We start from the raw sequence: 69,480 nt of genomic DNA, 5'->3' as shown, positions 1-69,480 counted from the left end.
GCACTGTAGGCGTGGAGGGGAAAGAAATGGAGCGCAAAGGCCTAGGCGTGACCGGCCTCCCTCGGTGGGCACTGCTGGGAGGAGACATACCGGGGATGCGGGCAGGGGGAGGTGGCTCACGGTGCTCTGCCTCCCGCTGAAGGTGTGGGTCTGACTCTAGGGCCCTGGGGAGCCACGGCAGACTCTATAAAGGGAGAACCAGAGCAATATATACGTGCATTGCCAGTAGATGGCACAGAGCAGATGAAGCCTCAGGTCTGCAGCCCAGGGAAGGAAAGAGTGTCTGGGGCTGGAGCAGAGTCAGGAGGAAAAACAGGCTGTGAATGACAGCAGGACATTTTGTCTGGGGAGCACTGGGAAGATAATGAAGGTTTTGTGTCTGGTGGGAGAATCGCAAGAAAAATCTACATTTCTGGAAAAACCCTTCCTCCCGCCAGGAGCTGACTGGGGAAACATAGGAACTGGAGAACAAGAGGAGAGGAGGCTGGGGCATGGTTTAAGAAATGCCAGGACGCCGGGAGGTGACATAGCACGCCTTTAATACCAGCACTTGGGAGCAGAGGCAGACAGATCTCTGTGGGTTCGAGGCCAGCCTGGTCTACAGAGCTGGGACAGCCAGGGCTACACACAGAAACCTGTCTCAAAAAAAAAAAAAAAAAAAAAAGAAGTATTCAAGGGAGGAGGGGTGCCATCTGCCCCTTTGGATCCTAGAAGAGAACAGGTTTAGAAGGAGGAGACTAAGATGACCATGACATGCTTGAAGTGGCTAACAGTGGCATCGGTTTGCTCATAGGAAGAGAGCTCAGCTGACTTAAAATGTATTTTTGGAGCTGGGCCTGATCCTCTGATCCCAGCCAGTGGAAAGACTGATGCAGGAGAACTGAAAGTTCAAGGCCAGCTTGGGAAACTTGGGGCGATTCTGTCTCAATAAATAGAATGCTCAACAGTGTGGCCCCTGCCTAGAATCCCCCAGTGAGGGACTGGGGGCGTGGCTCAGTGGTAGAGCCCCTGCCTAGAATCCCCCAGTGAGGGGCTGGGGGCGTGGCTCAGTGGTAGAGCCCCTGCCTAGAATCCCCCAGTGAGGGGCTGGGGGCGTGGCTCAGTGGTAGAGCCCCTGCCTAGAATCCCCCAGTGAGGGGCTGGGGGCGTGGCTCAGTGGTAGAGCCCCTGCCTAGAATCCCCCAGTGAGGGGCTGGGGGCGTGGCTCAGTGGTAGAGCCCCTGCCTAGAATCCCCCAGTGAGGGGCTGGGGGTGTGGCTCAGTGGTAGAGCCCCTGCCTAGAATCCCCCAGTGAGGGGCTGGGGGTGTGGCTCAGTGGTAGAGCCCCTGCCTAGAATCCCCCAGTGAGGGGCTGGGGGTGTGGCTCAGTGGTAGAGCCCCTGCCTAGAATCCCCCAGTGAGGGGCTGGGGGCGTGGCTCAGTGGTAGAGCCCCTGCCTAGAATCCCCCAGTGAGGGGCTGGGGGCGTGGCTCAGTGGTAGAGCCCATGCCTAGAATCCCCCAGTGAGGGGCTGGGGTGTGGCTTAGTGTAGAGGGCCTGTCTAGCACATTGGAGACTATGGGTTTAATTGAGTGAGTGTGTGTGTGTGTGTGTGTGTGTGTGTGTGTGTGTGTGTGTCTGACCAATATGGAGTTAATAGGTCTGTTAGAACTTTTAAGTGCCTCAGGGTAGTATCGCCAGATTCCATGCTGGGAATGTCTATACTCACTACTGTCCCAAGACCTCTGGTTTTCAGTGCCATCATCTTGTCCCCAGCCATGCGGAAGAGGGCCAAACACCCCTGGATGCCTTCCAGCTTCCAGCCATTGTGTCTCATGAGGATCCACCCAGCCCAGGCCTGGAGCCCACGGGTTAGCTAACTCCTTCCCACCTGTATACCCACAAAAGACTAAAGGGACCTCCGGGACCACCCATTATGGAAGCCACTTGACATATGTGGCTATTTACGTTCACGTTAAAGTTCAATGTCCTTGGGGCTGGAGAGATGACTGGATAGGTAAAGTGCTTGCCTGGAAGATTTGATGGTATGAGTTTACTTCCTCATAAAGAAAAGCCAGGTACAGAAACCACTTCTGCAATCCCAGTGCTGGAGAAGCAGAAGGATGCTGAACTGGCAAACTCAAGATTGATTGAGAAAGCCTGTTTTGAAATGGAAAGTGAAGGGGTTGGAGATGTGGCTCAAAGGTTAAGAGCACTTGTTGGCCGGGCGGTGGTGGCGCACACCTTTGGTCCCAGCACTCGGGAGGCAGAGGCAGGTGGATCTCTGTGAGTTCAGGACCAGCCTGGTCTACAGAACAAGTTCCAGGACAGCCAGGGCTACACAGTTATTGCAAATAAACAAACAAAAAAAAAGGAGCATTTGCTCTTACAGAGGACTCAGGTTTGATACCCAGCACCCACAGAGCTCAAAGCCAAACACAATTCTAGTTCCAGGGGCTGGATGCCTCTTTTGACCTCTGTGGGCACCAGGCATTCATGTGATGCACAGACATCCTTGTAGGCAAAACACCCATACACATAAAATTATAAGTCTAAATGGAGCTGGGAAGGTGGTTCAGCAAATAGGAGCACTGGCTGCTCTTCCAGAGGACCAGGGTTCAATTCCCAGCACCCACATGGCAGCTCACAACCATCTGTAACTTTAGTTCCAGGAGATCTGACACCTGCTCCAGAGGCAACAGACACACATGCAGGCAAAGCACGCAAACACATGAAATAAATATATATTAAAAAATATTAAACCGGGCGTTGGTGGCGCACGCCTTTAATCCCAGCACTTGGGAGGCAGAGGCAGGCAGATCTCTGTGAGTTTGAGACCATCCTGGTCTACAAGAGCTAGTTCCAGGACAGCCTCCAAAGCCACAGAGAAACCCTGTCTCGAAAAACCAAAAAAAAAAAATAAAAAAATTAAATAATAGCTCTCTAAAAATTAAAGGGGGGGGCTGGAGAGATGGCTCAGTGGTTAAGAGCACTGACTGCTCTTCCAGAGGTCCTGAGTTCAATTCCCGGCAACCACATGATGGCTCACAACCACCTCGAATGAGATCTGGTGCCCTCTGTTGGCATGCAGACAGAAGACTGTATACATAATAAATAAATAAAATCTTTAAAAAAGGTTATTTTAAAAACAAATTAAAGGGGGGGGGGGCAGGTGCCGTAGCACACACCTTTAATCCCAGCGCTCAGAGGCTGGAGGATCTTTGTAAATCTTAGGTCAGCCTGGTCTACATAATGAGTTCCAGGCTATCCAGGGCTACACAGCGAGACGTTGCCTCAAAAATAATACAACCAAGTAGGGCATGATGGTGCATGCCTTTAATCGTAGCATTCATGAGGCAGAAGCAGGCAGATCCCTGAGTTCCAGGACAACCAATAGTACACAGAGAAACCCTGTCTCCAAAAAAAAAAAAAAAAAAAAAAGGAAAACCAACTTTACAAAGCTATTCTCTGATGTGGACAAAGCCTTCATGGTGGTATCTGTGCCACCCCCATCATGCACACGTACATTCATAATAATAGGAATGAGGAAGACCACCAGTATTGATGTCTCTCCTCCATACCCTAACCCGCACACACAAAGAAGGCTTAGAATCGGCTTCAACACTAGGAGGCCTGGGGAAAATCCATTATTGAGGGAATGGGGGCGTGGCTCAGTGGTAGAGCCCAGTGAGAATCCCCCAGTGAGGGGCTGGGGGTGTGGCTCAGTGGTAGAGCCCCTGCCTAGAATCCCCCAGTGAGGGGCTGGGGGTGTGGCTCAGTGGTAGAGCTCTGCAAAGAATAAAAACAAATTATCTTCTTTAGAGGACGAGCCTCCAGTGGACGCGAAGCAGGCTGCCCCTGTGGACCAGGACAAGGACAAGGACCCTCAGGCCAGAAGCAAACGCATCAAAGTGGAGCCTGGTCCGAAGGAAGCTAGAGGCTCAGAGGACAGTGGAGAGGAGGAGCTCTCAGACCCTCCAGCCCCACCTCGGCCAGAATTCACTTCTGTCATCCGGGCAGGGGCCCTGAAGCATGATCCAGTACTGCCCTGGGGCCTGACAACTCCTGGGGACCCCTCACCTGCCCTCCTTCATGCGGGCTTCCTGCCACCGGTGGTACGAGGCCTGTGCACACCAGGCACCATCCGCTATGGCCCTGCAGAGTTGAGCCTGATGTATCCGCACCTGCACAGGCTGGGCCCAGGTCCCACACTCCCAGAGGCCTTTTACCCTACGCTGGGCCTGCCCTATCCAGGGCCCACAGGTACTAGGGTACAGCGGAAGGGAGACTGAGAAGCCAAACCTGGGGCATATGTCAAGGCCTGAAGTCTTCCTTGAAAATTAAACACCATTCCCTGAGAGGCTCCATTCCCATGGACCCTGCATGACTGTTTTTTCTTGTCCCTTTAAATTATTTATTTACTTATCTGTTTGTTTGTTTGTGGGGGGCGGGGGCAGGTTTCTGGTGTGGTGCAGTGCGGGAATTAGCTCTCTTCTTCTATCGCGTGGGTCCTGAGGATCAAACTCAGGCTGCCAGGCTTGGGAGCAAAAGCCTCTACGCAATGAGCGGTCTTGCCTCTTTCTTAGACCCTTCTATCTGCCTCGTCCCTATTGGTTGCCCTCGTCTCCCTTCCCCGCCTCCCCAGATAACAGGAGCCATCACTCGTAGTCTTGAACTGCTGAAGGGTCAGGTTTAATGTCCCAGTCCTCCGGCCCAGCCAGTCCCCACAGCCCTGCTGTTTACTCGGGCGGTGGCCGGCCTGCTTCATCTGGGCCTTCCGTAGGTGCTGCCCCATCGTCATCAGGCACCAATTCCACGTCCAGTTCCAACTGGCCCATGTAGAGGCCTACAGCACAAGCCCACAGCAGACTGGCAGCCAACACTGCCCCCACACCAGCGGTAGCACCCGCAAGAGACAGTTGCATGGGTCCCCGGAGTGCTGCCAGGCCCACTGCATAGGACGCTCCGCCCCACACCACGCACAGGCCACCCAGCAGGAAGAAGCCTGTGGAAGAAGGAGCAGGAATCAATAGTTGCAAGGGCCAGGGTATCCCAAGAGGCCGCCAGGATGATGGATGGGCACAGGGCCAGCTAGCATGAGGCTAGAGAAGCCAACAGTGGTGCCCACGCCTTTAATCCCACCACTGCGGAGGCAGAGGCTGGGAGATCTCTGAGTTCAAGGCCAGCCTGGTCTACTGAGTAAGTTCCAGGACACACAGAGAAACCTTGTCTCGAAAAATAACAACAACAAAAAAATGTTGGAGATGTAGTTCAGTGTTCAGTGGCTCAGTGGTGGAGCCCCTGCCTAGAATCCCCCAGTGAGGGGCTGGGGGCGTGGCTCAGTGGTAGAGCCCCTGCCTAGAATCCCCCAGTGAGGGGCTAGGGGCGTGGCTCAGTGGTAGAGCCCCTGCCTAGAATCCCCCAGTGAGGGGCTGGGGGTGTGTTTTAGGTGGGGTAAGAGGACTTGGTAATGAAGGGAAGGGGGGGTCACCATTCCTCGTATGGGAGGGTCTGTACTCACCGTAGGCAGCTTCCCGGCCCATGTCACTCTGCATGAAGGAGATGACCCCAATGCCTGATGCCAGAAGTCCATTTCGGAACCAGGAGAGGAAAGCTGTTGGGGGTGGGTGAGAGTGGGGCTCTGAAATCAACCAAGTTCTGTTTCCTCGATACCCTCTCCCTCAGACAGCCAAGCCAAACCCCGCCCTATAAAACCACCAGACAAAAGTATTCCAGGCGCTCATACCTTCCGGGAAGCTAGCTGTCTGCAAGCCCCATGCCCCTACCCTTCTCCCCGGGACATTCAAAGCCCCTTTTGAGCAGCGATTGAAGACAGTCTCTGTCTAACCCAGAGGAAAATCCAAGGCAAGAATTGAAGACACGCAGTCTGAGGAGGGGAAGTCAGTCCAAGTCAGCTTACTTTAAGTGCACCCTGTGGCCCTCCCTCTCTCTTCCCTCAGACCTCTGGGGCAAACTTCTCCTCCTCCCGGGCCTGCCTCCAGCCTCCCCATCTCCAGGTAGCCGAGTGCTACCTGGCTCGGCTTATCTCCTCGCCACTCAACATCCCTGAGTGGTGCCAGAAGGCCGCTTCCACTACTAACTAGCCCCATCTTAGACCCGACTGGCCCTATTTGTCACCCCTCTGGCCTCTTTGAGGGCCCTCCCTCTGCAGCCTAGATCACCTCTCCCGCCAATCAGCACGCATCTTCTCTACCATTGGCTGCGCGCTGGTCCAATCCGCAACTTCCCCATCTTCTGCGGGTAGCCACGCTCTGGTCTTATTCCTAGTGCTCCCCTCTGCAATCCGAAACGACCTCCCAGTTGCGGGCATCTCGCTCCCTCTCAGGGGCCTCTGGAACCGACTCTCACCCAGGCAGGTGTGGCGCCATCGGGCTACCTCTCCTCACCGTGGTAACCCCCGCCCCCCCGGCGTAATCCGCGCTGTACCCCGTTAGCCAGGACCCGCAAGCTGGCACCCCTATGCTGCCAGGCTGCGAAACCTCCCACCCTGCGCTTCCCTGCAGAACCTGGCCCCGCTGAGCCCGGGCTCGATCCCCGGCAGCTGCATGCTGCACCCTCGCCGCCCACTCCCGGCACAGCGGCCGGGCCCGGGGCCCCGCTGCCAACCTGTCTCGTGTGCCTTGCGGAGGAGCCAGGCGTCCGCGCGATCGAGCTCAGACACCGGGGGCGGCGAGGCCCCCACGCGCGGGCCGTGGCCGGGGGCGAAGGATCCGCGCGAGCCCCCGCTGCGGGGCCGCTGCGGTGGCAGCAGCGACCCCCGGAAGCGCAGGCGGGCCAGGCGCGCGACCCGAGCCCACCACCAGCCGCCTCCCATAGCTCGCAATGGGGCCCGAGACCTAGGCTCCGCCCCCACGGGCCGTTTGTAGGCTGCATGCCAGGTCACTCACGAGGGGCGCCTCGCCGATTGGCTGACTCCCCGCCACTCTACTCCGGCACTCAGTGCCTATTGGTCACTCTGCCGGTGTCTTCGCCTCTGTCCTCTGTGCCGGTAGTGTGTGGCCCACCTTATTTTATAGTCGGACTACAAATCCCAGAGATCAATGAGCTCGGGGCAGGTCGGCCTGCAGGAGGCCGCGGCGCGATGTCTGCTGGGACTTGTAGTCAGAAATAAAATAAATAACTGCTCTCAACAGCCAGGAAACAAAACTTGTACTAGGAGCTTAATGTAGAAACTTTGCAAGACTCGGGCGGACCCAGGTGAAAAGTTACCAGACCCTGATAATCCTCTCCGCAGATGAGGCCAAATCAGACCGAATTAGGAAAAAGCCCACGTTTAATGGATGCAACGCTCCTGGATGGCCTTCCAGCCCTCCAAGATAGAAGATGGGAAAGGGAGAGCGGAAAAACCTAGAGTCTGGGGCCGGAGAGACGGCTCCGCGGTTAAGAGCACTGACTCTTCTTCCAGCGGTCCTGAGTTTTATTCCCAGCAACCACATGGTGGCTCACAACCGCCTTGAATGAGATCTGCATGCAGGCAGAAGACTGTATACATAATAAATAAATCTTAAAAAAAAAACAAACAAAAAAAAAACACGAGTCTGGTTTTAGGGGGCAGTTTAAATACCCCGTGGGAATGGTCTTGAGCGTCTCTGGGGGAGGGGTCATCATGTGGCTGAGATGCAGCAGGGTTTGGAGGGAGATAAGGAGGGGGGCTTGGATGGAACTTCCTCCATAGCATTCCAGACTCTCTGGGTACACGGATGGGTTTACGTTCAGCAGGCGGTACGATGAAGAAGCGTTCCGTTAGCTGCAATCCTGTAGACCTCAGGCAGAGAGGGGCAGGTAGCTAGGAGAAAGAATATTTGGTTATAGCCAGGCGTTGGTGGCGCACGCCTTTAATCCCTGCTCTCGGGAGGGAGAAGCAGCGGGATCTCTGTGAGTTCGAGACCAGCCTGGTCTACAAGAGCGACTATATATATATATATATATATATATATATATATATATATTTGCCATTGGCCCTATGAATGGAGCTAGCCATGGGAAGGGTGACAACTGCCAGAACAAAGGGAATGGAGAAGTGTCCCCGTATTGCAGAAGAGACAAGGGTGAGTGAGTGACACGGGAGTGCAGATGTGACCTTCATTGGGACATCTTAGAAAACTAGAGGGTAGAGGGTCCCAGCGGCTGGGCAGACCAAGTATCCTGAAGAGGTGCCCACTTAAGCCTGGAGAGGGGGTACGGATGGTGGAGCCCCAGGAGCTGGTGCAAGTGCTAGCGTTATCTGGAGGACCCTCTGTGGGTTGGCCGTGGCCCAGGCAGGAGGAGTGATCCTGCAAGATATGCTTGAAAATGGGTGGGGTAAAAATGGGTTCTGGAGTCTGCTTTTATCAGACCAGATTTCTTGATATAGAAGAAGTTCTCGGCCTCGAGAGATAGCTCAGAGGTTAAGAACACTGGCTGCTCTTCCAGAGGTCCTGAGTTCAATCCCCAGAGACCACATGGTGGCTCACAACCATCCGTAATGAGATCTGGTGCCCTCTGCTGGCCTGAAGATGTATATGCAGGCAGAACCCTATATATGTAATAAACACAAATAAATAAAATTAAAAAAAAAGAACTTCTCCCAGGAAATTGCAGGTACCTGTAAGACAGCTGGAACAAGATTTACGTCTTAGTGCCGTAGCAGAAGGCTAAGATTTAGGTTAACAGGCATGAACATTTTTAGAGAACAACCAGAGGAAATGTAAAACTCTAAACCTCTGAAGTTACATCTGAAACCTGTTAATCCCGGACTATGAAGCCTGTACAAGAGGCACACCTGTCTGTATTTCTTTTAATAGGAAACTTAAATAATGAGCTAATAGAGCTACAAGTATTCTGGTCATCAAACACCACCAGATCTCAGAGAGATAATTAGACGAGCAGAAGTGAGACAGCTTTTTCAGCCAGTAGCCTCACTAGAGGACACACAACTATTTTGTTGTATTCCTCTTCCGTTTTTTTCTTCTGTGCAGATGTTACTAAAGTAACATGCCATTACATTCATCCCTGACCTGACATTATTTTCAAAGTTCTTTACCCCTACCTAACCTCGGTACTGGGAATCATAACACTTTCCCTCCCAACCCCCACCCTCTCTCATCTATGCTGTCTAAACTCAATTCAACAGTCCTTCTGCCTCAGCATCCTGTAATCCCAAAATCTGGAGTTACAGAGATGAGCAATCTGGCTCAATTGTGCATTAAAGGTGAAATTTTAACTGCTTTTCACCTAAGATTAACATGCATTTTGTTTTGTTTTGTTTTTCGAGGCCAGGGTTTCTCTGTGTAGCTTTGGAGCCTGTCCTAGAACTCACTCTGTAGAACAGGCTGGTCTTGAACTCACAGAGATCCACCTGCCTCTGCCTTCCGAGTGATTAAAGGTGTGCGCCACCAATTCCTGGCTTTTTTTTTTTTTGGAAGATGCATTTTTAAATTATGTGCCTGTGTATGGTTCTGTTCAGGTGCTCACAGAGGCCTGAAGAGGTCGCTGGAATCCGTGGAGCTTAAGTTACAGGAGTTGTGAGCTGGGGACTGACCTCTGATGAAGCAGCAAGCACTGTTCATCGCTGAGCCATCTCTCCAGCCCTGGAAGTAATTTGTGGGCCCGGGAAGACTCTACCTCTGGCACTGAAACACAAAACATGGAACCATTTGTAGCGCCACTCCTGCAATTTTACCACCATGGGGGGGGGTGGAGCGGGGGACGACACATGGCCATGTATATTCAATGTATTCCAGAAAATTTTTATTTTTGTTTTGTTTTTAACTTTTTTACATTTATTCACTGTGTGTGTGCACATGTACTACACACAGCTCATGTGTGGCGGTCAGATGCCAGCTTGCTGGCTGGGTTCTCTCCTTCTACCATGTGGGTCCTGGTTATCCCATTCAGGTCCTCAGGTTCAGTGATAGGCACCTTTACCAGCTGAGCCATCTCACCAGCCCTGACTCTTTGTTTGACTTTTTTTTAAGATTTTATTTATTTATTATATATACAGTCTTCTGCCTGCAGGCCAGCAGAGGGCACCAGATCTCACTAAAGATGGCTGTGAGCCACCATGTGGTTGCTGGGAATTGAACTCAGGATCTCTGGAAGAACAGTCAGTGCTCTTAACCGCTGAGCCATTGTTTGATTTTTTAATATAATTTATTTATTGTATTTATTTGCATTGGTGTTTTCCCTGCATGTATGTCTGTGTGAGGGTGTCAGATCTTGGAGTTACAGACAGTTGTGAGCTGCCAAGTGGGTGCTGGAATTGAACCCAGGTCCTCTGGAAGAACAACAGCCAGTGCTCTTAAGTGTTTAGCCATCTCTCCAGTTCCTGTATTTAGTTTGTTTAAAAAAAATTTTTTTTCTGAGACAGGGTTTCTCTGTATAGTTTTGTAGACCAGGCTGGTCTCGAACTCACAGAGATCTGCCTGCCTCTGCCTCCCGAGTGCTGAGGGGGGAGGCTAATTTTAAGTTGCTAAATTTGAAGTGACTGTCTGAGAATGGCCAGCCATGATGGGAAGCAGAAGAGGCAGGCCTGAGGTAAAGATGATGTCATGTGTGGAGGCCCTGTGGTTGGTGTGTGCCTGGTGTATTAGAGGGGCAGCCGGCAGAACCACAGAGGGAAGTGATGTCAAAGTCAGAGACAATGGAGAAAGACAATCAGGTCCCAGAGCATGGTGGGAGAATTGTTTTTTGTTTTTTTTTTTGTTTTTTTTTTTTTTTTTTGTATCAAGGCTGTGACACAAGGCTTTGCATATCGTATAAAAGTGTTCCACGTCGCCGGGCGTTGGTAGCACACCCTTTTAATCCCAGCACTTGGGAGGCAGAGGCAGAGGCAGGCGGATCTCTGTGAGTTCGGGGCCAGCCTGGTCTCCAAGCGAGTGCCAGGATAGGCTCCAAAGCTACACCGAGAAACCCTGTCTGGAAAAAAACCAAAAAAAAAAAAAAAAAAAGTGTTCCACCCTCCAGCCCTTGGTTTAATGAGATACTATGTAGCCTAGGCTATGTATAGCACTATGTTGTACAGGCTGGTCTCGAACTTGATCCTCCTGCCTCAGGTTCAGGAGTGCAGGGATCCTGGGCATGTCTGTCATGATGCTCAGCTTGAAACACTCGGGATACATCCATCTACCACTTGAATTTTCTTTTCTTTCTTTTTTTTTTTTTTGTACTGACAGGGTTTCCTCTGTGTAGCTTTGGAGCCTATCCTGGAACTCGCTCTGGAGACCAGGCTGGCCTCGAACTCACAGAGACCCTCCTGCCTCTCCCTCCCGAGTGCTGGGATTAAAGGCATGAGCCACCAACGCCCAGCGAACTTTCTTTTCTTTTTCAGACAGGGCAGCATATAGTGGTCCAGCTTTGCCTTGAACCCGCTATGTAGCTTAGAACAACTTTGAATTCCTGTTCCTCCTGCCTTCACCGCCAGAGCGCTGGGATCCGAGGCCTGCAGCTGCATGCCCCTTAGGCTTATGTGGGAGGGCATGGCACACAGGTCCTGCTGAACTTCAACCCCAGCTCAAGGGCTTGAAGTTTAAGGGAGGACAGAGTGACATCGAGCAAGGGGCCAGCCTTGAAGAGAGGAAGGCCAGAGCCCCGATTGCTTACAGGGGACATTCCACAATAGGCTTAAATGAGAACTGAGAATGCCAGAGACAACATTTTTCACATTCTTTGGCTGGGGAAATGCTCTGGGTTTGTGTGTTCTCGAAAGAGAAAAAAATAACAATTATTTGAAGGCCAGGGCAGAGAAAGCCAAACCCTCCTTAAAAAGATTTTACCTGTGGTCGGTTGATGATTAGACTAGAGGTTTGAAGGAGAATTAACTGGGGCACTCTAAAAATATGTCAGCACTACTCCAGGACAGAGCAGCGCAGGCTGGGTGGTGGTAAGCTTTTGTTCTTGTTTTCTTTCTTTCTTCTTTTTCAAGTCAGGGTTTCTCTGTGTAGCACTGGCTGTACTGGAACTTACTCTATACACCAGGCTGGTCTCGAACTCACAGAGATCCGCTTGCCTCTGCCTCGAAAGTGCTGGGATTAAAGGCATGGACCAGCAATGCCCGGTTGGTGTTTATTTTTATTGTATGAGTGTTTTGCCTGCAGGTTCCCAACATATGTGCCTGGCCCCCATGGAGGTTAGAAGAGGGCATCCTATCCCCTGGAACTAGTTATACAATGCTATGAGCCACAGCGTGGGAGCTGGGAATCGAACCTGGATCCTCTACAAGAGTTCAGCTCTTAACAGCTAAACCATCTCTCCAGCCCCAAGGCCCTATGTTTTCATGTCCAACAGTACAAAAAGAAAAAGAAAGAAAGAAAAATTGAGTCCTCTCTCTGGAAGCCACAAAACTTACGAATTTTAACGTGTCTGTCTATTTCTGGATCTGGTCCATCTCCCAGTACTCGTGGTGGTTTGAATGAGACACACACACACACTCATACACACTCTACACTCACATTCTCTCGCTCTCTCTCTCGCTCTCTCTCTCGCTCTCTCTCTCTCTCTCTCTCTCTCTCACACACACACACACACACACACACACACACACACACACACACACCATAGGACTGCATAAACACTTGGCCCCCAGTTGGTGAAGGTTTGGTTGGTACAGCCCTGATGAACTGCATTACTGGGGGCGGGGCTTCGAGCATCTGTGGCCCCACCCCATTTCCAGTTTGCTCTCTGTTTCCTACTTGTAGCTGAGGTGGGATGGATCTCTATTTCCTGTACCTGCCGCTGCTCTTCCCTGCCGTGATGGAATCTTTTTTTTTTTTTATTTAAGATTTTATTATGTATACACATTCTACTTCCATGTATATCTGCACACCAGAAGAGGGCACCAGATCTCATAATGGATGGTTGGGAGCCACCATGTGGTTGCCTGGAATTGAACTCAGGACCTCTGGAAGAGCCGTCAGTGCTCTTAACCTCTGAGCCATCTCTGCAGCCCCGGTGATGGAATCTTATCTCTCTATAACTGCAAGTCCAAATAAGCTCCTCTATAAATTGCTTTGGTTCTATAAATTGCTTTGGTTACAGTGTTTCATCTTAGCAACAGAAAAATAACAAAAATACTGTGTGCCCTATAGGATGGTCGCAGTCAGGATGCTCTTGCAGAAGCCAGCCTTGCTAATGGCATCGGGGTTAACAGTGGTCTTGTGTATGGGTTCTTATCTTAGTGTCATGCTCGCCCCTGTTCACCTAAACTCTGTGAGCTGTTCCACATATGGGCAGCAGCATGTGACCACATAAAATCCCAGGAGTTGAGGAGTTGAGATGGAACCCAAGGCTTACTGGCCCCTTGCCGGTATATTTAGGCAGGTACTCTCCCAACTGAGCTATGCCCCCAGTCCAGGAACTCCCCTCTCTCTTTTATCAAAGATTTATTTATTATGTATACAGTGTTCTGCCTGCATGCCAGAAGAGGGCGCCAGATCTCATTACAGATGGTTGTGAGCCACCATGTGGTTGCTGGGAATTGAACTCAGGACCTCTGGAAGAGCTGTCAGTGCTCTTAACCTCTGAGCCATCTCTGCAGCCCCCCTCTCTTTCCTTTTGGTATACAAATTATGCATCAACTGTGACTACCACCAGATTCTTTCCTTACTGACTGTTCTAGCCTGGAACTCACAGAAATCCACCTGCCTCTGCATCCCAAGAGCTGTGATTAAAGGCATGAGCTACACCTGGCTCGAGGTAATTTTTTGTTTGCTTTTCTTAAATTTTGTTTTATTTTTTTAGAGGGGAAAATGAGATGTTTTTCAATTTCAATTAGAAACAAGCCTGCTTCACGTGTCAATCCCAGCTCCCTCTCCCTCCCCTCCTCCCCCCACAAAACCCCCTCTACTCCGAAGGGAGGGTGAGGCCCTCCATGGGGGATCCCAAAAGTCTGTCATATCATCGGGGCAGAGCCTAGGCCCTCCCTCATGCATCCAGGCTGAGAGAGCATTCCTCCGCCTGGAATGGGCTCCCAAAGTCCATTCGTACACCAGGGATAAATACTAATCCACTGCCAGAGGTCCCATCGATTGCCAAAGCCTCCTCACTGACACCCACATTCAGGAGGTCTGGGTTAGTCCCAACCTGGCTCCCCAGCCATCAGTCTGGGATTCACGTTAAATTTTACCTTTTTAGCTGGGCAGTAGGGTTGGCACATTCCTTTAATCCCAGCACTCAGAAGGCAGAGCAAGTGGATCTCTGTGAGTTTGAGGCCAGCCTGGTCTACAGAGTGAGTTCCATGATAGTCAGGGCTACACAGAGAAACACTGTCTTGAAAATCAGAAAAAAAAAAAAAAAAGAAGAAAGAAAGAAAGAAAGAAAGAAAGAAAGAAAGAAGAAAGAAAGAAAAGAAGGAAATTTAGGGCTTTGAGCACTCAGGACTCTGAGTACAAATCATCGTTCATGTTTTTGAGGTTTTTTTTTTGGGGGGGGTGTCTCACTGAGTTGCCCAGGCTAGCCTATAACTCAGCTTCAGCTTCCTGAGTGCTGGATTCAGGAGACTGACCCCTTACAGCCCCAGCTGGCTACAGTGTTAAACTGCTGTGTGGCAATTTGTTACAGTCATGGTAAGAAGCATTACAGTTGCCAAGCCCGCCAACAGGCAGTGTCACAGGAAGGGAGAGGTAAGTCTACAGTTCTGCAGGTCAGTAGAATCTCTTACTCTGTTAATATTTTTTATGTAATTAGGTTCTTTTGGTTTTTTGTTTCTAGTTTTTCAAGAACAGGGTTTCTGTGTAGCCCTGGCTGTCCTGGAACCCACTCTGTAGACCAGGCTAGCCTAGAATTCACAAAGACACTCCTGCCTCTGCCTCCCGACGGTTGGGATTAAAGGTGTTCGCCACCATGGCCCAGATCTTTTGATTTTTTGAGACATGGTTTCTCTGTGTAGCCCAGGCTGTCCTGATACTATGCAGACCAGGCTGGCCTGGAACTCAGAGATCTGCCTCCCAAGTGCCTGGACTAAAGGTGTGTGCCGCCACCACCAACCAGCTAATTATATTTTTTAAAACTATGTGTATGGGGCTGGGACAATGGCTCAGCAGTTAAGAACACTAACTCAGTGCTCTTGCAGAGGGGACCAGGGTTCAACTCCCAGCAGCTACATGAGACTCAGAACCTGTTAACTCTAGTTCCAGAGGATCCAGCGCCCCCTTCTGGCCGCCATAGATACTGCATGCGTGTCATGCATAGACATACTGGAAAACACCCATACACATGAAATAAGAAATTGTTAATTTTTTTCTTTTGTTTTTTTCTAAACAGGGTTTCTCTGTGGCTTTGGAGCCTGTCCTAGAACTAGCTCTTGTAGACCAGGCTGGTCTTGAACTCATAGAGATCCGCCAGCCTCTGCCTCCTGAGTGCTGGGACCTGGGATACCCAGTTTACTGCATGCACCAAATAAGTTCAAAGCAGAGCCAGGCAGTGGTGGCACACTCCTTTAATCTCAGCACTCCAGAGGCAGAGGCAGGTGGATCTCTGAGTTCAAGGCCAGCCTGGTCTACAGAGTGTTCCAGGACAGCCTCCAAAGCCACAGAGAAACCCTGTCTTGAGACATCCCCCGCCCCCCCAAAAAAGAAGTTCAAAGCAGATTAGCTCATGATATATTGTATTTGAATAAAATCGTGGTGCTACCAAGGGTTTGCTAAGGGAATAACTTCTCATTATTTACATGGAGACTTATGCTGGTGGGGATCCTAGGTTGCCAACAGTTGCTATGTGGGTGTATCATTACAGAAAGGGTCTGTGTGCAGAATACAGGTGATGGTCTTAGGTGCCCAGGGCACTCTTTTTTTTTTTTTTGGCTTTTCAAGACAGGGTTTCTCTGTGTAGCTTTGGAGCCTATCTTGGCACTCGCTCTGTAGACCAGGCTGGCCTCGAACTCACAGAGATTCGCCTGCCTCTGACTCCCGAGTGCTGGGATTACAGGCGTGCGCCACCAACGCCCGGCAACCCAGGGCACTCTTTGAACAGGGTTGCTCAAGTATTTGCTACGCTTGCTGGTCTCCCTAGCCAAAAGTCACGTATTTGTTTCACTCCTTCATTCACTGTGACTTGTAGTCATCCTCCTGCCTCTGCCTCCTAAATGCAGGGAATGTAGGTGTGCACTGCTATAGCCGGGTCATTTCCATTTAAAACTAAAATTATTGAAACTAAGAATTCCACCCTTCTGCTACGCAGGAACTCCACTTTCCTCTGCCTCTTAAGCTCCACGTGGAAACTTCTTTCTGAAACTCGGAGATAAAAGTAATTCCAGAGGACCAGGAGATGGTTTAGTGGGGCGTTTGCCGTGCAAGCATAGGACATGAGTTTGGATCACCAGCACCCACATAACTGCTGCACAGATGACACTCCACCTGTAACCCCAGTGCATGGAGGTAGATGGGAGACACCCCACCCCCACCCCCACCCCCGCCCCGCAACATGCTGCTCCCCGAGCTCCACACCCAGCATTACGTTTGTACGTGGGGCCTCGTGGTTACAACAGTAACATTAGCACTGGGAACCAGGAGGCAGGGTGATCAGAAATTCACAGCTGTACAGCAAGGTAGAGCAGTCTGAGAGGTCCTGTCTCAAAAAACAAAGAGCAAGTCTCGCTGGGCAGAGCGCTGCACGCCTTTAATCCCAGCACTCCGGAGGCAGAGGCAGGTGGATCTCTGTGAGTTCGAGACCAGCCTGGTCTACAGAGCCATTGCCAGGACAGCCTCCAAAGCCATAGAGAAACCCTGTCTCAAAACAACAACAACAACAAAAAAAAAAAAAAAAAAAAAGGGAAAGACAAAGTAGGAATGTACACGCCTGTGATCCTAGTGCTTGGAAGACGGAGGCTGGAGCAGCACCGGTTAAAGCCAGCCTCGGCTACAAGGTCCTGCTGAAAAGATAGACTTGTGCTTTTGAATGCTGGGGAATGTCACGAGCCCCTTGCTTGCTTGCTGCCACTGAGCTAAATCCCAACTCTCTCTGCCTTCAAACAGCTGGCTGGGGATGCATGAAGAAGGTCTGGGGTGTTAACAATGTGTACTTTTAAGAGCCCTGGTTGCTTTTTCAGAGGATCCAGGCTCTTCACCCAGCACCCAAAATGGCAGCTCACACCTCCAGTTCTGGATGCAGTGTCCTTTTCTGACTTCCGAAAGCACCAGGGACATTGATGGCACATAGATATACATGCAGGCAAAACAGCTATGCACAGAAAATACAAAGCACTTTTTTTTCTTTTTGGAGACACGGTTTCTCTGTAGCTTTGGAGACTGTCCTGGACCTCCCTCGGTAGACCAGGCTGGCCTCGGACCCATTACCCTGCTTCAGCCTCCCAAATGCTAGGATCACATGTCTGTGCGTCTGCTCAGGCTATTGCTGCTATTTGAGTATTTGGAGGCCGGGCATGAGGCAGGGCCTGGTGCTACCCAGCAGACACAAAGCCCTGGGTTTGACCTCACTAACGAAACACACGAGAGCCCAGCTACACCCCATACCCTCCATGTTTGTTCCCTGGCAGGACAGAGATGAGACTAGACTGTCAGGCTGTTTAAAATAACTGCATCCTTTAATGGCAGTAATACAATTACTGGATTAAGAGACCACATGAGAGAAGGCAGGTGAGGTTTTTGGAAGACAGATACTGAGTACAAAAGGGGGTGGGAGAGCCATGCGACGATCATGTAAAAATACAGTACGTTATATACATATTTGCACCATCGACTTTCAACTCAGAAACACTATTTACACTTTTGTTACAATCCTGGTTAGAGAACAATTTTTCTTTAAAACTGTGGCCTGATGGCGAGTGGGGATTCACACGGAGTTCCTTATCCCATGAGGGTCTTCAGCTAACTATTTCAAGAGGAGGGCTCCAGATTCCATCTCACCCACGGATTTCAGATTTAAAAATTCATTTAATTTTTCTTTAACAAAAGAAAAAGTTTCTTTTTCTAATGTAGACCAGGCTGGCTTTGAACTCGTGATCCTCCTGCCTCTGTCTCCTGAGTGCTGGGATGACAGGTCCACACTGCCAAGCCTGGCTTTCACAAGAGAATTTTCAAAGGGGTGGGAGGGGGAGGGGATCCAAACACTGCCACACTGGTACTCTTCCTATCCTACACTTACTGTAGGCCCCAGTCTTGGAGGTCAAGGCTGGAGGCCAAAGACAAATCTCATTGATGATTGTTTAAGAAAACAAACAAAATACAAAAAAACACAAAGACAAACAAAACCAACCTGATCTTGGTGCACTGACCACACAGGGCTAACACCCTGTGGGGAACAAGCCCCTCCTACCCTGGCTTCAGGCCCCAAACTGTTTTGAAGGGATTTCTCTTTGGGTTGTGGAGGGTATGGGGGAGGTGGGGGGTGGCGAGGGATGGGGGAGCCTGTCTTCCCCTGAGGCGGAGGGGATCCACTGGCTATGTGTCAGGTCTCCTTAGCATCAAAGAGAAAGCAGCTGGGCCAAGAGACCCAATATAGGAAAGGCAGGCTGCAAGAAAGCAGACCTCTAGGGCCTGGCGAGTGACCCAGAGGCAGAAGGGTCTGTAGGTCTTACCCAGTTCCCTGATCCAATCTTGGGGACATAGTCACGGGAAGTCTCCCTTGGGGCTCTGGACACGGCCAGCTCTAAGGTGGCTAGTGGGGGAGGCTGTGGAAATGCCTCCACTGAGTGGGATCTGGCAGATGCCTTAGGCCTCCCCACCCCAAGGTCCTTTCCTAGAAAGGACCAAGACACCACTCTGGCCCCAGCTCGACTCCTGCAGTTTCCTCGGGCCCCCTTTTGCGAAGCACCCAGTAATCCAACACCGCACCAGGCCGCTGCCGCCCTGCTTCTGTCAGCTTGGGAGGGACAAGCAAACACTATCTGGTACTCTACATATAACACAGCTAAGGCGCATGAAAGCAGCGAGCAGACACACTTTGCCAGGGCCACCCTTGGCCTCCCTCTTCGGGAGTCTGGCAGGTGGCCACACCACGGATCCTTGAGCTGTCTCGAGGGTCAGGCCAGTGGCACTGGACAGGTAATACTGAGGGAGAATGTTTTGAGGGGCTGCCCCACCCCTCCTGGGCCTACTGCCTGCAGGTGTCTCAACCAGAGTCTCCTGGAGGGCTGGCTAGAGGGCGTCACTTTCAGGACAAACCCTGGACGGAGGACGGGGGATGCACAGGCCCGAGCAGGTCAGAGCCAGGGGCTGCCGAGACCTTTGTCTCCTTTGGACATTTTCTCACGTCACTGTTGCTCTGTTCTGAAGCAGGCTGTCTGTCACAGGCTGCATACTCAAGAGAGGACAGCTCTACCAACTCCTGCACCAGCTTCCTTCCACATGACATGGCTCCGTCATCTCCCAGCAGCACAGGGTGAGTGGCTTTTAGTGCCATTCCAGACACTCACAACTTCCCTTAGTTCAAGGGTCGCCCCAGGCTGGGGGTACTTGCCACTGTCCAACTCAGGGTACAAGTTGCTCACTGGGCAACTCGTGGGAGCCCAGGAGCCTGCAGCACTGACCAGAACCCAAGATGGTTAGATACAATTTATGACTCAAAGTACTACTTAAAAAGGAAAAAAAGGGAAAAAATGTAAAGAAAGAACACCCTGCCTGCCCCCCACCCGTAACTCTGGTTGCTGCCCTTAAATGTCACCCTGGAAGGGTGGTGGAGTGGAGGGAGTACTGGCCCCCATAGACACTACTGGCAAAAGGGGGAGGCTGTAGGGTCAAAGCCTTTAAAAACGTCCTTTAGGGACCCCGCATCCTGCTCACCCTCACGAGCAGGGCTGTTGCCAGCAAATGGGCTTCCTGTGCCTGTTTTGGGGGCTGGCTTCACAGTCCCAAAGAGGGTGGGCACGGGCAGGTTGTGTACACCAGGCTGGGGTGTGGCCCCCTCAGGGGGCGGGGTGGACGAGGCAGCAGTGGGGGCTGCAGCGGCCTTGGGCCGGGGCCTGTTGTAGCTGTTGTATCTGTCTGTGGCTGTGGCCCCGTCTGCGCTGGCCTTCCCTGTCTCTGGCTGCTCCAGCGCAGACTTGCGGACAAACGGGGGCTCTTTCGCCTTGGAGGCTGAGCTCTTGCCATTGCCCTCGGGACCCTTGGGCTGAGCACTCGTGGTGTCAGAGGCTGGCTCTGCAGCTTTGCCGCCTGCATTGGGAGTCCTTGGGTCATACAAGCTGATGCCACTCAGCACACTGCTCTGCCCACTGCTGCTGCCCTGGCCCAGGCCGCCAGCTGCCAGCACTCGGGGGTCATAGGGAGCCGTGGCTGGTGGGGATGAGTCTCCGCTTGGGCTGGCAGCAGGAGGTGATGCTTCGGTGGAACTGGGCTTGGCTGCACGGGATGCTGCTGCAGGATCTGCTGACTTCTGTAATCTGGGGTCAGTAGGGGTCTTCCGCACCCTGGGGTCACTGGGTTTGTCACTCTGGCCAGGGGTGTTGACATTGACAGTCTTGAGGATTCGAGAGAGGAGTTCAAAGTCAGGTAGGTTAGAGCCAGACGTGCTGGGATCTGTGGAGCCTGGACGCTGCCGGGTGTTGGGAGGTCCAGGAGGTGTGGAGCGGTGCAGCCTGGGATCCAGGGCAGGTAGGGACTGCAGAGCAGCAGGCACTGGGGGCACGTCCTGCTTGGGGATGGGCAGGGGGATCAGGTCCTCAGGGTTCCAGAGAACAGTGCGGGCAAAACTTGGCTTGCTCAGCGTCACATCCTTCTTGATGTGGCTGAACTGTTGCAGCTGAGAGCGAGGGTCCCGCAGTGGGTGCCCAGGCAGGGGCTCCAGGGGAATGTTCACTGCCTTCTCACGCAAGGCTCGCTCCCCTTCCTCTTCTTCTGCAGGGGTCTGTCCTTTCGAACTGCTGGGGCCTGCAGGGCTGGAATGAAGGCTGCCTTCAGTTTTGGAGGTGGGTAGGGCACGGGCCAGCCGAGGGTCAGAGGGCCCCGAGTCCCCAGGGCCAGGCCCCCCTGACGTCTCTGCATGGCGGCTAAGTCTGGGGTCACGGCTAAGGCGGGGGTCAGCTAGTCGGCCTCCTGTGGGGTGTCCCTTCTGCAGGCGTGGATCCCCCAGTCCACTGCTGCTTGGCTCCCCAACTGAAGCCTGGGGTCGGCTTGACGTCTGTTGCCTCAAGGTCTTGAGGATGGATGTGACACTGCTTCCCCCGTCATCCTCGTCACTTGAGTACCAGTTTCCGGTGTCACCTGCGAGAGAGCAGAGCAATGGGAGGCATGAATGGCCTCGTGGATCCCTGGGTGCCCCTGGTGTGTATGGTTCTGTGCTGTCAGTTAGCATCTCCTATGGCCCCAGCTGGGAGCCAGGGGTGCACAACCTAGTTCTGGTGCTGATACCACCGTGGCTTCTCTCTCAGGCCAGGACCATTCCTGGTAGGTGCTCTGACCTGAGTAACTCACACCACCCCAGGAGGTCCTGTCGTCAACATGCCCGCTGGACAGATGAGGAAATGGAGGCATGGTGCCATTAAGTCAGGGTAGGGCTGGGGAAGGTTTGGCCCAGACCAGCCCTAGTCACCTCTCTCTGGAGGTCTGGACAACAGCCATGCTGACAACTCACACACATCCCCAGGCCCCACACAACAGTCCAGGGGTCAGGGAAGGGCAGGTGCAACAACAAACAGAGCCAGGAAGAAACCCTGAGCCACCAGGGTGGGACTGCCGACTTTGTCCTTCCTCCTGTTGTCCCCACTGGTTTGCTCCAAGTTCCTGAGACCCTTGGTCCATTCAGCCCTGAGGTGGATGCCACCGGGGTGACCACTTGAGCCTGTGACTACAACACTGGTGATCCGTATCTCTATGGCTGGCTGGCCCATCTTTGGCCTGGGATTCCCAAGTATGTGTTCTAGGGTTGGGCCATGAGAGTGTTACTCAAGCTCTGCTAGGAACCAGCCCACCACCCCTCCGCCACTGACTCAGGAGTCTCCTGAACCCAAGATGCAGAGGAACCCGAGCCTCCATTTCCTCAGCATGAGGCAGCAGCTCAGAACAGGCCTCCCTGCCTGCCAAGCTCCTTTCAGACACAGCACCCAGCCTAGGTGCCCCCCCTCGTCCCTGCACAGAGCCGGCTGGGCCCCTGCCGGGGGACACATGCCTTCCTCATTCTCCCGGTCCTGCTTGCTGCTCTCAGCCAGCCTCCTCGCTCTCTCCTCCTCCTGCTGCTTCTGCTGGATCCTCAGGTACAGGGCCCTCTGGGCCGAGGGCAGGAAATCGGGGACACCGGCGCCCGCCTTCAGCCGGCCTGGGGGCCCTCCCTCGGGGAAGCTGTCGGGCTCCAGAGGGTGCTCGGGGAAGAGGGGCTCCCCAGGCTGCCCCGGCAGCTCTTCGTAGTGCCCGTAGTCCTCTGTGGCAGGGAAGAGGGTTTGTGTCGGGAAGGCCTCCGTTGGAAAAGCCAAGTCTGGTGGCGAGTGCAAGGATGAGGATGGCCACCCGTTCCTTCCTCCTCCCCAGGCCTGGGTGCCTTGAGAGTCCAGCAGGAGCCCACAGTGGGCCAGCTGACAGGGAAAGGATGAGGCGCAGGGAGGGCATGGTGGATGCTATGGATATCAGCAGAACTGCAAATGCACGCCTCAGACACAAACTTCCTGGAGATAGGCCATATCCCTGTCAGGCTAGGTAGCTACTGCTGTCCTCACAGAAAGCAAGCTTGGTTCAACATCTGCCATGAGCAGCCTCATGGCTTCTTGCAGGCATGTCCAACCGTTTGACATTGTGATGTGATGTTGTCATCTACCAAGTTCACGCTTGAGAAAGCAGGTAATCAAAGTAAAAATAATCTCACACAAAAAGGTCCTGAAACTCTAACAAACCAGTACAGCTTTGAACTCACCAGGATCCACCTGTCTCTGCCTCCCAAGTGCTGGGATTGAAGGTGTGTGAGCCATCATGGCCAGCCTAGTCATAATGCTTAATTAGGTTTAAGATTCTGTGTTATAGCTGGGCGTTGGTGACACACGCCTTTAATCCCAGCACTCAGGAGGCAGAGGCAGGCGGATCTCTGTGAGTTGGAGGTCAGCCTGGTCTACGGAGCGAGTGCCAGGACAGGCTCCAAAGACACAGAGAAACCCTCTCTTGAAAAACAAACAAACAAAAAGATTCTGTGTTGTGCTACATGCATGTCTACTCTGAGCTCTATGTAGGGTCTACACTGCAGGCTGGACACGCCTGTAGGGAAAAAAAAAAAAAAAATCACTCTATCTCCCTGAAGCAGAAACCGAAGAGAACAAAACGCACTAAACACCTCAGTCCAGCTCAGGGCATGGCCCTCTGCCCTCTAGGGGACACTGGACACCAGAATTATTGAGCACGCATGCAGCTTCTCCGAAAGGCCACAGCAAGTCTTGCCTTCCTCACCGCCAGGTCTACTGTGTGCATCAGACACAGCTCCATCACCTCACTTTGACTCCCTGGATGTCAGCCAGGGTGCCCAGGACAGCTCATCAATCGGCCACTCTGCTCCTTCCACATGTGCCAATGACTCTTATCCAGATGGGACAATATACTGAACCTGGCAGAGGAAGTCCATGCCACCAAGAAAGCCAGTCTGGTTTTTTAAATAGTTTAAGTTGAAACACTGGGGACTGGAATGATGGTTCAGTAGGCTACTGCCACACAACCGGATCCCCAGGACAGACAAAAGGAAAGGCAAGGCATGGCAAGGGCCTGTGATGATAGTGCTTGGGAAGTAGACAGGCTATCCCTGCATCTAGCTAGCTGGACTAGCTCGTTCAAATGCGTCCCTATGGAGATCTCTCAGTGCAGATGAGTCTCTGCCTCAATACACACATACAGTAGTCAACTGAAGTCAACCCTGCTCACACACTGCACACTGTTCAGTGCACCCCACGTACACAGGCAAACTGCAAAACTGATACATATGCACACATAGTGACAGGAGGCCTTACTGTCAGGGCTTGAATTTGGTCAGTACATGAGCCTAATTAGACCTAATTTATGCTACAGCCACTGGAGCTGGGGACACAGGCTGAGGCTCCACCTCCACTCAACACAAATTATAAGAAGGCCACATAGGTATGCAGAAACCATAGCAGTTCTGTGCTCTAAAGGGCAGCCTCAGGAACTGACATGACGAGCTCACTTTCACTGTAGAGAGAAACCCACTATGCAGGCCAGGCACTAGTACCTCAATCTTGGCAGCCTGCCTTTTCTAGCATCCTAAAGCCCTACTCCTACTCCTCCACTGTTCTGGTTGTTTGACAGTCTTACACTATCCTGGGCTGGCCCAGAACTCAAAGTGATCCTCCAGCCTCAGCATCCTGAGTACTGGGTACCAACACCACCACTGGCCCCTACTACCACCACTCCACTGTTCTGTAGAGCAGACAAGGCCACTACTGCCAATGATACATTTCCCTTTATAGCATAGTCATGTCTGCTCTCCCCAGACAAGCTGGCCAGCTGTGGTACCTGGGCATTTTCTCAGAAGCTCCAGCTGACAGTCTCTGCTAGGGCCTTGGCTGTATCCCATTGTCCTATGCTTTTTTTTTTTTTTTTTGGTTTTTTCAAGACAGGATTTCTCTGTATTGTTTTGGAGGTTGTCCTGGAACTATGTAAACCAGGCTGGCCTGGAACTCACAGAGATCCACTTGCCTCTGCCTCCCAAGTGCTGGGATTAAAGGCGAAGGCGTGCACCACCACCGCCCAGCTCCAGCTATTTTTTAACAATGGCAAATGGAATGCTAGAATGAGCCAACTGTCTTCTCTCCCTTTACTAAAAGGCAGGCAAGCATTGCAAGGGCAGAGGATACTCATTCTGAGCTCTGGACTGGGACAGGTCCCTGCTCCTTTTTGAGACTGCAATGAATATCCTACTGCCACCCACAGTATCTAGTCCTGACTCTTGGACACTGAGGTTGTTAACATCACAGGAAAGAGAGGAAGGGGTCAGACAGGCAGTCACCAAGCCCAGCACTACCTAAAGGGGGTTTTCCTAAGGTATTTTGCCTTGCTTCTGATTGACGCCAGACACTGTGAGCACAAATGACAACAAACACAATAGTCCTTCTGTTCCCTCCCACAAGGCAAAGGGTCCCACAGTAATGAAAACACCCATGGGACAGGAATGGGACTGGAATGCTGCTGTAAGAAGACCAAGGAAGAAAAGGCACTTCTGCCCACCCTCCCTCCTTGGTGAGCCAGCTCTGCCCAGCAGCCCAGCTAGTGCCTACATACCTGCATCCCCCGCGAGCCCCGGCTCCATTTCCATGCCTTCTTGCTGTGGGTAGAAGTTCTCATAGAAGTTCTGGGCTGGCGGGATGGGAGGCATCATTCCCGAGTGTGGGGAGTCTCCAGGACCATAGGGCATCATCGGGGGGCCACCAGGACCCATGGGAGGGCCAGGGTTCATGCCAGGACCCATCGGCATGTCAGGGTGCATGTCGGGATGCATGTCAGGGTGCATGTCGGGATGCATATCAGGGTGCATATCTGGGTGCATGTCAGGGTGCATGTCAGGATGCATGTCAGGATGCATGGGCCCCCCCATTGGCCCTGGGGGTCCCATGTTGGGGCCAGGACCCATTGGCCCTGAGGGTCCACCAGGTCCAGGGAACCTAGAGGAGGAAATGGTACTTGTGACGAAGCTACTGAGGAAAGGTAGTGGCACCCAGCCCAGGACACCTGCACTGCTCACTTGAAGCCTGAGGCCAAGAGCCCAAACAGGATCTGACAGTGTTGGAGAAGGAAGGGTAGGGCCTGTGCACTCACCTGACGCCCAGCTTCTCAGCTAGCTGCCCCGTGGGCCGCACCACGATTTCAAACAGAGAGGGTATCTTCTTATACATGTCCTGCTGTAGCTGCTGTGGTGACAGTGGCTCATGGGTGGGCATGGCCATCTGAGGAGGCCCAGGAGGTGGGGGAGGGGGTGGGGGCGGGGGCGGAGGGCCACCCTGCATGGGCCTGCCGTTAGGAGAGGTGGGAGCTGGGGGCCCGGGGGGCCGTGGTGGGGTGGGCAGGAGCCCCACGCCCGGAGGGGGCTTGGGCAAGGGGTTGATGCCCTGCTTCTTCAGCTCCTCCACCTCCTTCTCGTCCTCAGCACCTGCTTCGGCATCGTCAGCCAACATCTGCGGGTGGCAAAGGAGGTGACATCAGAAAAACAGCTGCAAAGTCAGACTGTGTGTGGAGTTGAATATTCTGAGGAAAAATGTAAATCACAAGCCTGCCGAAGGCCTTTAGAGCACAGGGTCCAGGTCTGAATTCATCTTCAGCTGGGCAGACTGGTACACATTTGCAACTGGGGCACTGGGATGCGGAGGCAGGGAGATCTCAGGTTTGAAGGCAGCCTCCCCTTGCTGCTAAGCTTCCCATTTCAATGTCCACAGCCCCCCAATGCCCTGGGACAGATTCGCCTGGCAAGACTTCAAAACACATTGCACTTCTCTCTACCAATGAGCAAGTGTGAAAACCTAGCCAATATCCTTTACAGACAGCTACCAGACAGGATAGGCGTGGGGCTCAACCCTAACAAGTATCACCAGGTTACACTTGCTGGCGCCCACCTCGGCATCCTTAGAGACACCCTCTAACATGGACACACCACCTTTCTCAAGCCGCCCCACAGATGGGCTTCTGCCTTCTACGTGCCAAGCAGATAATACCCATCTGCCTTACACAACACAGACCCGACAGCCTAAGGAGGACGCTTGAGTCCATTCCTAACCTGGTCTTCCAGGGACACAGGCATGGGAAATGACTAGAGGACAGAACATCAACTACCCATCTGCCACTTCAGCACAAATGGAGAAAGCATACAAATATCTGTCCCCTGCAGCCTTTCCATGGCCTCCCTATTGACAACGGCCACTGCCAACAGGCTCTTATCCAACACGACTTCCAGTGCCCAGTTGTGCCCCCAAACTTTTCAGTACAGCTGAAACTAGTATCCCAAAAGATTTCCAAAGGTTTGTCACCTCTGCAAAAATGACAGTCACCATCAGGTGTGGTGATAACACCTTTAATTCTAGAACTCTGGAGGTGGATGCCCGCTGATATCTATGGAGATGTGTATGTGGTCAGCCTGGTCTATGGAGTTGGAGTGAGTTCCAAGACAGCCAGGGCTGTTACACAGAGAAACTGTCTCAAAAAGAATCAAAAGAAAAAAGAAAGAGGAAGGGAGAGAGGGAGAGGGAGAGACAGAGAGAGAGAATGAGGCACACCCTACTCAGACAGGGGCTGGCCAGGGGAGGGCCAGCTTCATGTTTTCCCTGCCTCTCTTTTTACTTGCTCCTGTAAGCCTCATCATTTGCCTCACTGGAGGCAAGCTTCCCAAAGTAGACCAGAGAGCTGCAAATCAGCTCATTCAAAATTTAGCAAGTGAGCTGGGTGATGCTCTAATCCCAGCATTCAAGAGGCAGAGGCAGAGGCAGAGGCAGAGGCAGTTTGAGGCCAGCCTGGTCTACAGAGTTCCAGGGCAGCCAGGGCTGTTACACAGAGAAACCCTGTCTCCAAAAACCAAACCAAACCAAACCAAAATTTAGCAAGTGAAACTGGGAGTCTACCAGCATATTTAGCACTGAAAAGAGTAGGAGGGAGGAATAAAGATGTCAGCCTGGGCCACATAGCAAAACTGCCAAAACAAGACAAAAAAGAAAGAACAGGTACACAAAAAAGGTAATACCGCCAGGCGTTGGTGGCGCTCGCCTTTAATCCCAGAACTCAGGAGGCAGAGGCAGGCGGATCTCTGTGAGTTTGAGGCCAGCCTGGTCTCCAGAGCAAGTGCCAGGGCAGGCTCCAAAGCTACACAGGGAAACCCTGTCTCGAAAAATCAAAAAAAAAAAAAAAAAAACAAAGGTAATACCATAGCCAGACACTGTGGTGCACACCTTTAATGCCAGCAAGGGGGAAAAGGGTGTCTCTGTGAGTTCAAGGACATCCTAGTCTGCACAGTGAGCTCTAGGACAGCCAGGGCTACAAAAAAATAAAAATAAAAACAAACAAATAAATGGACATCCCTCCCCACAACCAAACTTTAAAAATGAAAACAAAGCTATAAAAAAAACCAAACAGACCCAAGAGGCAGGTCTGGGCTTCTGCTGGAGTGTAAACACTGAACCTCCAGCAGGGGGCGGCCCTCAATCAGACACTGCTTGTCTTTTCAAGAGCCACCAATTACACCATGAAGTGACAGGATGCTGGTCATCTTGCCCTAAGCTGACAGGCTCCCAAAAGGATGGGCCAAAGCAAGCATCCTCACTAACTGTGCTAATCTGCAGAAGAACAACAGACACCAGGGTCAATGTCAAATAGCACCTGGTTTGTGAGATCCTGGTCACCCCTCCCTTCTCTGTAAGAGTCCCTGTGACTGACATGTCCACTCTGTATACCTGTCTCTACACAACACCAGAGGGTGACATTCTTTTCATTCACTGTCTCTTATGGAAGACAGCGGCTCAGTTCTGGGGTGGGATACAGTATGACCCCCACCTCTCCTGCAGGAAGGAACCCAGCTGTTTCCCCAGCTGGCTTAGTCCAGATGGATGCAACTGGGGAGTCTGATCCTGTAGAGCCTGTGCCAACTGACAGTGTTGTCGGGCTCTTCCCAGCCCTGGCCCCTGTGCCACCCCAGACATTACCTTGTCTAAGAGCTCTCGTGTCTCCTCGGTCAGCGGGTCATGTGAGAACATGCAGTCATCACCATTGATACAGTTCCCAGTGGTGTGGTACAACTTACAGGGAAAGTCACGTTCACTATGAATTAAGGCAAATGCTTCCTCTCAGAACCCACCCCACAAGCACGAGTGACCGCCTTTGTTTTGGAGGTGAGCTGACACACTCAGGGTTGTGTAGCAGCTGGCAGCTGCCCCAAGGCAAGGTGCCATTTTCAACACTGCTTCACTCCAGAGCAAGTTCTGGCCTACAGAGCTGGCCTCAGAAAAAGGTCCTCCAACTCTGACAGAAGAGGGGACAATAAAGGATGTGTGTGGGCTTCCTTGGGTGAGCACTTGGACAGCTCCAACAGTGGGTAAAAGGGGCTGAAGGGAGGTAGCCCGAAGAGCAGCACAGGGTAAAGAAGACAGACGGACAGCAAAGGATATCATGCATATAGGGGCAGTTCTCAGCCCTAGCACAGAAGCCCGTGATGTAAAATTTGCACAGCTCTCGCTTCTTCGGTAGTTCGATATCATGGCTAAAATTGCAGTGGTCTCCCTGGAAGAAAGGCAGAACAATGAGGGTCGGGGAAGTGATTTCCAATTCATTTGTGTCTACAGAGGGACCACAGACAAGAACATATCCCCTAGGGAAAGTGGGCTCCCAAATGCTGCTTCCCAACCCAGTGCCTGCTACCCAGCCTGCCCTAGGCCCTTCTGCTCAGGCCCCAATCTGGCCATTACTGTTTCTTCCTAACTCATTCTTTCCTTCCTTTCCCATCTACTCAGTTCCATACCATCTGTTGTCTGGCAACAAAAACTTATCACCTAAGCCAGGCCCATGTAGTCCTTCCTAACTGAATCCTGGTTCTGTTTGAGGAAGACTGCCTGGCTAGACATACCCCATATCCCAGCTTCCCGTATTTAGCCAATGAAGCACAGGTAAAAGCTTCTAGGCAGGTTATTTCCTTCCTGAATTAAAACAGATTTTTAATTTTTGAGATAAGATCTTACTATGTCTATAACTTGGCAGGTAGACCAAGTTGGCCTTAAACTCTACAGAGATCCGACTGTCTCTGCCTCCTAGATGCTGGGATTAAAGGTGTGCACCACCACCATTCACAAAATGCCACAAGTTTAAATATGAAGGAGTCTGGGTCCCCAGAGGGCCACTGACCACTGCAGTAGTCTTTGACTCCCCAACTCAGAGTCCTTGTTGAGTGACAAACAAGTGTGAAATCGGTCGAGTTAAAACTGAGAGTAGTAAGGATTACTTTATACGCAACCTATCTGTTTCAAGTACTTATTTCTTCCTGCTTCCTGTAGGAGTAGTAACACCCAGGCCAATGTGCCACGAGCTTGTTTGCTGCCTTTGTATCAGTCACAAGTCAACTGCCCTAAGTGGCCACACTTGTCTCTTGCACAACTCTGAAGTCTGAGGCTGATTCTGCCTGGAATCTTCAATAATTCCTTTCCAGGTGGGGCCTGGTGGCACACTCCCTTAATCCCGGCATCGGGAGGCAGAGGCAGGTGGATCTCTGTGAGTTCTTTTTTTGTTACTTGTGTATAGCAATTTTTTTTTTTTTCAATTAGAAACAGTCTTTTCCCTCTTCCTCCCTCCTCCCCTGCACCCCACCAACTCTCCATCCCACCTCCTATCACCTCCCCAGGGAGGATGAGCCTTCCATGGGGGATCATCAAAAAATCTATCACATCGTTTGCAGCAGGGCCTAGGCCCTACCTCATGGGATTTTTGTGAGTTCTAGGCCAGCCTGGTCTACAGAGTGAGTTCCAGAACAGTGAGAGCTATACAGGGAAACCCTGCCAAAAAAAAAAAAAGAAAAAAAGAAAAAAGAAAAAAAACAAATCCCCAATTCTGAAGTTTACAGCATAACCAGAACAGATTAACCCTTATAGATTCATTTGAGACTCTAGAGACTGGATAAAAAGTTCTACCAAAGAGTATCCCTAAGCCTCAAACTCTCAACACGTTATCTTGTTTCCTCTGAGTTCTCTTCTAAGAAGTGACCAAGACATCCAGGCTGAGCAGGTGTCTCCTGGCCCCCAGAAGGGAAAGCCATCACACAATCCTCCCCGTCCAAGAGTATGCACTGTGGCAGCCCGTCCATGTGGGTCACACGTCCTGGTCTGCTTACCCATGTGCATCGTCCTTCCACAAAGTACTTGCAGATGACTTTGCCTTTCTTGTCAGACTGCTGGTGGGGTTTGTCATGATCGCTCCGCCGGTAGCTTCCACCACCACCATCCTGTGAGTAATGGAGGCGAGAGAGGCAGGAAACACATTAAGTGTACGCAAGAACAGGACTGCAGCTCCAGTCACACCACATGCAATGCAGAACTCAAACTGAAAAAAACGCCTCCATGTGCTATGTAGGGACACACCCATCCTAGAGGGGCAGCCAAGCCTTTCTGGTTACTCTCCTGGAACTTTGGGGTGTATCACTTAGAACCTTTCCACCTTAGAAACTCAACAAGATGGCTGCAAACACTGCCAAAGTGTGGCTTTAAGCAGAGGTTGTACCAACAGGGCATCCCCCTGGGGAACTGGTAAACAACACTGATCAGCCCTGGTCAAGGACTGATGGAAACAGGTCAAGGCCAGCCTTCAGATAATGTCTCATTAGAAAACAACAAAAGCCTCCCAAGTAGCCTTGGTCAAAACATCAGGGCCTGGAGAGAGAGAGAGCTGATTAAGAGTGGTTAAGAACTGGCTGCTAAGCAGATCTCTGAGCTCAAGGCCAGCCTGGTCTACAAAAATAAATTCCAGGACAGCCAGACTACACAGAAAAACCCTAACTTGAAAAAGACAAAACAAAACAAAAATAAAAACAAAGAAAAAACCTTCTGGCTACTCTTCCAGAAGACAGGGGTTCAATTCCAATCACCACACGGCCATTCACAACTGTGTGTAACTCCAGTCCCAGAGGATCCAATGCCCGTGTCTGGCCTCTGTGGGTAGCAGGCACACACTTGCTGCCCAGACACAGGCATCCAGGCAAATCACCCATATACAGAACAAATCAACTTAATAACAAAACCCACATCATCAGATCACAGAGTTTACTCACGCCCATGTCATCATCGTAGAAGTCTTCGTCATCATTCATCCCGCCCTTGCTCATTCCCCCTCTGCTGCCTCGACCTCGACCCCGGCCCATTCCCTTCCCTCGACCTCCTCGGGCTCCCCGGCCTCGGCCTCGACTTAAGCCTGTGGAGAAAGAGAGAAGGCATTTGACTTCTCATGCTAAGTCCAGTAGCTGCCGAAGGCCAGATAGCCTGTCCCCACAGAGCCCTTGCCCACCTCGGCCACGGCTGTCCTTGGACCTTCGATACTGGTTCAGTTCCTTGGAGTATTCATCGTAATCATCATCGCCCATCGGCTCCTCACTTTCTCCATACTGGATTCAAGAGAGAACAGGGCAGAAGTGTCACGCAAGAGACAACACTGAGTGTTGTCTCTCAACACTGAGAAGCAGCCTTCTCAGTTCAGACTTTCAGTTGGGCAGAGCCAAACACAGGGTTCTCTGAGCACAAGGGACTGCAGTAGGACTTCAAGAAATGAGTCACACAACAGGGACTCAGAAGGCAGGGACACAATGGTGTGTGATCTGCACACTTCTATGTCTACCTCAAGAGGCAGAAGACATTCTAGAAGACAATCCCTGCCTCGGGTCAGGGTTTTTCCAGTCTACCATCTGGTGCCTTTCCTGCTTCAGCCACTGAAGTTTTGTTATTTTTTTTTTTTCCCCAAAAGGAACATTTAAACATGTGTGCGCCTGTCCCAAAGCCTTTCCTTAGGGATACCACAAGTCCTCTACCGTAAATCTCACATTGCCTACCCCAGCATTTGCAGCCCAGGGAGTCTGCCAGTCACACCGCATCCCCAAGAGCTACCTACAAGAAACCTTACTTCCATCTCCTCCTCGTACAAGTCCTCTTCATCCTCTGGGTGCTCTCCCATGGAGCCTCTGCCTCTGCCTCGGGTGCCCCTGCCCATTCCTCGGCCTCGAGATCCTCCTCGACTTCCACGGCCCCTGTAGCCCCTGCCCCGGCCTCGGCTACCTGTGGAGTGATTGGGACAGTGAGACTCACATGGTTACAGACCATAACAGCACAGAAGAAACCCATTTCCTACCTATTACTTGGGGCTTCCTCCTTTAGGGAGCTATTCCAGCTGACCCAGGCAGACAGACTACAGTGCCTCTTGTCCCCTTGAAGGGGCTCACTCAACACCCTGGACACACTACAACTACTGCCCTCACTAGCTGGCCTCCTGAAACTCATGGCTGCTGCACTGTCCAAGACAGCAGCCACTAGCCTTATGTGGCTAAGAAGCCCAGGACATGTTGCTGGTTCCAAACGGGAGATGAAGACCACATTTTAAAGACTTAAGGAGAGCAGAGAGGGAGAGGACACCAAAGTCTTGGTGTCTATTGTAGATTCTGGTGAGACTGACAAGTGTGACCTGGTTCTCCTTACACTGATGTGGGTGGCCCACTGCATCCCCTTGGGCACCGTGAGTCTGTAGTCTCTAGTAAGTGGAACCTACTCCAAAGGTGTACAAAAGCAAACATGAACAGTCACTCTTAACAATAACCTGCAACCGTTAGGTGGTGGCGATGCACATGTTTTTTTGTTTTTTTTTTTTTTAAGGACTTTATTTATTTATTTATTTATTTATTTTTATGCAACATTCTGCTTCCATGTCTATCTGCACACCAGAGGAGGGCACCAGATCTCATAACGGATGGTTGTGAGCCACCGTGTAGTTGCTGGGAATTGAACTCAGGTCCTCTGGAAGAGCAACCAGTGCTCTTAACCTCTGAGCCATCTCTCCAGCCCCCGAGACGCATGCTTTTAATCCCAGCATTCAGGAGCAGAAACAGGAGGATCTCTGTGAGTTTGAGATCAGTCTGGTCTACGGTTCCAGGACAGACTCACAGACTCTGGAAGTTACAGAACCAAAAAAAGAAAAGAAAAAGAAAACAAAACACCAAAACAATAACCTGCCATCATGAGTTTAAGAACCTGAGCAGGACCGGGCGTTGGTGGTGCACACCTTTAATCCCAGCACTCAGGAGGCAAAGGCAGGCAGATCTCTGTGAGTTGGAGGCCAGCCTGGTCTCCAGAGCGAGTGCCAGGATAGGTAGGCTCCAAAGCTGCACAGAGAAACCCTGTTTTGAAAAACCAAAAAGAAAAAAAAAAAAAAAGAAAAAACAAGAACCTGAGCAGGAAGACCTTTGAAGACCTTTGAAACCTCCTTAGCTTCCTATCTTCCCCAGCTCTAGAATTCCCCTGAGTTGCTATCTCCTCCCCCATCTTCTCTCAAGCCTTCCAGCCACAAGCTCACCACCTTCTTCAAGTCCAAAGTTCAGAGGTGAACAAAATGGTCTGGTGATAGAAACGTCCAGGAATGGAGGAGGGCAGAGCTGGGTCGCCAGCTGTTCTCACTAGCTGTCCCTGCTCTATGCCTGTTGTCCCTGCTCTATGCCTGCTCCTACCCCTCCTGCCCTGAGTGTACAGCTTCTGTGCACTTTGGCCATCCTCGAGAAACTGCCTAGCTCTCTTAGACATCTAGACACTCAGTATAGGCTCTTTGATTCTACAGATCTCCACTCTCAACAGCAGCAGTAGTCCTGGAGAAATACTGGGAAAGGAGGGGAGGGAAGGACTCACCTCGGCCCCGGCTGCTGCCCTCCTTGGCACGCCGGTACTGGTTCAGCTCTTTGGTGAAGTCGTCATAGTCTTCTTTGCCCATGTCCTCCTCTTCATCCCCCTCATACTCTCCATACTGCTCATTCTCATAGTCCTCATACATGCTGTAGCCCTTGCTATCCATCTTGGAGTAAGGCTTCTTGGGCAGGGGTGTGCTATGAGATGAGGAGTACTGCTGGTGGCACTGGGTTGAGGAAAGAATTAGGGAGAGGGTTAGCCAGTTCCCACGGCCTGGCTCAGGACCATTAAGGTCATCGCAGTTCTCAAAACTTAGGGGTTTGTCTGGGGGTCTCTACTGTTCCTGGTTTACCACTGGTTCTTGGCCTCTCTGCAGATCTGTTTACCCTGATAGGCTGGGGACAGCAATGGGTCCAAGTCTGTACTTAAGAAAAGGGTCAAGGTTTGGAAGGAAAGGAGAAACATGAGCCCACAGTCCCTAGCGAACCAAGGACAAAGATGCAGTGCACACACACCTGGGGAGGAGCCTGGAGGCAGGAGAAGGGGTCTCAGCTGTCCAAGCTTTCCCTAGGGCCTTGGGTGTCAATGAATGGCCTGCTATGGCCACAGCAGACTGCTATTTCCAAAGACACTTCCCAAAATACCTTTCAAGAGGTGAACAGTGTAGCACATTCAGACAATGAGGCCCACCTTAGCGATGGAAGCTGTAACCAATAAACACTTTACTGTTTTGAGATAGGGTCTTAGGTAGCCCAGCCTGGCCACGAACACTTTTTTTTTTTTTTGTATGGGGGGGGTGTTTCAAGATAAGGTTTCTCTACAGGGAAAGTTCTAGGACAGTCAAAGATACACAGAGAAACCCTGTCTCAAAAAACAAACAACAACAACAAAAGCAAACGATAGGGTTTCTCAGTGTAGTCCCAACTGTCCTGGAACACACTATGCAGGACTTCCCTCAGAAATCTGCCTCCCAACAGTTGTGAGTTCGTTCCATCTTGGGCCGGAACTCTTGATCTGCCTCCAAACCCCAGTGTTGGGATTATAAGCCTGTACAATCATACCCGGCTTTAAATACACATTGCTAAGGTAGGGTATGGTGGCCCAAGTCTGTAGTCCCATCCACAGGGAGGCTGAGGCAGAAAAACTGCTTGAGTGCCCAGGAGTTCAAGATTGCCCTAGGTAACAAAGTAATGATTTGGTCTCAAAACTGAAAACAAAAACAAAGTAACAAACCTCTCAGCATATTGTTAAGGAAAAGCTAAGCAGTTCCCATATGCTGTAAAATGATTAAGGTGGCTTTGGTGACAGGGCTGAGGAGCATGCGGCACTGGAGCAGCAAAACCATTTTAACAAAGCTCAAGGAGCTATGGAAAACCAACCTAACGGAGGAGTACAAATGGATACTTAGTGTCAACATCCACCCCTGAGCTGTAACACTGTAGCATGCGCATGCAGCATTTCAGAGATAGAGCAGGCTCCACTAATAAAGGAAATCCTTTCCTCACTACCGGGAAAATGCAAGACCGGGGTACACTGACACACAGCCACTCAAGCTCTGTGTCATGATCAAAGCCTCCCCGAGCACGGAGAGGACGGCCTTCCCTTCTGCAGTAATCAGTCTGGATTACTGTGTGAGAGCCTCCATAGTAGCTGTGCTGCATGACGCTCTCACAGGAAAGGCTTCGAAAAGTGTCCTCATGGGGCTGCTATTCCAGGCAACTTAGGTACAGATCCCAGCACCTATATAGAGACTCACAACTGTAACTCCGGTTCCAGAGGATATGACACACTCTTTTGGCCTCTGCAGGCACCAGACATGTATATGGTGCACAGACAGGAAAACAGACACAAAAAATGATCTAAAAAAAATTTTTTTTAAAGTGCCATGACACCCTGCCTAGTCTGTGGTTTTCTTTGTTTTTCTTTTTTAAAGATTTTATTTATTTATTATATATACAGTCTTCTGCCTACACACCAGCAGAGGGCACCAGATCTCATTCAAGGTGGCTGTGAGCCACCATGTGGTTGCTGGGAATTGAACTTTGGACCTCTGGAAGAACAGTCAGTGCTCCTAACCGCTGAGCCATCTCTCCAGTCCAATTTCCTTGTTTTTCATGACAGAGTTTTGCCGTGTAGCTCAGAGCTCCAACTCTGGTAGTTTGAAGGTAACTGCCCCCATAAGCTCACACATAGTGGCGATATTAGGAGCTGTGGCTTTGTTGGAGTAGGTATTGCCTTATTGAAGGAAGTGTATTGGTGTGGAGGTGGGCTTTGTGGTCTCATATATGCTCAAGCCATACCCGGTGTCTCAGTTCACTTCCTGTTGCCTCCCAGTCAAGATGTAGGACTCTTTTCTCCAGCACCATGTCTGCCTGCACACTGCCATGTCCCACCATGATGATAATGGACTGAACCTCTGAAACTGGGAGCCACCCATTCAATGTTTTCTTTATAAGAGTTGCTGTAGTCATGATGTCTCTTCACAACAACAGAAACCCTGAGACAGACTCTTACTTAATGCTATTCATTTTCCTATGTATGAGTGTTTTCATGCATATATGGACAGCATGCATGCAGTTACCCACAGAGGCTAGAGCTCCCAGAACTGGAGGCACACATAGCTGTAGCTATCACACATCCTCTGAAAAGCACTGTGTACACTTAACCCCTGAGCCATTTCTCCAGCCTCTAGGTTCCAACTCTTGATCTTTCTGCCTCGGTTTCCCTAGTCCTGACATTATCCGTTTGTGCCATTTCCTGTTTGTTTTTCTTGTCTAGCACCACAACACTGAGCTGCATCCCTAGTCCTTGTTTGCTTTTCCCTTAAAGTTCTTCTGAAAGAGAAAGTAAATTTATGCTTAAGTTCAGAGTTGTAATGGGGTATTTAACTTCTAACTGTGCATGCAGCCCTGGAGATAATTGACTCTACTGGCCACTTCATTCTCTTGCCAATTTCCCACAAAAGGTCACTCATGAACAGTGGAAAGCAGTCACCTGTGACCTGGATGGGTTGGACATACTGAGTACTGCCAAGCCATGGGGGAAGATTTGACTGACACTGGGCAAGCTCAGAGTAGGCCTTGTGGAGAAGCCACTGCTCTGACACAAACCCATACGTTCTAACGGTCAGTTTCCTTATCCATAAAATAGGGATGAGCCAGGTGTTGGTGGCGCATGCCTTTAATCCCAGCACTCAGGAGGCAGAGGCAGGCGGATCTCTGTGAGTTCGAGGCCAGCCTGGTCTACAAGAGCGAGTGCCAGGACAGGCGCCAAAGCTACAGAGAAACCCTGTCTCAAAAAATCAAGGAAAAAAAATAGGGATGAAAACAATACCCAATGCCTCTGTGCTACTGCCCCATACCAGAATGCACGCGACAGTGCCACTCACCGGTGCATAGGGTGGGCTATAGTCCCGGTACTTGCGGTGACTCTTCTCACTGGGGCTGAAATCTGAGTCATCTGAGAAGTCCGAGAAGTCATCACTGGAAGAAGCATGGCGCTGGAACGAGAGGAGGCACTGTGAGTGACTGCTGCTGGCGGGTCACCTTAGTACAGCCAGCCCCAGGACAAACCATGCTGCAGTGTGTCTGGAAGGACACTGCGCTCAGCCTGAAAACTCCTCACCTGGGGGCACTCAATGGCAACAGAGCATAAATTCCAGATTTTATAAGCTATCCTCAGGCCCCAGACACTAGGAAAGGCTGTTACTAAGAGTGCCCGTGGGGCAGGCAGGTGGGCTCTGAGCCAGCAGTGGAGGTGTGGGGAGCCCTCTGGGACCTACTTTGTGCTTGGATTTCCGCCTTTTCTTCGACCTCCTTTTCTCCTTCTCCCGCTCCTTCTTCCGCTTCCGTTTCAGTCTCCTGTGAGACTTCTCCTCATCCGAGTCGCTATGGTGCTTCTCCCCCTTTTCTTTCCGACTCCTCTCTTGTCCTCCAGGGGCATCCTGGATCTCCTCAGCCCCATCATCTTCCAGTTCACCTTCTTCCAGCTCACCATCCTCCCTGCAAACCAACCCCCAAACTATTGTGAACTTGGGGGCTACAGGGAGCCCTTTGAAGGCCCTGAGTGAGCAAAGCCAATAGCAGCAGAGAGCCCATAAAAAGGTGGGTACAGCTCTAGCGGCTGAGACAAGCCCCAGGAGGTTACAGGGCCAACTCTTATCCTTCTCCAAAAGGGACTGTGGTTATGAGTTTAACTGGGTCACAAGAGGTGGAGGGGAGATAGCCGTGGTGGTGTACACCTTTAATCCCAGCACTTGGGAGGCAGAGGCAGGCGGATCTCTGTGAGTTCAAAACCAGCCTGGTCTACAACAGCTAGTTCCAGGACAGCCTCCAAAGCCACAGAGAAACCCTGTCTCTAAACTCCCCCAAAAAAGTAAAGAGGTGGAGGGGTTACCACCAGCAGGCAAGAAGTACAGCTTAGTGGTAGGTTGCTTGCCTAACACACAAGAGGTCCTCAGTCCCAGTCCTAGAACTCAAAAAATAAATAAAAAGCCAGGCTAAGTCAGGCGCCTTTAATCCAAGCACTGAGGAGGCAGAGGCAGGAGGATCTCTGAGTTTGAGACCAACCAAGGCTATATATATAGTGAGACCCTGTCTCAAAAACAAAACAAAAAACCCAAGCCCACTAATAAACAAATAATAAAAAAGAAAGGTACTATGCTCACACAAGGACAAACCTACTTCAGGATTCCCCACCATTCCAGAACCTAAGCAGTAGGTCCTGTGGCCACAAAGTGGAGGAATATGTTCCTGGGTCTTGCCACAGGTTGAGTGGTCTAGATGCCCAGCGCCCACAATGTCCTTCTTTACAGCATAACCGAGATCTATTGGACCACAGAAGTTCGTTTGCAGGGAACCCAACTGGCACACTCTCATTTATGGAGATAAACAGCAAACTGAACTTGTTCCATTAGGGACCGAGATGGTAGAGTCAGAGCCACTCGTGCTGAGCCCTCCCTTAGCTGAGGCCTGATCCCTCTCCCAGCTGACTCCTCTCACCTTGTTTCTGGGCACGCCTTCTCAACCCTGGCGTGCACACAGTTTTCCTCACTTTCCCCCATGACACTCAGTCCTTAGCACTTTGAAAAGTAAAAGTACTTTCCTAACCTAACAAGCTGAGTCACCCAACAAGCTATGGATAGGCTGGGGGAGGGGACAGGTATCTATGGGTGGAGTCAAGGGAGGGTCAAGAAAGTAGCAGATGGGAAAGAAGTCCAATGTTCAAGCCAGACCCACAGACACATATGTTGCTAAGTATAGGAGTTGGGAGAATGGAAAAATCTTTTAAATTTAGCTGGTGCCGCGGAAGACAGAGGCAGGCTGATCTCTTTGAGTTTGAGGCCAGGTTACACAGTACCAAGTCAGCAACGTATACAGTGAGAGACCCCTGCCTGGGGTAAAAAAAAAATCTTTAAAGTTCTCAGCCTTAGCTGGGTGGTGGTGGCGCACGCCTTTAATCCCAGCACTCGGGAGGCAGAGGCAGGCGGATCTCTGTGAGCTTAAGGCCAGCCTTGTCTATGTGTAGAGTTCCAAGACTGCCAGCATTACACACAGAAACCCTGTGATCATCCCCCAAAAGGCAAACAACAAAATAAACGCAGATTATGTTTATAGCTCCCTTATGTTGCTTATAAATGGCAGCAGAAAGGTCTTTGGATAGGCATAAAAGTCCCTTACACTTCAATAAGGGTCAAAGAGATTATATGATAATAGTGGCAAGAGTAAGAGAATTAAAGCTAAACCGGGCGGTGGTGGCGCACGCCTTTAATCCCAGCATTCGGGAGGCAGAGGCAGGCGGATCTCTCCGAGTTCGAGACCAGCCTGGTCTACAAGAGCCAGTTCCAGGACAGGCTCCAAAGCCACAGGGAAACCCTGTCTCGAAAAACCAAAAAAAAAAAAAAAAAAAAAGAGAGAGAATTAAAGCTGAACCTGGAAGATTACAGGTTCCAGGTCAGCCTGGGCTACTTGCCAAGCACGCATATACTCTAGGGTCTATCCCACACCACACCAAAAAATAATTTTTTAAAAAATGCAATAGGGGCCAGGCGTTGGTGGCACAGGTACTTGGGAGGCAGAGTTAGAGGCCAGCCTAGTCTACAGAGCGATTTCCAGGACAGGCTTCAAAGCTACAAAGAAACCCTGTCTGTGGTGGAAAAAAACAAAAACAAAACCACACACACAATAGGCCCAGAGAAAGCTAACCAAAAAAGGGAGTAAGGAACAGCCCTGCAAAGGGGCTTTGTAGAAGGAGGGAATAACCACTTAGAAGCCCTGAGGGTCGTAAGGGTCTCCGAGGGAAACAGCAGCCTCTTTTCCCAGCCCTCCACAGCCTTTTCCCAGCTTCAAGAGGCGCTTCTCTAATTAATCTAGAGCTCAATTCAAAGGAGCCAGGCCTGGCCCAACACCCAAGAGGCCTGGCCTCAAAGACACACAGAGTGGAGGTCAAGGACAGCACTCAGACATGAGGCTCCGAATGCTTTGTCAGAGACAACCACAGTGGGAGGGAGGCCTGCATGCCTCAGAGGCTTTCCACCTAAGCAGCTCAGCTTCAGGACTCCACCTGCACCAGCAGACACAGCCAACTCTCCACGGGGCAGGGCACAGAGCAACATTCCTGTCAAGTGAAGCCTTGCAGATTCAGCTCAGAACCAGTGTCGATGGGGACACGTGACTAGGAAAACTGGTTTTTGTCTCGAGGAAAAAGCTGTTACTTGGTGACACCGCCATGGGCCTGCAGTGATGGGAACAAGCCCTACTGGTGTCTCTGATGGGAATGCCATGGGTGGGGCAGGGCCACACCTCAGAGAAACGAGGGAAGAACAGGCAGAGCCTAGGGGCAAGGCTGGAGCCAGGCAGGCTAGATTCCCTGTGGAGGAAAGTTAATGGTGTTGGGCATGGGTACCCAACTACCTTCTTTCCTGCAATTTCCTTGTAAGAAAATGGAAGCAACCACATGGAATCCCATCCAGCTGGCAATCCTGGATAGGTCTCTAGCAAAAGGGCTATGCAGGTGGAGATCTTGCCCAGGGTCAGGGGAGGCTTCCACCCTGTCCCCAGCTACGGCTGGCTCTGATGAAGGTGCCCCACTTCTGACACACTGAGAACTTGTGACAAGATTATCCTAGGAACTCATGAGCCTTAACTATCATCAAGAATCACACAGCTTTCCTTCTCAAAGCTTCCCCACCCTATAGAGGCTTCAGTCCAACATTCTCACCAATAATGTGGCTAACAGGTCCAGGCAAATCTGGGCTCAGTAAGAGCTACATGCATAGGTTTCTACAAAATGGGCCACATGCTTAAAACTGTTGTCCTAGAATGGAGAGACACTTATACAAATAGAATTTTTTTGGAAATCTAGTCAGGCACGGCAATCTGTGCCTGTAATCCCACTCAGGGGGGCTTGATGCAGGAGGATCTCTAGTTTGGGCCAACCTGGACTACAGAGCAAGATCTTGTCTCAAAATGACAAAATAATAATAAAACTAATTTTAAAAAACTGCTTGTGACTTAGAAGAGGCACTTGGAAGGTGACAATAGATCAGACACTCCATCTGCACAGACACCCAGCTGCGCCTTGCCCTCAGAGACCTATATGATCTTCGCATGGTCATGTTACAGGTGTTCTCCCAGCTAAGGGGCCTGTATGAGGATCAGGTCTGACTACTTCCTGCAGACTATTCACTAGAAAGGAAGGAAGCCTATTGGGAGAGGTGGATATACCAAGAGCCATGGACAGAAAACAGCTAGCATTTTAACAGGCTGCCAGAAAAATCCATGTCAGAGTGGGATTAAACACCAAGGGAGCACACTTAATAGACTGTGACATAATCCCCCAAGAAAAGTGGGGGAGGCCACACTGCACTAATAGTTTCAATCTAGACCTGCCAAACCCTCTTGAGACAGGTGCTTAGGAGGAAAATGCTACTGAGTTACTTCCCCAGCCTCGACTAGCAGGTCACCTGCCTGCCTGCAGCTGGAGACACTCCCAGGACCCCTAGGGACAAGAACCAGCCATCCCCAGGAGGCTACGGCCAGCAGATAGAAATGGCACTGGCACGAGGACAGACAGAACCTCGCTTCCTGCAGCTTTGCTTCCAAGGCATTCAAGTTCATTTTTGGAGCTCACTGCAGCTCCTCAAAGGCACCTAGATGCCCAGTCTAAGCAACACCTCCTGGGTCATACTCCCCAGGGTCTTTAGCTTGAGGATTCATACAACATGGGCTTTAAAAAAAAAAAAAAAACCCAGTAGGGAGATCTAGTGTTCCCAAGCAGGTTCAGGGACGGACAATACGCTCCTTCCTACAGACCAAGTGACACTCAACCAGCTCTGCTGCTTCCCTAGAATGGGCTCTCATGGACAACGGGCAAGACTTATACAGTTTTCCAGGGTGGGAGAGTTAAATGACAACAAAGCAGCCATACAGAAAGCAACAGAGCAGAAGCTACACTTGTCCAAGCAGGAGCTAGTGCACCAGACAGGACAATAGCACCAGGAATCCAAAGTTATCCTTACCTATAGAGCAACTTTGAGGCCAGCCTAAGCTACAAGAGACCATCTCAAAAACCAGAACCCAAAGAACAAGACAGAACAGTACACACAGGAGAAGCCTGAGAACAAGCATGTGCAGAAGCGATAGAGAGCCAGTTTTTCTTGGAGGACACTGCTGACTGGCCACCAACAAGTGACCATTTCATTGCATTGTGGCCATCCTCTCTCTCAACCAATCCTGCTGACAAAACTGTCTCCATTTCCTCAACGAATCTACATGGGACCACAAAGCCTCAGAAAAAAGACAGGCAGAACTGACAAAGAGGGCAGTGGGACCAATCAAGCTTGGTAGAAAAAGACAAAGACCCCACAGGACAAAGCAGCTTGTAGCTCTCAGCAACTCATAGTGTTGAACCAAGTTGAAAGAAGCCCGGACCTTGTGGCTCTGGTTTACATGGGGAGCCAGGGGGGGAGGCGGGAGACACCATAAAACAGAAGTGGAAACTCATGGAACAGTGGCTATTACCTGAAGCTCATGAGGCTGCTAGGTTAATGTGAAGGTCGGGGTTATGATCATTAACTGACCGGACTCTCAACAAATTGCCTAGGTAGGCTCTTAATGACCTATTAACTGGGGGCAGAAAAAAAAAATCACAAAAATTTAAGGAGGTGCTGCCTCTTCAAATGCTTAATAACCGGCCTAAGTGCAGAAGTCAAGGGTCCTGGCCTGGCCCTGTAGGACAGGTCAGTCACTAGGAGCCAGGACACAGAGCTTCTCCTTTACAAGGGTGGCCTGGGCTCATACCCAAAGAAGCCTCCCACCCCGACCCATGACCTTCCCTTCATCTAGAAAGTGGTACAGCGGCCACAGGGGACAGCACTGAGGGCTTTGCAGAGCTAGGAGAGGCCTGAAGTGAGCCTCTGCACCTCACACATGTTTGTCAGTGTCCTTACTACCCAGTTCATCAACCAGAAACCAAGAACAAGTGGGCTCTGTTGCCCTCCCCTTGGCATTTGCAGGCACAATCATAACTTGCTCTGTGATGTCATGCCATCTCCATGGTAACATGCCTGCCTTGTGACAACCAGATGAGCCACTAGCACAAACTCACCACAGGAAGAAAGAGACTGCCATGGCAGGCTAGGGGAATCTGCACTGCCACCCAACAACTGGACAGGCACTCTTGAACTGTGCTATATCCCCTGCCCTGGAACTCTGTCTGTAGATGAGACTGGCATCAAACAGAGTCACATGCGTCTGACTCCCAAGTGCTTTTTTTTTTTTTTTTTTTTTTTGCTTTTTTAAAAAATGATTTATTTTTATTTCATGTACATTTGCCTGCATGTATGTATATCTGTGTGAAGGTGTTGGGTCCCCTGAAACTGGAGCTACAGACAGGTGTGAGCTGCCATGTGCTACAGACAGGTGTGAGCTGCCATGTGCTGGGAATTGAACTTGGGTCCTCTGGAAGAGCAGCCACTGCTCTTAACCACTCAGCCAACTCTCCAGCCCCCAAGTGCTTTTTTAAAAAAGATTTTTCGGCCAGGTGTTGGTGGCACATGCCTTTAATCCCAGCACTCGGGAGGCAGAGGCAGGCAGATCTCTATGAGTTCGAGACCAGCCTGGTCTACAGAGCCAGTTCCAGGACAACCTCCAAAGGAATACAGAGAAATCCTGTCTCAAAAAACCAAAAACAAACCAGGCGGTGGTGGTGCACACCTTTAATCCCAGCACTCAGGAGGCAGAGGCAGTCGGATCTCTGTGAGTTTGAGACCAGCTTGGTCTACAGAGTGAATTCCAGGATAGGCTCCAAAGCCACAGAGAAACCCTGTCTTGACCTCCCCTCCACCCCCCAAAAAACATCAGAGCTCAGGTTCTCTGGACAAGCACCAAGTGCTGTTAACCACTAAGTTAGGGCTTTTTGTTGTTTGTTTTGGGGGGTTGAGATAGGGTTTCTCTGTATATTCCTGACTGACCTGGAACTCACACAGTTGAATTCTGATGCCTTCTTTGAGCACAAGGCAAACACATGCTATACCCAAAACATTCATATAACATGACATAAATCAAAAAACAAAACTTTTGAAGAGCTGCAATTATCTGCATATAGCTGTCTGCTGGTGCCCTGTATGGTGGCATCCTAAGGAAAACTAAACCCTAGTGTCTGTTAGGAAAATGAGGAGGGCAATTATCCAAGCCATCTGCAGTGGACATTTAGTCAGGCGACTCGTGTCTGGTCCCAGCTGCCTACGGTTAGGCCACAGAAGGATGTATTAGCTATGATCACTTCCAGAGCTGGACCTCAGGAAGTCTTTGGTTACTTCTCATGAGTGCAAATCCCATCTATGAGGGCTGGGGATATAGCTCAGTGGTAGAGCTCCTGTCTAGAACATCCTTGATTCAACCCTGTTACCTCACAAAGGAAAAAAATCCATCGATGCACTTTGCAGCTGAAGAGCTTGGGCCTGGGTCTCCACATGTCCAGGCATGGGACAGAAGGATGACAGACACTCTGCAGACTGGGAGGCTAGCAGTGTTGCCCACTTCTGCAGACCCAACCTGACATGAGAGACCTGCCCTCCCCATCTGCGCCAACATGAGCATACTATGCCCACTGTGTGCGAAGGTCAGCAACTTGGTCAAGAGCCCAGAGTATACACTGCCAGCTTCTTGCAGGTTACACGGTCCCGGCCTCAATTTCTCAGCTCTGCCATTTGCCAGTGAAGACAATACAGATGGGCATGGCTATACTGATAAACTCAGTCTATAAAAACTGACTTGGAGCCGGGCGGTGGTGGCGCACGCCTTTAATTCCAGCACTCGGGAGGCAGAGGCAGGTGGATTTCTGTGAGTTTGAGACCAGCCTGGTCTACAAGAGCTAGTTCCAGGGCAGCCTCCAAAGCCACAGGGCAACCCTGTCTCGAAAAAACCAAAAACCAAAAAAAAAAAAAAAAAAAAAAAAAAAAAAAAAAAAAAAAAGACTTGGGACAAAGGCAACAGCCTGCAAAGTCCTATATGAAATGAACAGCTTTCAATTTTTTTTCTTTTTCACTTCTTTTATGCAGTACTGAGGCCGAGAATGGAACACAGGGCTTTGTACATACCAGGCAAGCAAAACACCACTGGCCATGCCCCTAGCTAGTTCCTTTTTCTATTTCTATCTTGACAGGGTCTTGCAAAAGTTACCCAGGCACCCATGAGCTTAGCTCAGGCAGGCCTTTTGATCCTCCTGCCTTAGCCTCCCATGAAGCTGGGACTGTGGTCTGATCATCATGCCAGGCTCAAACTTGCTGCCCTTGACCACTATCTCCTTTTACATTTTGTGGAAAATGTAAAGGAAGTTTGATTTGACTACATTCCTACCCTCTTCTGATGTTCGTCTAATATGAAGACACATCAATAAAGGACTTCATAGCCCACTAATGACCACATCCTTCAGTGTGAAAAGTACTGTACCAGTACGAGGTGGTGGCACTCGCCTTTAATCCCAACCTCAGGAGGCAGAGCTCTGTGAGTTTGAGGCCAGCCTGGTCTATATATCGAGTTGAGAACCTGTCTGAAATCAACAAAAAAGTACTATATCACTGCACTTGGGAGGCTGAGGCAAAAGGACTGCTTCAAGTTTAAGGCCAGCCTGAACAACAGAATCAGACCTCATCTCAAAAAAGAAGACTAAAGAGATGGTTCAGTGGTTAAGAACACTAAATGCTAGTCTAGAGAACCTGAGTAGTGCCCAGCCCCCAAGTAGGTATAACTCTTAGTTCCAGGGGATCTACTACCCCTGGGGACACCTACACTAATGTATCATGGCAACACACAGACACAGACACACACACTGTAAAACTAATCTATACGAGAGAAAGGAGCGCACTGCAGTAGACTCAGACCAGCAGCACAGTGGGGAGACCGCATCTGTCATATACAGCCTCCAGCACTTTTTGTGACTTGATCTTTTTGCTGATTTCCCAGCAAAGGTTAAGGAGCTAGTGTGGGAAGTCGGCAGCACAGCTTAATGGTTAACCTTTGACCTTTCTACTTCTAAAGAAAGGTACACCTGCACTACAAACTGACACCCAGCTTCAAAAAGCCAAAGGGCACAGTGGAACACACCTGCAATCCCAGCACTCAGAAGGCGGAGGCAGAACTACTGCTGCACATGGGACTCAGCATAGTAAGAGAGCCACTGTCCCAAGTCAGCAAGGGCTGTGTGAGAGCCTCACTTGTATAACCAGCCCAAGCAACAAATACTCGGGGCTAGTCAGGCATGTTGGTGACATCTGTGACCCAGCATTCTGAAGTCTAAGGAAGCACATCACTTAGAGTTGGAGACCAGTATGGACTAAACTGTGAGACCTTGTCTCACAAAGAAAACACAATGGCAACCAAGGGCTGGGATGCACACAGCTCTATAGCAGACTAGCAGGTGCAGGGACTTGAGTTCCTTCCCTAGGACTGAAAACAAAACAGAACAATGAAACATTTCTGTTCCAAGCAAAATGAGGGACAGCCTTGCTGCTGAATAAACATAACCCTCAGGGACTCAGCCAAATTACAAGGGGTGACAGATCCTGGAATCTGCCAGGCCTGGCCCTCAGAGATTCAGACCAGGAAGGGTTGGCTGAAGTGGAACAAGGAGGTGGGAGAAGGAGTGAGGGTTGGCTTTGGATCCCCAGCTTCCTGGTTCTCAGGGCCTCCCCCCCAGCTGAAATGCTGACTCACCCCACTCTAACTGCAAAGGCAAATTTTACATGCTGGGACAGCAGGCAACGGCTCAAGACAGCAAGACCATTTTAGCATCTAGAACAAGCACCGTGAAACAAGAAGAGCCACAAGACGGCCCCCACTGACTTCAGTCCCCACCAGGCTCCTTTCAATTAAGAAAGCTGCCCAGAATCTGAGAGGTACAGGAGAAGTGAGCTTCCTCAATAGGCTCCCTGCTTCTCTCTACACACAGGACTGCCAGCGTTCCAGTTACAATTCCCTCCTAGCAAGGAAAGAGGCCCTGAGCTGCAGCCACTGTGTGGGTGCTCTGCAGTGCCCAGGGGACTGCGGTGACCCTGAGAAGTGGGCACCAGCCCTGAATAACAGTAGGTGCTTCCAAAGAGCCACACTCTTCCTCCACATCCTGCTGCCACCTCCACAGATGTCACAGCTTGCCTAACAAACAGGGAGCTGAGTCACCAACACAGCCTAAGCAGGGAACACAGTACAGTTCTCTATCAGGAGGAGCAATCTGGCCAGGAGAAACAAGCTACTCTTAGGAGACAACTTCCATCCTGCTGATGAAAAATCATCTCTCTAATGATATAGCTGTAACTAGCACCAACCAAGAGCCCATTTCTTCATTTGTCACACCAGCTCAGAAATCACTTCACTGGACAATGTGCCTGAAGCTGTCTTTGAAACCAAGCACCCTACCTCACCGCACAGCACTATCACAACACAGGTGCCACACTGGGTCTAACACTGTGTTCAGAGCATTCACACCCACAACAGAGCTTTGTAGCAGAGGAGGCCTTGAAACCAGGAATGTCAGAGCTTTGGGCAAGTTCATTTTTTGCCTTAACTTATCCAAACAGGCAGCTTGCCATGGCCTGTGAGGCCTTAATTATGTAACTGACTCCAGACCATTTCCTCCATTACCTCTGCCAATGAGCGGGCTGCTCCTTCAGGTCCTCAAAGCACTCAGCAAGTAACTGCCAGAATGCTGCAACCTTCCTGTTCCCCTCTCATCCTGGCCATGCACCCCAACAGTGGTCAAGGACCTGGCTCAACTCAAGCCCCCATCACTTAAAGACCCCAGAGCAGGGCAGAACCAGTCACTCTGGTACTTCCAGAAGATTCCATCCACAGGGACCAAATGTAGGTTCCCTGAATTTGGTTTGATTTTTGGATAGCTATTCACAGAGACCTGGGGACAGTTTAATCAGTAACTTTCAACAGAGGGCTTCACTGGAAATGGATCCCTAATTCTCATCTCCATGAAAAAGGTTTCTAGGGAAGCCACAGCCACAGAACAGTTAAGAACCTGAGGTGGTTCTGAGACAGCCCACAGGGAAGGTAAAAGACTGAAGAGCAATGGATGGGCAGGGGTGGGGGCAGTGTCAGAGCCTAGGAACCTGTCCTGGAACCCGGCTATATGGAAACACTCAAACTCAGGAGACACACAATCTAACTAGCCAGGCAGAGCAGTCAGGGTAGCCTTCCTTCCCAAACAATTTCCCTCAGGATAGGTCTTCCTGAATAAGGCAAAACCACATGGATGGTTTTCTAAAACAGCTAGCTACCTTCACTTCCAGAAAATTCTGTCTTGTCAAGAATCAAAAATCTAGACCTTATAGCAAATGAAGGAAAGCCCTAGAAGACAGACGAGGAGTCAGAAAGCTCCTGTTCTGTGCGGAAGCCCTCATTTTCTCTTTGGAGGAGCAAACTGCAGGGTGGGGGAGGGGAGCAGCTCTGACTTGAGCATCTGCATTGTCATGGTCAAAGCCCATTGTGCTCCTACTGGGAGATTTTTGACTTGCTTTCAAACTAACTTTTCATCCAGAGGAAACAAGACTTCCAAGGTTACAAAGTATATGAGCTTTGCTGTTAAAATCAGGGATTCCAAGTGATACCCTTTTTTTTTTTTTTTTTTTTTTGCTTTTGCAACATCCATTAATTTAATTATTAACTAATAGTGGTACATCAGTTTGGGGCATTAAAAAAAAGGTACTACTGTGACATTTCAAAAATAAGGTATAGCTGAATGCAGTTGACTTAATATTGGGGACTCCTTTGCCAACAAAACAAAAACAGAAAACAACAAACCCTTGTGTGGATATGCCTAAGAGATTTTTAAAATGTTTGGGGGGAAACATTTCATTTCCAAAAGGAATCCCATTTCCTTCTAACATTTTATTTTTAGTTTAAACACCCTTCTACAACTTAGTTATCCTAAACACATGGAACGCAAGGGTTATCGGTTGGCATCCAGTTTCTGCTCTGAGCTCCTGGAAGAGGGATTTTACACAAGATGGGAACCTTCGAATGTTTTTTCCAGCTGACCCAGCGCACTGGATAGTGATGAGTTCGTGCTTTAGACATTTTGTGAAGGAATACTGTATGTTATGGAAACTTCGTCCTCAAATAACTGACTTTACATCAGACCACCATTGCATGGCAGGTGAATTATTAAAAGGTATAAAACAAGTGGCCTGACAAACTGCAGCTTACACGGTCCTCAAGTGTGGGTGGGCATCATTTCTCCTGAGAAGGCAGAAAGGAAACAGGCTCCTTTGGAAGGGACTAGGCTTCTATGTGAGAAAGACTTTCCTAACAAAGTACACCAGGGCCCAAAAGTGAGCAGGGGGAAATGGAACTTCAACATGTTTTTGTCTTTTAACAGAAGAACTTATGCTTGTAAAACACATTGGAAGGACAGCGTTAGGTCCTGCAAGTCATTGCCGTTTTTTGTTGCTGTTGTTTCTTTTTAACTTGTATGTGTAGGATGAGGGGCACTGAGGATGGGAGGTGTTCTCTCCAACATGACTGGGCGTGTAACACGTTTTACATCAACTTTTCACGGTCAGGCATGTGCTTTCGAACAAAGAGCAGTGGAGACAGGAGAGATCGGGTTTGACACAGTTTTACAGATATATTTTGTGCTTAGACAGTACTTTACGAATGACTTGCTCAATTTAAATGTCTATTACCGTAAGAAACATTTGAGTAAAATAAGGAAATTGGACCTGTTGAAACACTTTTGGGGGGGGGTGTGACTTTAACTTGAATACAAGTATAAACCAAATCAGTAAGCTTGTCTCCTACACTTGAAGTAGCCACTTTTCTGTGAAGGCTGGAGACAAAGCAATGGATGGATCCGGAAAGAGGGAGACCAAGGGTCTGAAAACATACTGGGCCTTTCCCATAGATTTTTGTCATGTTACAGTAACACTTTTTTTTTTTTTTAAGAAAACTGTGTACATCGAATTAAAAAAAAATTAAACACTGAAAGGATGTGCAATCTAAAAGGGCTCAATAGGGTTAGAATCCTGATTTGAACATAATAAATCCACTCTCAAGCATCACTTTGGTCTAAAGGCGAGGAGGAAGCAGGCAGGAAAGGGACTAAAAGAGGGAGATAATTGAATTACTCAATAAAAGAGGCTACTTACCATCCCAACCCATTGTAAGACATACACTTCTGACATAAGAGAACTCCTTAGAGGTCGGATAAAGCTCGTAAGCACCTCTGAGTAAGGCACCTGCCCCCGAGAGGGCCTGGAAGCCCAATGTGGGCTTAGCGAACAGACCTCCGCTAATCTGTTTATTTCCTTGAACTGTAGTCTGGCTGCGAAGGGCTGCGATTCCCAGGACGATACATTTAATTAGAACAAAACAGGAAAAAAAAAATGTAAAAAGCTCACCAAACTGCTGCACCTGTGTCTTTGAATGTGGGTGCCATTTCTTTTAAAAGGCAAAGGAGGGTCTGTGAAGGAGAAAGGGAAAACAGGACGTGGGAGTGGGGATAAAGGGCTGAGACCCTTGTCTGGAGGGTTGCTCTGCGACTTCCCAGGCGGCTGCCAGCCATCTGCCCAGCACATTCTCACCCTACCCCACCCCCCACTGCCAGAGAGAGTCGATTTCTTGCCCACTGAAACCCACCTTTCTATTTTCAAACCTATTCACTCAAGCCCCCAGGAGTCAGCCAACCCTGTACCCCATAGCCTTACGCTCTAGCAGGGCCAAAAGGGCCCCAAACCTTATCCTGAAAAGGCGCGGGGCTGTCCCCATTATCACCCGCCAGAGAAGGGTGTGGGGGAACCCACTTCGCACTTAATAAAGGACAAGGGGCGCCACAGTGCAAGTCCTGCCAAAGTACAAGGAGATCGCCTTTGCTCCCTTAGGGGCAATCGCACCCCCCATTTTACCCTAAAAGAGGGGAGATGTCCAGGGGAAGGCGGTGGCCAACTTCCTCTCCCATCCGCAGCTGGGAAAGCAACCTTTAACACCGCCCCCCCCACGCCAAAATTAAAAAAACAAACAAAAAGCAACCAAAAACCTAGGACTAAGGAATTGTCCACCACTATCACCTATCGGAAAGAGAAGGGGGGGGACACCCTGAGAAAAACAGGTTTCCAAAAAAGGTCAGGAGCTTTTCATCAAAAGACCTGGAAGATGCACCCCCTCTTCCCTGCCTGCGTTCTGGGGGGGGGGGAGTTAACTAGAAAACACCTCCCGCCAAAACAAATGCGAGTGCACAAGAGCCCCCATCCTGAGGAGCCCTTCACGGAGGCTGATCCGAAAACCCCACATTCGGCCTCCGTCAGACTCGGGGGAGGGGAACCTTTGCAATAAAAAAAGATTAAATAATAATAATAATAATTTTAAAAAGGGCAGGGTGGACCTCCCCCAGGAGAAAGGATACTGCTGTCAGGGATCGGGGAGACCCCCAACTCCGAACCCCTGAGAGAGGAGCTGGAAGCTGGAGATCCCCCCTAAAACAAGAGAATCCGGGGAGGGGGGCCCCCTCCCCCTCCCCCAAGCCTTCCCCGAAGCCAGGCGGGCGACAGGCCCGCTCGCTGACGGCCAGCTCCGGGCGGGAGCCAGGGGCGGCCGAGGAGCCTGACGGGCCTCGGCAAGCCCACCCCCATGGCTGGGCCCGTGCCGCGGGCGAGCGGGCGAGCGGGCGAGCGGGCGGGCAGAGCGAGCGGGCGGGCGGACGGAGAGGGACCGGCGGCGGGCGCAGGGGGGTCCGGGGGGCGCCTCCTCACCTTCCCCTCAGCATGGCGCCCAAAAAAAGACAGAGCGGGAGCGAGGGAGAGCGGGCGAGCGCCGCGAGGGGGGGCAACGCATGAGGCCGGGAAGAGAAAGCGAAGCGAGAAAGAGCGAGCGAGCGAGCTAGAGACACCCACCGACCCCGCCCTTCCTCCTCCTCCTCCTCCTCCTCCTCCTCCTCCTCATGGGCGGCCCGGCCCAACATGGCGGCCGTCCCCTTCCTCCTCCTCCTCCTCCTCCTCGTCCTCCTCCCCCCTCCCCGGGGGACGCTGCCCGGCCCGGGCCGGGGGGCCTGACCTGTCGTCAGGGAGCGGGAGGCGGTGGTGGAGGAGGTGCGGGGTGGCCGCGCGGCCGTCGGGGGAGCACGGAGGAGGCGAAGGCGTTGATGCCCGCTGAGGCGGCGGCGGCGATGGTGGCGACGGTGGCGGCGGCGATGGCGACGGCGACGGCGAAGGCGGCGGCGGCGACTCTGATGGCGGCGGCGGGGGGGTCCCGGGCGCGGCCTCCATGGTTCCTTGGAGGGGGAGGGGATGTTAATGCACGGAAAAGGACTGCTTGGGCGTGGCGGGAGGGGCACACTGGGGCTCCCCGTGGGGACGGGGACGGACGGGGACGGGGGCCGCACGTCTAAGGCTACTACATAAAAATTTTGAGGGTTTTTTTCTCTCTCTTTTTTTTTTTTTTGGTTTTTTTTTTTTTTTCTCTCTCAATCTCTCTCTCCGGTTTCGGAATCACCTCAGAGCCGACTTCCGCGTAGGCCGCGCGGCCTAGGCCGCCCGCCCGCCCGCCGCCTGCTGCTGCTGCCCGGGCCTGCGGGCGCTCGCCCGCTCGCCCGCTCGCCCGGTCACTCAGCCGCTCTCAGGGGCGCGGGACCCTCATGGGGGCGAGAGGTCCCCTGCGCACACGCAGGGACACACACCCCTCACACGCGCACACACACACACACACACGCAGGGGTCCCCGAGGCCCGGGGACGCGGACACTGGTGGGTGGTTGGGTGTAATTAGCGCGGGCCGCGCGCAACGGAGCAAGCGAAGGGGAAAGGGTGGGGGGAGAGGAGAGCGAGCAAAGGGGGGTGGTTAAAAAAAAAAAAAAAAAGAACCCGGGAGAAGAGGGGCGGACGGGCTGCGGAGATGGGCCGACTGTCTGCCCCGGCCCCGCCGCGGTCGGGAATTGACACAAAATGGCGGCCCGGCCGGGACGAGCCCCGAGCCTCAAGCGGGAGGAAGGGCGGGGAGGGAGGGAGGGGGGCAACTGAGAGGCCGAGCCGCCGTCACGTGCAGAGGCCGAGAGCACGGCCCGCCCGAAAGTAGGCGGAAACAACCGAAGCGGAAGGGCGAGGCGGAGGCGGTGGCGACGGAAAAAGCCGAATGCAGCGGAGTTTAAAAAAAAAAAAAAAAGGAAACCCGAGAGAACCCGGAAGGAGCCGAAGTAGGACGAAGACGTAAAGAGCCGAATGCAGCGAGTTTAAAAACCCCCCGAGAGAGACGTAAAGAGCCGAATGCAGCGGAGTTTAAAAACCCCCGAAAGAGCCGAATGAAGCGGAGTTCAAAAAAAAAAAAAAAAAAAACCCGAGCGAACCCGGAAAGAGCCGAATGCAGCGGAGTTCAAAAAAAAAAAAAAAACAAACGAGAGAACCCGGAAGGAGCCGAAGTAAGACGAAGACGGAAAGAGCCGAATGCAGCGGAGTTTAAAAACCCAGAGCCGGAAAGAGCCGAAGGAGGAGGAGGAGGATCTAGGTCACCGAAGGAACGTGAAGCAGCGGATCCAAGACCCACCTAAAAGAATCGAGGGTGGTGGTCGTGGGGAGGGGGCGGGGCTCCGGAGAGCCGGAAAGAGCCGAAGCGCTTCGGGGGGTCAATGGGAGAAACCCGAGGACTTGGGACGATCCGGAAAGAGCCGAAGCCGGGTGAAAGGGAATCGCGGCAAGAGGCGGAAGTAGCTGAAATAAATCGAGCCGAGCGAATAGGAATTAGCGAGTGAGCTCAGCGCGGTGGGGGGAGGGGGGCGGCTGGCGAGGCGATTAATTAACGCGAGAGTAAATGACTTTCAGGAACTGGCCCCCAGAGCAAGCGAGAGGAACCGAAAACTGCTAGTTTGAAGGAAGAGCCCAAAGTTTTAGGTGGGAGAGTGGGAGCGGGGCGGGGGGGGAGAAAAATTTTTAACCGAAAGCCGGAGACCGGTCCCAGGAGTCGGACGTTTCCGAAGAGGGGCTGGAGCAGAGGCGGCCCGGAGATGACGTCACTACATAACTCGGCCGGTGACGTCACCCTCGGGGGCGAGGAGGGCGGGGACTGACCGTGCGGGCGTAGTGCAAATCTAGGTGATTTTAAACCAGCAACCAGATGTTTACACGCTCCCCCCTGCCCAGGTCCATGCCGCCGGTTTATAGACGGATATTAAAGCCCAAGGCTGCAGGCTCGATTGGCTGAAGATCGTAGGTTCGGGGCCAGGGTCTGGGGAAAAGGCTCAGTTGGCAAACGTGAAACCCAAGGCTCCATCCGCAGCACCGGGTGGAGCCGACTGCACCCAGGGCGGTTGGAGCCGGCGAGGGAAAATGAGAATTTCAAGGTCACATCCTGCGCAGCACGGTGGGAGGAGAGAAAAGACTTCCCCAAAGATCCCACGCCCTCCAACCTCGGGCGGGGCTCACAGGCTGAATAATCTAATAAAAGTTGTGAGTCGTTCAATTCTTTTGGCCCCCCAGGGAACTACGTTGCCATTAGTTCTTTACTCAGTGCTGGTTTCTGTGGCTAAAAATGCGCACAGCACAGCATCGCGGTGAAATTGCCTTTAAGGGAAAGAAAGTGGAAGCAAGAATAAAGGGAAAGGCCGGCTGGGTGCAGGCAGGGACAAGGAAGAAGAGAAAGTCCTCCGGGAGGAAACAGCTCTTTCCACCCCCGGAAGAGGCAGGTGTCGCATTGGTCCTCAAGAGAGTGGGAAGTGTGTCTGAAGACAGGGGCCTTGTGATGAGAGACAACAAACGAAATTCCTAAGTCGCCTGAGATGCCTGTTAGGGTTGGTGGTGACATAAGATTTAGTTCTGAAAAACTAATGTGCCTCCCAGTGGCTACTGCTTGCTAAGAACCTTCTGATCTTTACCAAAGTAGATGTTGGGATGCCATCCCTAATCTAAATTTTTTGGGTGCAGTCCCAACCCTTGTACTTGAGACACCCAGGCCCAGTTCCTAATCTAATAGGAGCTATTTGTTTTGAGACAGGGTTTCTCTGTGTAGCTTTGGAGCTCACTCTGGAGACCAGGCTGGCCTCTAACTCACAGATATCTGCCTGCCTCTGCCTCCCGAGTGCTGGGATTAAAGGCGTGCGCCACCAACGCTCCCTCTTTCTCAGCAGGGTCTCACTACGTGAAGGACTTAAAAATTAACAAAGAAATAAAGTAAGAAGGCTTAAAAAAAAAAAAAAAAAGGTGGCCTGATTTAAAAAAATCTAACCAAGGCCACAATGACTCCGGTCCCTGGAATTTCCTAGCATTCCTAGCGGGCCGCAATAACTCCCTTACAAGGTCGAAAGATAGCCTAACTAAATACCAAGAACTTCCAAAGGGCCACCCTCCCATGGGGTCGCGAAGATAAGAACAGACTATCCCACCAGTTAATGTAACAACAATTGACAAAAGAGAGCCCCTGAGAAACCGAAAAGATAGCTGCAATTACCGGTTCATTCCATGGGATGTTGACCCAACTGGTGAGGCAGGAGACCATCTGGCCCCAAAGATGAGAGACCTTCAAAGGACTTGTGACTCCAGTTATATACCCGAACACCCTCCCCTCCCCAAAACCTTGTGATTTCTTCCTATAAAAGAGACCTGCCTTTGAGGAACGGGGCTTCCTTGGTCTGTCGGACTGGGAGGCCTGTTTGCGCAAACGTCCCACAATAAACTTACCTCGTTTTTATATCAACTGGACAGGACATTGAGTGTTTGGCGGAAACCGTCCGATGTGTAGAGGCTTCCTCAACCTGAGGGTCTTTCATATGTAGACATGGGTCACCTACTCATAACTAAATTACACAAAAATTTCTTTATAAACTGGCCATTGGTAGTTCACACCTGGAATACCAGCACTTCTTTATTTTTTCTTGTTTGTTTTTGTTGTTTTTCAAGACAGGGTTTCTCTGTATGGCTTTGGAGCCTATCCTGGCACTCGCTCTGTAGACGAGGCTGGCCTCAAACTCACAGAGATCCACCTGCCTCTGCCTCTGGGAGATGTGTCCCACCAATGCCAATTCCCAGCACTTCTTAGGCTAAGACAGAAGGATCACCTTGGATTTGGAGCCAACTGGGGCTACTTAGTGAGTTCCAAGACAATTTATAGCTGGGTGTTGGTGGCACACGCCTTTAATCCCAGCACTTGGGAGGCAGAGGAAGGCGGATCCCTGTGAGTTAGAGGCCAGCCTGGTCTCCAAAGCAAGTTCCAGGAAGGCTCCAAAGCAACAGAGAAACCCTGTCTCTGAAAAAAAAAAAAAATGGAAAAAAGAAAAAAAGAAAAGTAAGGAAGGAATTCATCAGAAAAAACAAACAAACAAACAAACAAAAACTGGGTGTGGTACCATATCCCTTCTAGCACACCAGAGGCAGAGGCAGACAGATTTCTCTGAGTTTGAGGCCAACCTGGTCTACAGAGGGAGTTCCAGGACAGCCAGGGCTACACAGAGAAACCCTGTCTTGGAAACAGCCTGTACTGGAGAAAAAGAGAGGTGTTACACTGACTTGTTCCTGCTGCGTGCAATCCAATCTCTTTTCCCTCTTCTTTTATAATGAAACCCAGCTTTTAGCAAGAAGCTGCCATGTAGACATAGATTGATCCTCTTCTCCAGGGGATGATGTCGCCCCCTGGAGGATCTCTGGGAAATTACTGAGCGGTTTTCAGTAATCAACTCTCTCTGGGGAATGGTATACCCTCCCTTAGGATCTTTTTTTTTTTTTTTTTAATTTCTTTCCTTCTTTTCTTTTTCTTTTTTTTTTTTATTGTTAGTTACAATGACGAGGGGTTTGTTTCCTGGGATGTGACACTCACCATAAATGATTACCTCATTAACTGTCAATGAAAAGCAGGCCTGAGGCAAAAGGCAAAAATCAGGCAACTATAGAAATAAAGGTAGCTCTGGGCGTTGGTGGCGCACGCCTTTAATCCCAGCGAGGCAGAGGCAGGCGGGTCTCTGTGAGTTCGAGGCCAGCCTGATCTACAGAGCCAGTGCCAGGACAGAGAAAAAGCTACACAGAGAAACCCTGTCTCAAAAAACCAAAAAAAAAAAAAAAAAAAAAAAAAAGGCAAGAAAAGAATGTGTTGTGATTGGCTGGCACAGTAAGAGCACTAAATGTCACTGTGGATTATCCACGTGAAAATGGCTTGCAGGTTGGGCATCAGTGGCGCATGCCTTTAATCCCAGCAGTCAGGGTACAGAGGCAGACGGATCGCTGAGTTGGAAATGAAAGACCCTCAGAAAGCTGAGGCTTCCAGAATCTTAGCCCAGGACGGCGGCCACCCCAAACACAGAATGGAGGCGAAAGCTTGATGCAAACTGCATGAGGCTTTATTGTAATTTAACAAGCTAACCCTATGTTAGCTCGGGTCTTTCACCCACCCGCCATGGCGGTTGGCTAGAAAAGACCGCTCCTTGGGTCTCTACGTCATTGTCGTGCACTTGTCCGTAAAGCACACCCAGGGTTGTAAAGCATAGCGCCACCAGCTAACTTCTGATTGGTTCCTTGTCACAAGACAGGCATCTGACCTCTAAGTGACTAAGGCAGGTATATGGCAAGCACGTGTTCGGCTGTTATGGCTGCCAAAAGGGAAGCCGGTTCCTTCAGAAGCCAGACTCATCTTATATTTTTGGTTGTGAGCCTAGCCTTTAACAGCTGAGCCATCTCTCCAGCCCCAGGCCAGACTCATCTACACAGAAAATTCCAAGACAACCAGGACTACACATAGAAACTCTGTCTCAAAGATAAATGAGTAAATAAAACAAAAGAGAGGCTTGCAAGGAGCTGGTCCAAGTTTTAAAACACCTGCTGTGCACAGCCACTAATGATTCTGAAATACTTAGCATACTTCACTGACAAGGGAGGTCCTTCTGTGTGTATGTTTGTCTTATTGGTTGATAAATAAAGTTGGCCAATAGGGAAGCAGGACAGGTGGGACTTAGGTATTATGATTAAAGTCTCTTTATTCCAGAAGACACCAGGGCAAGACACAGGCCAGAGCTAGGTTATAGAACCCAGCCAGCGCGGCCAGAACAAAAGGGGCCCGGGTCCCCACGTGCAGCCCCTTAAGAAGCTCCCTTACGTCACCCCAGCTTTCCTTCACCACGCCCTTATGGGCGAGTCCCGGGTCCACCTGGTACCTGTCCCAGGACTATTGGGCGGGGCTAGGGTGTCTCCCTACAACTAGGAGTCAAGGAGGATTCTGGGAAATGTAGTAAAGAGATCCAGACAGGAGGTGACATGGCGGGCAGACTCAGGATATAAGCAGGGACAAACAGGAAATCGTCCTTTTGCTCTTCCTCTTCCTCCTGCTCTCTGCTCTGGAGCCTTCATGTGATCCCAGAAATCAGGATTATTTCGCTGGCATCCTCCATAAGATAAGTCCTATGAATATGGTTGATAATTAAGACTGAGCTAGCAAATAAGAAATCCTAATCCTTGGCCAGCAGTATTGTACCTAATATAAGTCTCTGTGTATTATTTGGGGCCCTAAGGCAGCAGGCAGAACTTGGGTGGCTGGCAAAAAGCACCCAAGTGGCGGCAGGGCTCTGGCAGCTTCGACAGAAAGATTTATTGTAACAAAATGGTAGCAGCACCCCACGCCCCGAGGTTCCCAGAGGAAGCAGGGAACCTGATGCCACAGCCTGCACTTTCCAGCCCCTGGGTGGCATGGAGCAGCTTCCATATGCTCTCAACCTTGGACTCCACTCTCCCGAGATGGCCTGCAGCCCTCATGAGTTCTAGAGGTTGTTACTCTTTTGTTTAAAAAGAAGAAAAGAGAAATGCTGAGACATGAGACATATTGACTATAAGTTTATTATGAGGCCCGGCAGAGTAGGGAGACTAAGAGAAGAGGAACAGGGTAGTGGCTGACCGCCATGGCCGGTTGCCATAGAGAGACAGAGCAAGCACATAGGTGGGAGACAGAGTAGAGAGAAAGCAGAGACAAAGCAGAGCAGGGAAACAGAGAGGAAACAGAGAGAGTGTAAATGGGCAGGGACCTATCTTTTAAAGGGGTCCTCTGCACCTGCGTGCAGACTTAGTTCCCATGGAACCTTGGGCTGACCAGAGTACTGCCTGTTCCACCAGGTAACAGGGGCAGGCCAGCATAATGCCTGAACCTTTCATTCCCACCTCTACTTATTATTAAAAAAAAGGTGGGGTGTTTAGACATGGCAGGTTAAGGAATAAGGGCGTTGAATTCTCAAGACTGCTTCCTGCTGACATGGGAGGCGTTGACCATCTTTGGGGGACCCAAGAAGGTTGGGGTGCTGCCACGTCCTGGAGTAGCTGGTTGTTTCATTGCAGTCCAGGCTGTATGGAACTCCCTGATGTCTCTTAGACCTGGCAAGATGTTGACAGAGCAGAGGACAAGGTAAAGTTTAGAAAAAAATTTTTTTCTTAGGTCCTGGTATTTGTGGGAAGACTGTAAGGCGAGGGAGGGGTTCCTGAGGTGTCCTAAGATGAGGGAAGGGAAAGATTGAATAACTGGAGTGAATCTGACCTGTTTGTTTGGATGCAGTCCAGCTCCCTGGAACTTACAAGAATCCGTAGAGTTTGTGGAAACATAAGTATTAGACACATTAGCAGCTTGTTCATGTTAGAAGCAACTTGGCTGAAAGTATTATCATTTTAAAATAGACAGTTTTTTTAGGACAATGAAAAGCATCTTAATCTTGACCTTGTAGTTATGATCGTACAGTGGTATTGTAGAACTGACTATGAACAGTAGCATGAGAAATAGAGAAATCAGGAACATATTTCATTCTTTTACACTTTTCTATCTTCACATAGATAAACCCTAAAATACCTGTTCCTGGAATCTGTTTTGCTTTAAGCTGGCAAGACTACCAGTCGTCAAAAGCATCAGAGTTCTTGAGAAGGATAAGATTTTACCTGAATCAATGATTAAAGAATAACAGAGACTTTCCAGCAGGCTGCATGGACAGCCATCCCCAAGGTCCTCCATCCATAGTAGGGGCTGCAGGACACCTGCCTTCTTGCTGATAGCATGTGACCTGTGGATTACAGACTATAGGAAGACTCGCCTACCGTTGTCCCAAGCAATGCGGGGAAAGTCGATTCCACTGTCATCTTGTCCATGGTCTGGAATACGTTGTAGCAGTTGAGGTGAAGGGCAGGGTTGCTCAGTGACTAGCCTTGTCACTGACTCAAGATGAAGCTTCTTCAGTGCCCATCTGTCTTCTCGGGGGGAAATGGGGTAGGGCCGGCAGCTGGCCTATCTCTCTGTTATAAAAAGCTTTTTAACAAAACATTTTAAATGCCATATTCTCTAGATCTCTGAACATTTGAGGGCTGTCGTCTGTTTAGTATCTCAGCAGTTAAAAGTTTGCCTTTAGTTAGAGAAAAATCCCTTTTTGTAATAAAAGCTGTACCTTTGTAAATGGCTTATAGGATAGACTGAGTGGTATAAATATTTTGTTAATTTGAAATAGACCTTTATGGTCTAGTTCCAGGACAGCCTCCAAAGCCACAGAGAAACGCTATCTCGAAAAACCAAAATAAATAAAATCTTAAAAAAGAAAAGAAAGAAACACTACTTTCCTTTAAAAAACATACTGCTGGCCAATTGACTAGGATTTCTTATATGCTAGCTCAGTCTAATTATCATAAATCTATATATTTTATAAGACTAATTGAGGATGCCTTCTGCTGGTATCCTCTTTCCCAGGATCACATGGCAGCTCTAGAGCAGAGAGCAGGAGGAAAAGCAAGAGTGAGAGAGCAATTTCCTTATATTCTGTGTCTGCCTGCTATGTCACTTCCTGCCTGGATCACAAGAATTCTTAATACATTTCCCAGAATCCTCCTCGACTCCTAATCCCACCTATCCTGCTTCCTCATTGGCCAAACAGTGCTTTATTCAACAACCAATAAGATAAACATACACAGAAGGACATTCCCCATCAATTGTGTTTCCAGTAAGGGATTAAAAAGTCTGATTGCAGAGGCTGGAGAGATGGCTCAGTGCTTAAGAGCACTGTTGCTGTTCCAGGGACGTGTGCTCAATTCCAGGTTAAATTCTCAGCACCCACATGGCAGCTTAACTGTGTGTAACTCCAGTGCTAGGACATCTAACACCCTCACACAGAGGGCAAAACACCAAAGAACATAAAAATAAATAATTAGGGCCAGACAGGGATGGTGCATGCCTTTAGTCCCAGCACTCGGAAGGCAGAAGCAGGCAGATCTCTATGAGTGTGAGGCCAGCCTGGTCTACAGAGTAACTGCAGGATAGGCTCCAAAGCTACACAGAGAAACTCTATCTCAAAACAAACAAAACAAAACAAAACAACAACAAAAACCCAAAACAAACAAACAAAAAGTTTGATTGCTTGCAATAAACTTGTCTCAGTCTCAGTCTGGCTGAGATCCCTTGCTCAGGGGTTTACAGTCTCTCTCTCTCTCTCTCTCTCTCTCTCTCTCTCTCTCTCTCTCTCTGTGTGTGTGTGTGTGTGTGTGTGTGTGTGTGTGTGTGTGTGTGTGTGTGTGTGTATTCCAGAAGAAGGCATATGATCCCTTGGAGCTGGAGTCATGGGAAGTTATGAGCTGTCCAGTATGGGTGCTCAGACAGAAACTGTAAGAGCAGTGTGTTCTTTGAACCCCCTCAAAGGGACCAGACCCTCAACCCTCCCCCTGCTTTGGCACCCATGACAGGCTGCAGAAAAGACCTAGCAAGACAAAGGCCTCTGACTCGGGAGCATGTGTTAAGGTCCCTCCCTTGCTCAGGAAGCCAGATACTCTCCATGCAGCAAGGAACCAATCAGGAGGTAGCTGGTGGGCTCTGGGTGTGATTTATAACAGTGGAATGCAGATATAACAACCCCCTGTGAGGGCCTCTAGACATAGCAACCTACCTGTTGCACTTGACTGAGGATAGGGGTCCTAGCACAGAAGTGCACCAATCCTGAGACTGTTGTGCACCCCAGACACTCCCCTTGCTCACCCCAATAAATTCACCACCCCTCAGTCTCTCTGGGTCCTTCTTGCCCCACATGCTGTGTCAGACAGACTGAGGAACCCAGTTAATACAGTTAACTTGTTAAACAATAAAAGACTCTTTGCTTTTGCATTGGGTTGGGACTCTTAGTGATTTTGGGGTTCGGAATTTGGGCACAACACCCTGAGACATCTATCCATCCCTTGGGTATTATTGCATTAGTTACCTTTGTTGTTCTTTTGTTTTGTTTTGTTTTTTTGAGACAGGGTTTCTCTGTGTAGCTTTGGAGCCTATCCTGGCACTTGCTCTGGAGACTAGGCTGACCTCGAACTCACAGAGATCCGCCTGCCTCTGCCTTCTGAGTGCTGGGATTAAAGGCGTGCCCCACCAACGCCATGCCTGATCAAGGTAACTTATAGAAGAGTTTATTAGTGTTTATGGTTCCAGGGTTAGAGTCCATGATGGTACAGCGAAGGCATAACAACAGGAACAGGACGATGAGGGCTCATATCTTTCTATTATTAACATAATAGTTTTTTGCCGGGCGGTGGTGACACACGACTTTAGTCCAAGCACTCTGGAGGCAGAGGCTGGCAGATCTCTGTGAGTTCAAGACCAGCCTGGTCTACAAGAGCTAGTTCCAAGTCAGCCTCCAAAGCCACAGAGAAACCCTGTCTTGAAAAACCAACACCCCCCCCTCCAAGAAGACCATAATATTTTTTTGATTATCTGGAAATTTCACATAATCCACCCTGATCACATTCATTTCCCAGTCCTCCCAGGGCCATTTCCAACCTTGTGACCTCCCCTAAAACAAAAGAAGAAGAAAAAAAAACAGAATTTGTTCAATTTGTATTGGCCATATACTCGCTGGAGCATGGTCAAACACCCAGTCGGCAGCCCCTTAAGGAAGCTTTCCCCACCTTTACCCCTTCCAGAAGCCATCAACTGTGAAAAGCTACACTTCAGCATCCCTAACCATTTGGGTTCTGGCTACAACATGCGCTACAGAGGTCATATGGCCACAGCCACAGCAGGGTCGGTCATAGACACCACCGTGGCCCCTGGAGGCAGCACAGACCACGGACATCAAAATGGCCCCAGGCTCCAGCCCAGGCCACTCACACACATCAACCCTGCCCGAGGCGACTGCAGCAGGGCCCATGGACCTCAACATGGCTTCAGGCAGCAGCACAGACCAGGAATATCCACAAGGTCTTCGGTGGTTAACACACGTCCCGAAGGGCTGGAGAGATGGCTCAGGGGTTAAGAGCACTGACTGTTCTTCCAGAGGACCTGAGTTCAATTCCCAGCAACCACATGGTGGCTCACAACCATCTGTAATGGGATCTGGTGCCCTCTTCTGGCATGCACTGTATACATGATAAATAAATAAATCGTTAAAAAAAAAAACAAAAAACGTCATGGACATCCACATGGGCTCCAGAGATCGTCTGTCTCTGCCTCCGGAGGACTGGGATTAAAGGCATGTGCCGTCAACACCTGGCTTCACTGTTGTATTAATTAAGGACTTGCCTGATCAAGCGATGCTTTCTTTCTTTCTTTCTTTTTATTTATTTATTTATTTAGAGACAGTGTTTCTCTGTGGCTTTGGAGGCCAAGGGCCTTTTTTTATTGTTTTCCAATTTATAGCTTAAGCAAATTGACTTCCATATCCCCAAAACATGCTAACTTAAGCCCCCAAAGGGACAAAGCCAACTGCAAATTCTTGATTAAGGAATATCACAGTGTGCTGAATTTTTCCCAACCAAGTTTTTATAGGCTTTATGTAGCCTTGGGAAACTCTCAGACACAATTCACATATGTTTTGTTGTTGTGTTGTTTTGTTTCCAGACAGAGTTTCTCTGTAGTTTTGAAGGCTGTCCTGGAGCTTGCTCTTTAGACCAGACTGGCCTTGAACTAACAGAGATCCCACTGTGTCTGCCTCCTGCACACTGCGGTTAGGGTTGCCCCACCACTGCCTGGCAAGATTCACACATGTTAAATAGAATGTACTGAATACAAATGGCAAATTAAGGCTAGTGCCAACATTCAGGAGCCAGCTGAATCTGTGTAGGAGTTCTCCCTACAGGATCTCACTCTTACGATGCTGCTTTCATAGGAGAAGTAATTTCTAGAAATTTTAAGAAAAATCAAAATGTCATATGTTTCAACTGTGGTAAATGTGGTCATTGGAAAAGGGACTCTAGGCAAGATGTTCCTAGAAATAGTGTTTTTTCTAGAGATAACCTAAACAGAAGGCCCCAGCCGTATGGAGTATGCAGCAGGTGTGACAAAGGCTAGCACTGGAATAATGAATGCAGATCAACAAGGGACAGACATGGCAACCCTCTGCCATCAGGAAACGCCTTCGGGAGCCCCTCACGGGACCCAATGTCAAATTTGGTTCAATCATTCCCTGTCAGCATGGAGGAAATTCCTCCAAAGAGCAATTAAGGGACCTAATGCTTATTGTTAAAAACCATACTGCTAGCCTCCCCCAAAAACTATCTGGGCTGTGGTGGCCCAATAGCCTTTGGGGTACCAGCCCATTAAGACTCGGTCTCAGGTGCTGCATGTGAACCAATGAGGGGGAGCAGAAGCTTGTTGCAGATCTCCTGGGTGTTGGTCGCAGGTTGGATCACAGCTTCCACTACCTCTGGGCCAAGGTAGTTATTTGTCATTTGTGAGTGACTCTCAATAAATACCTGACTTCCCTTTATTCCTGGCTCTTGTGGACTCTATTTCAATCATCCACTACATACACCTTTAATCCCAGCACTTGGGAGGTAGAGGCAGGCAGATCTCAGTGAGTTCAAGGCCAGCCTGGTCTACAAATCAAGTTCGAGGACAGCCAGGACTACTCAGAGAAACCCGGTCTCAAAAAAAGCCAAAAAACCCAGACATCAAATTAATATAGCAAGAAGGTCAGCTTAGCCAAAAGTGTTTAGACATTTAAAGAAGACATAATCTTTTTTATCCAAGCATAAGAATGAACATGAACATTGCTTTGTCTGAGTATTTAATGTTTTAAGTAATAAAAATAGTTTTAGTATAAAAAAAAAAACCCAGACAGAACAACTTCTACATAAAGATCAGGAGAGATCAGAAAACAAGTATTTTAGCAAACTAAAATATATATAAATGGCATTGAAATTGAGAGTACGGTAACCATGGGTGCAGATGTAACAATAATTATCCAAAATCTTGGCATCCAGATTGGCCTCTTTGGAGGTCAATGTTCAACTTCTTTCTTTTTTGGGGGGTGGGGAGGTTTGAGACAGGGTTTCTCTGTGGCTTTGGAGGCTGTCCTGGAACTAGTTCTTGTAGACCAGGCTGGTCTGGAACTCACAGAGATCTGCCTCTGCATCTGTAGTGCTGGGACTAAAGGTGTGTGCCACCACTGCCCTGCTTAAATGCTCAACTTCTTGGGATTGGAACTTCATCTCATTTAAAACACAGTCCAGTATGGGTCAAGTGTATAGGGCCAGAAGGACAGACAGGAAACTTAAAAACATATGTGGCTAACATAGCCATTAATTTATGGGGACATGGTTTGTTACAACAATGGAAAACCCAGATTAAGCATCCATGTTGTAAATAAGCAAGGTGAAACATCTGGTGGTCTTTCAGGGATACCAACAGCCCTACCTTTAAAATGGTTAACTAACAAACCTATGCATGTGGAATAATGGCCATTTTTTCTTCTTATTTTTCGAGACAGGGTTTCTCTGTGTAGCTTTGGAGCCTATCCTGGCACTCTCTCTGGAGACCAGGTTGGCCTCGAACTCACAGAAATCCGCCTGCCTCTGCCTCCCGAGTGCTGGGATTAAAGGCATGTGCCACCACCACCCGGCAACAATGGCCTTTGATGTCAGAAAAATTATAGGTACTAGAATAGTTGGTACAGGAGCAGCTAAATGCTCAACATATTGATTAGTCCTTGAAATTCATTTGCCATTAAAAAGAAATATACAAAACAGAGAATGGTAACAAGTCTAAGAGCTGTTAATAAGCTGATTCAGCCAAATGGCTCTTTACAGCCTGGAATTTCCCTGCCTTCTCTGTTACCTAAAGGACAGCCTATTATAGTGATCAATTTAAAAGACTGCTTTTTTTTGCTTTTACTATACCTTTACAAGAACAGGATAGATAAAAATTTGCCTTCACAGTGCTTACATATAACAATTCCTAGCCTATTAAAAGGTATCAGTGGAAAATTATTTCACAAGGGATGATAAACAGCCCTATTTTATGTCAATATTTTGTACGGCTGCCATTGGGAATAATTAAACTGTTCCCCAATCTATAATTTACCATTATATAGATAATATCATACTAGCTGATCCAGACACAGATACCTTAGGGGAAAAAATGTTTGAAGAGGTAAAGAAAAATTTGCCTTGTCGGGAATTACAAATTACTCCTGAAAAAAAAATACTAAGAGGAGAGTCTATTAATTATCTGGGATAAAAGTTAGGTTTACAAAAAAAATTCAACCACAGAAAGTACAAATCGGAGGAGATGAATTATGAATTCTTTTTTTTTAAAGATTTTATTTATTATGTATACAACATTCTGCTTCCATGTCTATCTGCACACCAGCAGAGGGCACCAGATCTCATAACGGATGGTTGTGAGCCACCATGAGGTTGCTGGGAATTGAACTCAGGACCTCTGGAAGAGCAGTCAGTGCTCTTAACCTCTGAGCCCATCTCCCTAGCCCCAAATTATGAATTCTTAATGATTTTTGAAATTTGGTAGATATTGATTGGCTGTGGTCCACAATTGGATTAATAACTCAAGGTAATTTACTTCAAACCTTACAAGGTGATAAGGATTTAAATAGTCCAAGAAAATTATCAGCTGAGGTTGAGAGAGAATTAGCTTTGGTAGAAAAGACATTGGAAGATACACATGTAGATGGATACATATCGAGTTTTTTTTTGAGGACTCAGCTGGAGAGAGAGGGACACAGAAAAGGAGGAGGGGCTTAGGAGCTTCAAGGGCCTTTTTGGATCTTGGAAAAGAGAGAGAAGGTTCATATGAGCTTTTTGGCTCTCCCAGGTTCAAACCCCACTATCTGACATCGGAGTTTTTTATTAACAATAGAATAACTTAGATAACAGGGATCATGGACGTCCTCATGGTTTCTGGACACAGCAGGGATCATGGACGTTGTCATGGATTCAGGTGGAAGCATGGACCATGGAAATTTCATGGCCTTTGGTGGTAACACTGACAATGGACATCCACATGGGAGAGCTCATATTTTGATTTATAAACAGGAAGCAGAAGGAGCAAACTGGGGAAGGACAGTGGTATAGCTCCCAGTGACACACCTTCAGCAAGCCAATGCTTTCTGAACATTCTCAAACAGTACCACCAAATGGGGAACAAGGATTTAAATATTTGAGCCTGTCGGGGACATTCCTTTTTTGGGGGGAGTGTTTTGAGACAGGGTTTCTGTTTCTCTGTGTAGCTTTGGAGCCTGTCCTGGCCCTCACTCTGTAGACCAGGCTGGCCTCGAACTCACAGAGATCCCCTGCCTCTGCCTCCCGAGTGCTGGGATTAAAGGCATGTGCCACTATAGCCCAGCACTTCCCTGCTCTTATTGCAGGTACCGCAATTCAGAATGACAAGGGAAAGTTTTTGTAAAATTCACAGTATCTCAGCTCCACCCCAGACCAAAAAGGTGGATTGGCAGGACACCTGCTGCAAAGCTCCCTAAGTGATGCTAATTTGCAGGTTGGATTGAGAATTCCTACTTTAGTGAGTGGTGAGCAGTCACCTGGTTGGAGGTAATTTCATAATCTTTTTTGTTTTTATTTTTTTGGTTTTTCGAGACAGGGTTTCTCTGTGTAGCTTTAGAGCCTATCCTGGCACTTGCTCTGGAGACCAGGCTGGCCTCGAACTCACAGAGAATCTCCTGTGTCTGCCTCCCAAGTGCTGGGATTAAAGGCATGGGCCACCAAAGCCTGGCTAATTTCATAATCTTTAAACCCAGGACCCTAAGCTATTGAATAACTAACTGCTCTCCCAGTCTTTAAGGTACAGAACCTTAACTTGTCGACTATGCTCACCAACATTTTAAAACTAATAGTCTAAAAACATCACCCACAGCCGGGCATGTGGCCTTAAACCCAGGTTTGTACTTGTTTGCTAACAGGATCTCATGTAACCCAGGCTGGCCTTGAACTTTTGATTCTTCTCTGTCCTTTTGTTCAAAAGCTGTGATCACAGGCATGGTATACCATGTCCAATTTTAGGACTGCATTTTTATATAAGAGTTTGAGGATCTGCAGATTTTGGAATCAGGAGAGGGTAGGACCCTTCCATTTCTGCCCACCTCCATTCCCTCCAGGAGGAATGTCTGTTTTTCTTTAGTTTTTCCTCAGCAGGTGGTGAGCTCCCTGAGGGCAGGTCGTTATTTTAAAATATTCACTGAAAGGGTAAAATTAATAAAAGTCTAAAACCCAGACTCCAAAGCCGCCCAAAGAAAACTTTGAGTTCCCAAAAGGCGTCTCAGCAGATCAGGTTAAACAAAGGACCACAGGACCCAAGCTCTTAGACCAGATATCACACCCTAGAATGGCGTCCACCTTCCTCTGGTCCAAAGAGTGTCAAACAGTTATCAGTTGTAGAAGTCCCCAGCCCAGGAGACAATTAACAAACTCGCTTCCTCTGCAGCATCCTGCTTAATTGCACCTTGCCTGAAACATACAATCTTTGTCCCGTCCTGTGTAACCACAGAAGTTCTGTAATCTTGGGGCTTCCAGCCCTACAATTTTTACCTTATAAA

The 69,480-nt window shown here is 49.9% G+C and overlaps 3 protein-coding genes across 12 annotated transcripts in view; 1 reads left to right on the top strand and 2 right to left on the bottom strand.

Annotated features, from left to right (window-relative positions):
- The window catches only part of Npas1 (neuronal PAS domain protein 1), a 29,444-nt gene extending 25,088 nt beyond the window's left edge, over positions 1–4,356 (top strand). For 3 of the 4 annotated variants that reach the window (XM_035449419.1, XM_035449418.1, XM_027431032.2), the window contains 2 exons: positions 1,756–1,850; positions 3,802–3,939. In XM_035449419.1, coding sequence (XP_035305310.1) covers positions 1,756–1,818 — 63 coding nt within the window. In that variant the 3' untranslated portion in view covers positions 1,819–1,850; positions 3,802–3,939. Of the gene's footprint in view, positions 1–1,755; positions 1,851–3,801 lie in introns of all 4 variants that reach the window. The other variant, XM_027431030.2, reaches the window with a different exon arrangement.
- Positions 4,357–4,649: 293 nt separating this feature from the next.
- Tmem160 (transmembrane protein 160) lies at positions 4,650–6,845 on the bottom strand. Its single transcript, XM_027431033.2, has 3 exons — positions 6,607–6,845; positions 5,501–5,593; positions 4,650–4,984 (listed from the first exon to the last, which is right to left on the bottom strand). The coding sequence occupies exons 1-3, from the start codon at positions 6,812–6,814 to the stop codon at positions 4,719–4,721; spliced, it is 567 nt and encodes a 188-aa protein (XP_027286834.1). The 5' UTR covers positions 6,815–6,845; the 3' UTR covers positions 4,650–4,718.
- A 10,646-nt stretch (positions 6,846–17,491) lies between these two features.
- On the bottom strand, positions 17,492–54,789 carry Zc3h4 (zinc finger CCCH-type containing 4). 7 transcript variants are annotated; one of them, XM_027431034.2, is made up of 15 exons: positions 54,661–54,789; positions 52,792–53,008; positions 38,022–38,241; positions 37,629–37,739; positions 34,244–34,466; positions 32,478–32,629; positions 31,869–31,965; positions 31,636–31,775; positions 30,703–30,813; positions 28,994–29,105; positions 28,532–28,641; positions 25,668–26,023; positions 25,134–25,513; positions 22,036–22,284; positions 19,639–21,131 (listed from the first exon to the last, which is right to left on the bottom strand). In XM_027431034.2, the coding sequence occupies exons 2-15, from the start codon at positions 53,001–53,003 to the stop codon at positions 19,639–19,641; spliced, it is 3,966 nt and encodes a 1,321-aa protein (XP_027286835.1). In that variant the 5' UTR covers positions 53,004–53,008; positions 54,661–54,789. The 7 variants fall into 7 exon arrangements, with proteins under 7 accessions (XP_035305184.1, XP_035305186.1, XP_027286835.1 ...); XM_027431037.2 differs by lacking the exon at positions 54,661–54,789 and adding an exon at positions 51,144–51,205 and having other exon boundaries at positions 52,792–52,928; XM_027431036.2 differs by lacking the exons at positions 52,792–53,008; positions 54,661–54,789 and adding exons at positions 51,144–51,205; positions 52,491–52,661.
- Positions 54,790–69,480: the final 14,691 nt, after the last annotated feature.

The sequence above is a fragment of the Cricetulus griseus genome, chromosome 9, assembly GCF_003668045.3.
Source record: "Cricetulus griseus strain 17A/GY chromosome 9, alternate assembly CriGri-PICRH-1.0, whole genome shotgun sequence".
Taxonomy (NCBI): domain Eukaryota; kingdom Metazoa; phylum Chordata; class Mammalia; order Rodentia; family Cricetidae; genus Cricetulus; species Cricetulus griseus.
The sequence above is the reverse complement of the archived record's forward strand: the minus strand, read 5'-3'. Positions and strand labels throughout refer to the sequence as shown.

Coding starts and splice junctions, on each gene's coding strand:
- Tmem160 (XM_027431033.2), bottom strand. CDS start 6,814: ATGGGAGGCGGCTGGTGGTGGGCTCGGGTCGCGCGCCTGGCCCGCCTG. Junction 5,594..6,606: donor CCGCAAGGCACACGAGACAG/GTTGGCAGCGGG, acceptor CACCCCCAACAG/CTTTCCTCTCCTGGTTCCGA. Junction 4,985..5,500: donor GGGCCGGGAAGCTGCCTACG/GTGAGTACAGAC, acceptor CTTCTTCCACAG/GCTTCTTCCTGCTGGGTGGC.
- Zc3h4 (XM_027431034.2), bottom strand. CDS start 53,003: ATGGAGGCCGCGCCCGGGACCCCCCCGCCGCCGCCATCAGAGTCGCCG. Junction 38,242..52,791: donor CTCCCGCTCCCTGACGACAG/GTCAGGCCCCCC, acceptor GTTGGTTTGCAG/GGAGGATGGTGAGCTGGAAG. Junction 25,514..25,667: donor GCTGAGAAGCTGGGCGTCAG/GTGAGTGCACAG, acceptor TTCCTCCTCTAG/GTTCCCTGGACCTGGTGGAC.